General features: G+C 38.5%; 1 protein-coding gene, 1 long non-coding RNA gene and 1 pseudogene across 5 annotated transcripts; all 3 read right to left on the bottom strand.

Moving 5' to 3' along the window:
- Nucleotides 1-6,984: 6,984 nt before the first annotated feature.
- Nucleotides 6,985-33,524, bottom strand: LOC125272869 (beta-1,4 N-acetylgalactosaminyltransferase 1-like). 4 transcript variants are annotated; one of them, XM_048198039.1, is made up of 13 exons: nt 33,204-33,524; nt 18,425-18,535; nt 17,906-17,916; nt 17,280-17,395; nt 16,109-16,255; nt 10,969-11,069; nt 10,759-10,817; nt 9,798-9,978; nt 9,383-9,469; nt 9,052-9,233; nt 8,804-8,947; nt 8,488-8,716; nt 6,985-8,359 (listed from the first exon to the last, which is right to left on the bottom strand). In XM_048198039.1, exons 2-13 carry the CDS (start codon nt 18,468-18,470, stop codon nt 8,178-8,180), a joined length of 1,485 nt encoding a protein of 494 aa, XP_048053996.1. In that variant the 5' UTR covers nt 18,471-18,535; nt 33,204-33,524; the 3' UTR covers nt 6,985-8,177. The 4 variants fall into 4 exon arrangements, with proteins under 4 accessions (XP_048053996.1, XP_048054000.1, XP_048054008.1 ...); XM_048198043.1 differs by having other exon boundaries at nt 17,906-17,990; nt 33,204-33,522; XM_048198051.1 differs by lacking the exon at nt 33,204-33,524 and having other exon boundaries at nt 17,906-17,956.
- Nucleotides 33,525-42,593: 9,069 nt separating this feature from the next.
- Nucleotides 42,594-46,969, bottom strand: LOC125272848. Its single transcript, XR_007185933.1, has 2 exons — nt 43,699-46,969; nt 42,594-43,359 (listed from the first exon to the last, which is right to left on the bottom strand). It is a non-coding gene; the product is annotated as an uncharacterized LOC125272848 (long non-coding RNA).
- Nucleotides 46,970-62,571: 15,602 nt separating this feature from the next.
- LOC125268734 lies at nt 62,572-67,744 on the bottom strand (annotated as a pseudogene).
- Nucleotides 67,745-72,089: the final 4,345 nt, after the last annotated feature.

Here is a 72,089-nt window from a genome sequence, read left to right as displayed (position 1 = left end):
AGACTGGAGAGGCACAGAATCCAAGCTGCTTGAAGTCTAGTGTGAAGTTTCTGAAGTCAGTAATGATTTGGGGGCCGTGACATCTGCTGGTGTTGATCCATTGTGTTTTATCAAGTGCAAAGTCAATGCAGCCATCTTCCAGGAGATTTTGGAGCACTTTATGCTTCCATCTGCTGACAAGCTTTATGGAGATGCTGATTTCCTTTTCCAGCAGGACTTTAGCACCTGCCCACAGTGCAAAAACCACTTCCACATGGTTTGCTGACCATGATATTACTGTGTTTTATTGGCCAGCCAACATGCCTGACCCCTGAATCTATTGGATATTTTCAAGAGAAAGATGAGAAACAGTCGATCCAACAATATACAGATGATCTGAAGGCTCAATAGTGCCTCAGCAGTGCCACAGGCTGATCACTTCCATGCCACACTTCACTGATGCTGTAATTTGTGCTAGGAGCAAGTCATTTGCTGTAATATGTGCTGCCGACCAAGTATTGAGTGCACAAATGAACATACTTTAAAGAACTTGAACTTTTCTGTTTTGCAAATCCATTTTTTGATTGATCTTAGGAAATATTCTAATATTTTGAGATACTGGATTTTGGACTTTCATTAGCTGTACGCTCTAATCATCAAAATTAAAAAAAAAAAAAAAAAAAAAAACTTTTGAAATGTTTTACTTTACATGTAGGGAATCTAGAATATATGAAAGTTTCATTTTTAAAAATAATTTACAATAAAAAAATGAACTTTTTCACGATATTCTAATTATATGACCAGCACCTGTATATTGTGATCGACAGTGTCAAATACAGCACTGAGGTTGAGTAGAACCAGCACTGATAATTTACCTGTATCTGTGTTTAGGCGAATATCATTTATTATCTTTATGAGCGCTGTCTCTGTGCTGTGATGTGGTCGGAAACCAGATTAAAAGTTGTCAAAATATCCATTCAAGCTTAAGAACTTGTTCAGCTGATTGAAAATAACTTTTTCAATGATATTGCCTATGAAAGGAAGATTTGAGATTGGTCTGTAGTTGCTTTTTCAGGAGGGGCTTAACAACTGCAGTTTTCAGGGATTTGGGAAAAGTCCCAGAGAGAAGTGAGGCGTTTACCACTTCTAGGAGATCTGCTTCTAAACAGTTAAACACGCTTTTGAAAAAAGATGTGGGAAGTGTGTCAAGGGAGCAGGTTGATGTTTTAAGGTGCTGTACTGTTTCTTCCAAAAATTTTACCATCAATTGCTTCGAAAACAGACATAATAGCTACTTTCTGAGGTTGTGATCTGATCTGTTTTACCCCAGTGCAGCTCAAGGATGTGCTGATCGCCATTCTGATATTATTAATTTTCTCAGAGAAGAAGGAAGCAAACTCACAGCATTTGCTGTATGAGAGCATTTCACTGGGAAGCTGACTTGGGGGGTTTGTTAGTCTCTCTACAGTAGCAAAAAGAGTGCGGGTGTTGTTTAAGTTTCTGTTTATAATATTTGAGAAGAAGGTCTGTCTAGCTTTGCCTAGTTCCATATTGAAAGCATGAAGGATATCTTTATAGATGTTATAGTGGATTTCAAGTTCCCTTTCGTGGGAACTATCGACGCTGCGTGAAACGCATTGGGAACCTTCTGCGTGATATCGTCATTGAAGCACTCCTGTATCCAACCAATCGTGTAACGAGACGTCAGAGACGGGTGACGTCACGGACCAGGAAACTATAAAGCATGCCCGGATGCAGAGAACACTAGCTTCTGCTATCTTCAGCAAGCGCTCCATGTTATCCCGTGTGTCTTATTTAGTGTTTGTCTGTCTACCCAATATTGTGGTTTCACTCTTTGTCTGAGGACAAGAGTTTTCAGCAACACTCGTGTGTATATTTGTGATCGCTGTTTGTGCGTCCTATTTAGTGTTTGTTTGTCTCCCCTCTTTGTCCGAGGACAAGAGTTTCACAACACTACATACATATACACACACTAGACACAATATATATATATATAAAATGGCGGATGAAGGCAAGCGATTCAGGAAGTGTGCTTTTCCCTGCACTCGCTATATTCCTGACGGGGATACACACGATATATGTGTCGTTTGCCTAGGGGTTGAGCACGCGCAGGCAGCTCTCGAGGGGGCTGTCTGCGTGCACTGTGAGAAGCTCACCCTGAGAGTGTTGAGATCTCGCCGGGCACTCTTTGATAATAAGGAGGGTGCCTCGGTTGGTGTTCCCCGTGGATCGGGTCCCGCTGCTGCCGAGGCAGAGCGAAGACTCCATTCGTGGGGTTCACAGATGGATCTGGCGGCGGGGGTTGAGACGGGCCCCGCCCTATCTCTCCCTTCAGCCGCCAGACCCAGTGTCTCTCCTGCCGTGGTGGAAGCACGCTCAGCGGTTTCTTCCCCGCGGGGAGAGATCGGCACTATCTGTCTTCATCTGAGGAGGTTGATGTGATGAGCGTCGAAGCAGGGGAGCCATCCTCTCTTGGAGGTAGTGACCAGAGCTGTAGCCAAATTGAATATCAGCTGGCCAGAAGCAGAGCGGGGAGACGTTAGACCAAAAAGCAAGCTTGATGAACGCTTTCTCCCCGCGCGGTCACTACCCCCACGTCGGTGCTTACCATTTTTTCCAGATCTACACACTGAGGTGTCTAGATCTTGGAACAGACGGTTCCATAGAGTGTTCAGCCCCCAACCTCGGTCTATAGTAATATCGTGGGGCTGAAACAGCATGGTTATGCGGCGATGCCCCGGGTAGAAGAGACGCTCGCGGGCTATCTCTCGCCTGCATCGGCATCGTCCCTAAAAGCACCGACGCTGCCCACCAAGCCCCTTAAAACTACATCTAACTTGGTGGGCAAGGCTTATGCGGCGGCAGGTCAGGCAGCAGCGTGTCTCCATACTATGGCGCTGCTGCAGGCTTATCAGGCTGACCTGCTGGGGGAAATTGATACCAGCGGGGAGGCCACATTCGAGTGCATCCAGGAACTGCGCATGGCGACAGACCTGGCTCTCCGTGCCACTAAGGAGACGGCTAAAGAAGTGGGCCGTTCTATGGCAGCCCTGGTGGCCACGGAGAGGCACTTGTGGCTGAACCTCTCTGACATAAGGGACAGAGACAAAGCTGCCCTTATGGATGCGCCGCTGTCTCCTGTGGGCCTCTTCGGCGACGCAGTCACAACTGTCGTCGAGAGGTTCCAGGAGACCAGGAAACAATCTGCGGCGTTTCAGAGGTTCCTCCCCCGCCGGTCTAAAATCCCCGCCGAGACTGTTGAGCGGGAGCAGTCTCGGCCCGCAACGAGCTCCTCAGCGCACCACAGAGCGCAGCAAAAAATTAGTGTGGCCGCCCGTGCTCCCCCACGTAGATTCTGGGGACAGGGGCGGGCTGCACAGAAGCCTTCTCAGCCCAAGACAGACCTGCGGGCTGTTATTGTGGCGCGGAAGGCTTCTAAAAAGCGGTCCTGATATCTGTGGATCAGGACCCAGGAGGGCGGCCCCCATCTGGAGGAAGCGTGGTGTTGAAACACCTGGCCCCCGCTTCCATCCAGCGCCCTCCAGGGACCACGCTATCTTCACCATCCAGTGTGCGTCGGGTCCCCACCAATCCTCTGAGGAGGGTTGGCCTGCACTTGATTCGGCTGACTTCTGCCGGCACGCCGTTTCAGAGCGCCGAGCCAAGTGCTCAAAAAACACCAGAGGCCAGTCTCGAGAGACTGGTTCCCTTAGTAGATTTTCTGGAAGAATGGAAAACTCTACCGAATATATCAAATTGGGTGCTGCTCACGATAGAAAAGGGGTACAGAATCCAGTTCGGGTCTCGCCCGCCCAGGTTCAATGGGGTCCTTCCCACAGTGGTGACCCCCGAGCAGTCTCTGGTTATGGAACAGGAAGTTATGACACTTTTGCAAAAAGGAGCTATAGAAAGGGTTCCTCCTCCCAGCAAGCTGTCAGGCTTTTACAGCCGCTACTTCATAGTTCCAAAGAAGGATGGGGGACTTCGTCCTATCATAGATTTACGGGTGTTAAATCGGTCTGTACAAAAACTGAAATTCAAGATGCTTACACTCAAACAGATCATTCCCCAAATCAGGTCCGAGGACTGGTTTGTGACGATAGACTTGAAAGATGCATACTTTCATGTGTCCATCCATCCTTCTCATTGGAAGTTCCTCAGGTTTGCTTTCGGGGGCGAAGCTTACCAGTACAAGGTTCTTCCGTTTGGCCTATCATTATCACCCCGCACATTCACGAAGTGCGTGGATGCAGCCCTGGCTCCTTTGAGACTCCAGGGCATTCGCATACTGAATTACATCGACGATTGGTTGATTCTAGCTCACTCAGAGCAACAAGCAGTTCAACATCGAGATGTTGTTCTGTCTCACATGAAAAGGCTTGGGCTGAGGCTCAATGCCAAGAAGAGTGTGCTGATACCGGCTCAGACCACCAATTATCTAGGTGTTATGTGGGAATCCACAACAATGCGGGCATGTCTGACTCCTGCCCGTGTGAGCTCTGTTCTGTCAGCCGTAAAAGGGGTGAAGTTAGGCCAGTATCTCACTGTGAAACAGTTTCAGAAACTGTTGGGTCTAATGGCAGCTGCGTCCAACATAATTCCTTTTGGCCTCCTGCATATGAGACCCCTACAGTGGTGGCTCAGGACCAGGGGGTTTTCCCCGAGGGGGAACCCTTTTCGAATGATCATAGTCACACGGCGATGCCTTCGTGCTCTAGCCGTGTGGAAAGACCCCTGGTTCCTGTCCCAGGGTCCCGCGTTGGGAGCCTCTGGTCGTCGCGCAATGCTTACGACAGACGCTTCCCTCACGGGCTGGGGAGCGATCATGAGCGGTCGCTCAGCTCAGGGTCTTTGGGAGGACCATCAACTCTCTTGGCATATAAATCGGCTGGAGATGATGGCGGTGTTTCTAGCACTAAAACACTTTCTCCCAGACCTGAGAGACCATCATGTGCTGGTCCGCACAGACAGTATGTCAGTGGTCTCTTATATAAACCATCAGGGGGGTCTACGGTCTCGCCAACTAAATTACTTGGCCCGTCGGATCCTCCTGTGGTCTCAGGGGAAACTGCTTTCGTTGAAGGCAGCCTATATCCCCGGGAGTCAGAATGTGGGGGCAGACGCCCTGTCGAGGCAGGGGCCGAGGCCCGGGGAGTGGAGACTCCATCCAGAAGTGGTGGATCTCATTTGGAAAAACTTTGGTCAGGCACAAGTAGACCTGTTTGCTTCGGGAGAGTCAACCCAGTGTCCGCTCTGGTACTCCCTCACGCATCCAGCACCCCTGGGTCTGGATGCCATGGTACAGACGTGGCCGAGGCTACGTCTGTACGCATTTCCCCCGTTCGCTCTGCTCCCACAAGTCCTGGAGAAAGTACGCCAGGAAGGGGTCAGCCTGATACTGGTGGCCCCATACTGGCCGACCCGAATATGGTTCTCGGACTTGGTGTCCATGATAGACGGCGCTCCGATGGAGCTCCCCTTGAGACGGGATCTTCTATCTCAGGCGGGCGGCGCGATAATACATCCCCGCCCAGAACTATGGAAACTATGGGCCTGGCCTCTGAGGGGGACAGGTTCATAGAGGCTGGTCTCTCATCTGAGGTTGTTGAGACCATACTTAGCTCCAGGGCTCCCTCCACGAGGAAGCTTTACTCTTATAAGTGGAATTTATTCTCTACCTGGTGTAGACAACATGAAACGGACCCTGTCCGTGCTCCTATTAGCTTTGTGCTATCTTTTCTCCAAGAAAAATTCTCGGAGGGCTTATCCTATTCAACCTTGAAGGTTTATGTTGCGGCTATATCAGCCTATCATGTTGGGGGGGATTCCTCGGTCGGTCGAGACCCCCTCGTGTCACGCTTCCTCCGTGGTACACTGAGGCTGAGGCCTCCAGTGCGCACAAGGACCCCGGTCTGGGACTTATCAGTGGTTCTACGTGGGTTAGCTGAGGCTCCCTTTGAACCACTGGAGGAGGTGTCTTTAAAGTTCCTGACTCTAAAGACGATATTTTTACTTGCTATTACGTCTCTGAAAAGAATTGGAGATCTTCAGGCCCTTTCAGTGGCCCCCTCATATCTGGAGTTCGCTCCTGGAATGGTGAGAGCATTTCTTCATGCTAGACTCGGCTATGTGCCTAAGGTCCCCACCAATGTCCCGGGTCCTATTGTGCTTCAAGCTTTTCATCCTCCTCCATTTATGTCTTCGGATCAGGAAAAACTGAATCTGCTCTGCCCAGTAAGGGTGCATACGTCCACAGAGCTGCCCTGTGGCGTAAAACAGAGCAACTGTTTGTCTGTTACGGTTCTCCTAATAAAGGTGGACCGGCGTCCAAGCAGAGGATGAGCAAGTGGGTGGTTGAGGCCATCTCACTTGCATATAAAGCGGTCGGACAGTCCTCTCCTTTTAACGTCCGCGCTCATTCCACAAGGGGTATGGCGGCATCGAAAGCTTTGATGTCTGGCGTCTCTATGAGTGACGTTTGTGATGCAGCTGGATGGTCAAGCCAGCATACATTTATCAGATATTATAACCTTGATGTGGGCCCCACTCCAGGGTCCTCCGTACTTTCGAGCTAACATGAACAAGCATTTGAAGTACGGCACAGTTGGGATTGTGTTCCCAATGCATTTCACGCAGCGTCGATAGTTCCCACGAAAGGGAACGTCTCGGGTTACGGATGTAACCCTGGTTCCCTGAGTAAGGGAACGAGACGCTGCGTCTCTTGCCGTACCCCTGCATGCTTGCGAGTGCTTGCTTCAGATTTTCCACAGAAGCTAGTGTTCTCTGCATCCGGGCATGCTTTATAGTTTCCTGGTCCGTGACGTCACCCGTCTCTGACGTCTCGTTACACGATTGGTTGGATACAGGAGTGCTTCAATGACGATATCACGCAGAAGGTTCCCAATGCGGTTCACGCAGCGTCTCGTTCCCTTACTCAGGGAACCAGGGTTACATCCGTAACCCGAGATGTTTTGTCTTTCGCCACATGCGCTCAGCTTTTCTGCATTGTCTTTTCATATTTTGCACTGCTGTTGAGTTTCTCCACGGTGCTTTTTGTCTGCTACTTTTCTTCCTGACATTCACAGGAGCAATGTTATCAATAACATTCTGTACTTTTGAGTTAAAAGAATCAAGGAGAAAATCAACAGAGTCTGCAGATATGCTTGGTGTTAAAGATATAGCCTTCATAAACAGTGCACTAGTATTCTCATTTAAGCATCGCTTTTTGACCGAGATAAATCTAACTTCAACAGTCGGAGAGATCAATATATCAAAGAAAATACAGAAATGATCAGGTAGCGCTATATCCTTAACGACAATGGATGAAATGGCAAGAAACACGAATACTGTGACATCTGATCTCTCTTTACAGAGGCACAGACCAGTAATATGTGACTGCTGACATGGAGGTCTCCTTGATCCAGTTCCTTGTCCCGTAGCACAATCCACCTAGGTGAGTGTAAACTGACAAGTCACACCATTTCAAAGCATTTCAAATAAAATCAGAATGTTGTGACATACATAATGATGGAGAAATGCAAATGTTGACCTACAGTCTGAAGGATCTTATATTTGGTCTTTTACCTGTGTGATGTATACACCAATTAAAAGCCTCAACTGAGTGATCTGTTATCCTGGAGACAAGCCTCTTGTCTAAATCATCAGCAAATTTCAATATAGTCCTATTTACATGGTTACTTTGGCACATATTCATATACAAAATTTAAAATAAAGGTGAAAGAACACAGCCCTGGGGTGAACCAGTGGATGAACATAATACATCTGATAAAATGCCATTTACTTTCACCCTCTGTGTTCTATTTCTTGACAAATAGAATTCAGAGGGTGAAAGTAAATGGCATTTTATCATGACAAATCATGTCTCAAACTCTACGCTCACACAGGGCAAGTTACATTAAACGTTATGCTTATGTATTTATTTTGAAGCTCTTCATATAAAGCATTCTTGTGTTTAGGGCAACTTAGGCTGTGCACTTCTCCCGCAGCAAGTCACTCTGTCCTCTGTTATTCTTCAGGTGCATTTTGTCCATTGAAATGCTTTTTTCACTACGTAAAGTGACTGGCAGATGTTATCTGTTCACAGTGCACAGATGCGATTAATCGATAATCAGATTTGTTGTCCATTATTTCCCAAAATTATCAGAACTAAATACTAATCAGTACTTGATACATTTGAGATAATTCTTAAAAAAATGGTGGGCCAGTTTTCTCTCCTCTTCAAGTTTATCCTGAGTCCGGTATGAGTCATATTGTTTCTGTTCCCGGTGTGTCTGGTGACCGATAGAAAGACCCTTGCATGAAACAACCAGCAGTTTTCCAAGGGCATCAATGAAGAACTCTGGAACAAAAAAATACATGGAAATAAAACGGATGGATGGAGATGAGAAGAAAAGAAAAGGAAGAATTAAATGTGCTAGGAATCAATCAGTGAAGATGTTTTACTAAGGTAACATTTGGAATGCTTACCGGTGTGTCCAACTCTTTTAAGGAATGGGTCAAAGCCAATTCTTCGCACCGCTTCAGTCCTCCCCAAGAAAAAATTAGTGACACCATCCACAAAAAAGCATCCGTTATAGCCTGAAAGTGGCTGATGAAACCCTCCTTTAATACGCCTTAGACAGCCACCTTCTTTTTCGGTTCCCTCATCATAATCAAAAATGAACTGGAACTGGTTACCTGAGACCTCACCACCAACCTAACCAGAGAAAAAGAGCTTGTTTAACAAAGCCGTATTGCTCCAAGACTTTTCACCCCCCCCTAAAGAATATCCTTTCATACTTACAACATCTAGATCTGGAATGGCTTCCATAATCTCCACAAAACTCTCGATCCGTGTGTCCTTCAAGAACTCAAAGTCATCATCGACCCACAGAAAGTATTTAGTTGTGAGTTGGGATAGAGCCAGATTTCTGCCTGCAAACCAGCCCTGAGGAACCAAATAATCATCAGCAGTGATTAGTTTCCAGGTAATCTACTCTTGTGTGACATACAGCATTAGATCAATTGAAGTGGTAGGGCAAAAGTGTGTACCTGTGCAGGAGGCATGATGTAGTGCTCTATGTTGTTTCCAGACACATTCTCAGGCTTCAGGCTGTCATCTGCAACAATGATCTTGATATTTGGGTAAAAATCCCGGATACTCTGGATGAGGACTTTCAGCTCCTTATACCTCAGAAATGTCTTGGTAATTACGGTCACTTGTGAGTTGATATCTGAATGGCAAGAGAGAGAAATAGGTGCATTTCATTAGCAGGTTTTACAAACTTTTTAGATGTTTTAGTATATTTGTTATAACAAGGATATCTGATGCCATGGTAGCATGTTGTTTTGTAGTGTTTTAATTAGTGTTTTGTGTTCTTACCCTTTCCGGGGTCATAAAGAACAGGAACTGTTGGTCTCCTAATCATGATGGGAAACATGGCCTCATGGTCCTCAAAAGAGAAATGAACTAAGGAAAGAAGACATTTATTGTAATTTGGCCAAGTTCACACAGCAACAGAATATAAGTATTGATTACTTAAGAAGACACTTTCTCAGTCTTAAATTTGTCATTTCTGGTGGATTAGTTAATCTGCTTTCCATATTAGTTAATGGTAGTAGCTGAAGTATTAATGTAGTACTACTCATTTGTCCTGCATCCTTTCCTCATCTATTAATGATGGACCATTACTCTAAAGTGTTACCATTAATCTTCTTATCATCACTGTGTGCCTGAGCAACACACTTTACATACTGTAAGAGTCTCTTCTGTGCATTTATATACAGATAGCCCTTACCCATGTCAATTGTATTAATGTGATAGATGGTACTGGTGTATGTCACTCTAGACAGCAGATCATTGAGTTGTGTGAGGTTGCTGGATGATATGCTCAGTTCACTCTGACCCTGTCCATCCACCTGCTGTTCATCGAGAACATTCTCCACTGAAAGCACTCCACTCTTCACACTCAAAGACACCTGCAGATAACAGTGTGTTTAAAGGATTAATTCACTTCAGAATTAAAATTTCCTAATAATTTTCTCACCCCCATGTCACCCAAGATGTTCATGTCTTTCTTTCTTCAGTCGAAAAAGAAATTAAGGTTTTTGAGGAAAACATTCCAGAATTTTTCTAATAATAGTGGACTTCAATGTCTACCAACGGGTTGAAGGTCCAAACTGCAGTTTCAGTGCAGCTTCAAAGGGCTCTACATGATTCCAGGCGAGGAATAAGGGTCATATCTAGTGAAACAGTGTCATTTAAAAAAAAAAACACACACACACAAATGTATATAATTTTTAACCACAAATGCTCATCTTGCACTGCCCTGCAATGCGCCATGCATTACATATCATGTTGGAAAGGTCATGCGTGATTTAGGCAGAAGTACTGCGGCAGGGCAGTAATGTATGTCATTTTTCTCCTCCAACTTCAAAATCATCCGACATCGTTGTTTTACCTTTTTTTTTGGAAAGGCCGCTTGACTTAGTCTTTGCACGTTCGCTTTGTAAACACTTGCTCAGTAAATCTGCCTATACAGTACGTCACGCGTGACCTTTCCAACGTTTTGGACCCAATTTCAACCCGTTGGTAGCAGGTTAAGAATGTTTTCCTCAAAAAATAGCATTTAATGGTGAAAACAGGATTCTAAAGTGCATGCATACTGAATGAATACCTCATACTAGGTGTTTGAAAATTGTACTTATTCAAAAAAAAAAAAATCACAAAGGGCATTGTTTGATCAAGGTTAAACTAACCTTGTACACCTCCCTCTTGTTTGTTGTTACCCTTCTTTTTTGTGTTTGAAGAGCGAGACCTGAAATTATGATAGAAAAACAATTCATTTAATAAATCTAAGAAAAAAATACTTAAAGGTATATTAAGTTACTGCTAAGCAACATGTTTGGTGAGGTTCTGCCCAGTTAAAAACTTTCCTAGACAGGATTCAGTTAACAGGAAAAATATACCTGGTATCAAACTTTTCTGCAGAGGAGCTACCCTGAAACCAGTAGGATACTGGAGTGGGCAGTTGGCTTTGGCAATAAGAATTTTTGTGTTTGTCTTCATCCTAATAAAAACACAAGAATACCACTATAATGATTTTATATACCAAAATACTATGGAAGTCAATGACTACCGTTGACTGGTTACTGACATTCTACAAAACATCTTTTGTGTTCAAAAGAAGAAAGAATCTCATACAGGTTTGAAACAACTTGAGGGTGAGTAAATGATGACAGAATTTTAAAGGGATGCACCGATATACAAATTTTGGTTAATACCAATAACCAATAATTCCTTATATTTGAAAGCCGCTAACATTTATAATTTCAAATTTTCATATAATTTTTGAGAGCCTAATTACAAAAACAATAGTCTAACCATTACAAGCCATGTCCCAAGCACTTCAACAAAAATCAAACATGTACAGTACAGTATCCTAGTTTGAACCAGTTTATGTTTTAAAAATTAATTTTCACACTCCTATGGCCGACTTTCTTTATCAATACAGAAAAAATCTATTGCCTTACAAATAAATAAAATAATGATTAAATAATGCAAACAAGTCACTGGACAATATTTACATAGCCTATAAAGAATCACAATGCATGTGCCAAGGATAAATATAATGGAATAGCCTCTGCACAGACAATAATGAAATTATTAATGAGATTTTAGTTAAACCATATTGTTAATGAAAATGATACGAGAAAAATAAAACTGCTGCTTATTAATAATGTATCAATGTTTTTGAAAAAGAAACATCTAAAATTAATATTAATGTTATAAATAACAGCATTGCTGTTTGAGCTGCATGAGCTGAAGCTGAAGAGTTAAAGAACACTGGGAAACTGAAGCCGGTTAGTGGATTAATTTATTAACTCAAAAAAATGCATTCCATATAAGATTAATCATACAACATAAACGTAATATTTAAACTTATATCTGCACAAAATGTCAAAAAAAAAAACTTGTGAAGTGAACTTGAACTAAGATACGTGCTAGTCAGAATGTTTATCCCCTTTTGTGCAGTGTTAATTTCGTTGACAAAAACTATGACAAAAAATGTTCGTTGACGACCTTTTTTTCCATGACAGGCCCTGTCCCAAATGGCACCCTAAACCCTCACGGTCTTCCTCTGAGTCTGCACTTTCATGACGTAATGCCACTTTGACTGCCGGGTAGAAGTCCTCTGCGTAACTCACACCCTACGTTCCATTCGGAAGAGCTCATCCCTAATCCCTTTAAAGTGTTTACCCTCCATAGTGAGAGCTTCGAAGGGATGAAGGGTGTAGGGGTCAAAAATACTATTTTGGAATGCACTTCTGCGTCATCTTAACGAGACAATAAGGGAGGCACCTTCGTCTTTTCCCCCTGGTTTACTCTTTGTATTAATATGCATTAATTTACTGTAGTAACATTATAAGCTACTGCATGTCTTTTATGTTAAATATACTGTATAAGCCTGCAAGACTGTCGGTGTGTTCCAAATGGGATATATCACCCTCCGAAGGGCACTTTGGAGTGAAAACAATCATGGCCGCCATATTGAAGGGTCATTCCAAACCGAAGTGCTCAAAACTGGCCACTTCAAAGGGCCCTTCGGAATGAAGGATTTTGAAGGGTACAACTGATGGACACTTTGGACCCTTATGATTCTTTGCACAGGGAAGTTGTTTGACGTCACAGAATGGGTACAGGAGATTAGGAGTTCGATTTTACCTATAAATGTATATATAGTATTTTTCTATAATACTGGAATATTTATACGAGTTAGATTTGGTACATTATTATGGTCAAAATGACATGGTATTTCAACAAAAATACTTTACAGCTTCCTTTATCAGTCCATTCAAATGTTTCAAATACATAGACACAATATATTTAACGTAGAAGACCGGCAGTAGTTTATAATGTTACTACAGTAATTTAATGCGTATTAATACAATGAGTAAACCAGGGGGAAAAAGACAAAGGCGCCTCCTTAATCGTTAACATTTACATTGTTAACTTAATATTTTATTATTAAAGTGTTTTCTTTATAATGTTATGTATATGACAGTCCCAATCATAGTTATTAATGTTGTGAATTGCTGTTTAAGCTGTGTGCGCTGAAGCTGAAGAGCTGAATGAACACCAAGAAACTAAGAGCTTTGCTAATTTAACTCAACGAAACGCATCCAATTTGAGATTAATCACAAAATTTATATACAAAATAAACATAATATTCAGTCCTTCCAGGATTTTGCGGGACTTTTTTCTGATTTTTGCAGCCTAAAATTACTGAATTTGCGGTGGCTTTTCTCTAAATTTGCTGCAATATTTACAGCATGTTTTCATGGTTTCACAGAGATCTATACATTATACATACATTACGCCTCCACGGTCGTTTTGCTTTTTATAAAAATAAAAAAAAACATTTAATTCAGTTGGATAACGGTCGCTGCCGCTCCCTATTCACAGAGTATGCGCGATCACGAGAGTGAAAGTAAATGCGAGCGTGTATTCAAACACGATGTCAATACCCAGCATTTGAAAGCGGCTCCCTGATGAATGCAAATATCTCCCAATATGAAAGCTATCTTAGGCTGGGCTGTGTTATAAGCATCTCTCAGCTTTGTATCATGCTTAAAGAAAAATTTGGTCTCTATTTGCACTTTGAATATTGAGAGAGTACTTTGATTATGGTTGCACTTATTGTTTGCACTTAAGACTAAAAGAAAACTGTAATTTAATTTTATGGTAACACTTTACAGTAAGGTTTCATTAGTTAATGTTAGTTAACTTTACATGAACTAAGGAAGAATAATACTTCTACACCATTTTAGTTCATGTTAATTTCAACATTTACTAATACATTGTTAAAAGAGTTTAAAATATTCTAACTGTCCCCCCAGAGTGAGTTTTTTTAAGGCGACCGTTATTTTAGAACGTTTGCCTTTAATGTTTCCATAGCGACGCGTCATGCGTGTCACGAGCGCTGAGCGCAGCCACAATAACACTGTATGACAGGTGGATCGCTATTATTTTGTTTTTCCTTGTTTATTTAAAATATTCACAAACTTGCTTACCATGTTATCAACTATCTGATATTCCGATCCTCAAATATGTGTAAGTGAGTGTGTTTTGTCGTTTAAAAGCCTTTATAAATGATCTTTATCTTGATCTATAATGCGAGATGGGCGCCGCCATCTTAGTTTGCCCCCCAGTTCGCAGAGTCCTGTCAGTCGGATTTAAAGCAGGTGAATTCATCATTTTCTCCCAAAATATATGCAAGTAAGTGGCTGGTGAACTGGAAGAATAATAGAGTAAACTTTGTAGTTACTTGGGCCCATTATGTGTATCTGATATGAATAAATGTCGGCAAATTGTAAACGAATGGATTGTTATTGCTCCTTCCACTGATGTCTGACATCAATGTGTATTTTACAAACTCTAAATATATTGTTTTAATGGTGCTTATGCGTATTTAAATGTCTGAAACCTTAAAAGAAACGTTATGTGGCTGAAAACACTGCATAGCTGCAATATATGACAAGAGCTGCGCGCGTCCGTCTCACAGTAAAAGCGCGAAAGCACAGTTTGAATCTGGCAGTTATGTGACGTCGCTGAACGTTCGAAATCCCATATGTGGGACCGTACGCCCAGAGGCACTGAAATAAAAATCCCATATGTGGGACCGTACCGCTCAAAGGGTTAAAAGTTGTATTTGTTAACATTACTTAATGCACTTCATGAACTAACAATAAGTGACTATTTTTATGTTTAACTAACACTAACAAAGATTAATAAATACTGTAGCAAAGATATTGCTCATTGTTGATGTTGGTTAATACATTAATGTTAATAAATGAGACCTTATTGTAAAATTTTACCATTTTTATTTATACTGTTTTTATTTCTATGGTCAATTTGTGGAAAGGAGTTCAGTTAGGAGGTCAAAAGTTGTAGAAGCTCATAAATGATGTACAGTAAGGTCTGAAGAGACTTGTATGAAATCATACAGGAGAGAAGCCAGTTTGCGGCAAAACGTTTTTCAGTGCTTGAATATTGTTGTCTTTTACTGCAGATGATAATTCATACTCAGAAAGTAGAACTGAAATGACATTAATTACAAGATGATTAGTTAAAACATTTCAAATACACCTGCAGATTATTTTTCTAATCATGTACTAATCATGTATCATCTTTTTACGCTTTCTCCAATGGTAAGAGATACAGACCCTCTTATCTCCCTATAATATACAATCTCTGAACTCCAGTTGCAACGCGTTGTCTATTATTGGTCCGAGCGATCCAGGCAACCCGTAACCCGTGTTTTTACTCCACCGTTTCCCTCAAATAAGCAAGGAGAAAGCACCTTTATTAATGAGCATAAGTCCTGTACAGTCCGCTGGTTTGTTTACACTCAGGCAGTTTGGCGTGACTTGCCTGGAACGCTACAAAATCGTGAGTCGTGGTTTGAAGTCGTGACTTACGGGCTCAATCTGTGGAAATTAAGAAAAAATGCAAGATCCTCCGATTACTGCAGAATTTACTTGATTTTGCAATAAATTCAGCGATTGCAGAATTGCGAAATCCTGGAGGGACTGAAGATTACAACTTATATCTGCACAAAATGACGCGAATGCACAAGTGAACTTGAGCCAAGTTGCTAGTCATAATATGTAACTCTTGTTGTGGATGCGCTCTTTCCTGCAACAACAAGCTGAAACACAGCAACTAAACCCAAAGAATTCACAACGTTTTATTTCAGTAGTATTCTCATTATAATGTTATGCAATATGACAGTCCCAATCGTAGTTATTATTGTTATGCATTGCTGTTTGAGCTGAATGCGCTGAAGCTAAAAACCATCATGGCGAACAGTAGCTCATCTGAAGCATCTCAGCTGAATGAAATAATCATTTATCTGCTTTAATATATCAGACAATAAATTGGGTCAATAATGATAACATTAAAAAACGATCATAGTTCAACCGATAACAGTATGGTTGCCAATATATTGTGCATCCCTAGAATTTAAATTTTTGGGTGAACTTTCCCTTAACATGGTGGTGCTGTTTTACAGGACTATGGGTGAGATATAGAGAACTGCAGTTCAACCTGTGTTGGTGTTGATTGAACTCCTTTGCTCTTCGTTCAAGGATGTCATCTAGTTCATCTTTTGGAACAAATTGCTTGGTGAGTTCACAAGAAACATTTGGTGTGGGCGAAGGTCCAAAGCTATGGTGTTCGGCATACGGTGTTGTACTATAAAAATGACAAAAAGACCCCAAGTTAGGTAGACCATCTAAACTGGAGCTACTTAATATTAACTACGAAAATTTAATTGAAAATTTGCTTTGAGAATGTGTCTTGCTCATGGCTGGCACTGTTGAACAGAATAAAGTCAACAGATGTAGTCACTTTGCTATAGATTTGTTGACTTTGACCACATTTATGTCCCAGGGTTTTGTTTTTTGTGCATCATTTCCAATCAAACTGCCATTTCATAAAATGCAAATAGTGTGAATATAATATTTAATTGTATTTAGTATACATAAAATGCTGTGAATTTAATGAGATTAAATGATGCTTAATAATGCAATGAAATTAATGAGGTTTGGCCATTTTATTTCAAAAACAAATAATAATTTGAGATCTTAAAGAAAAATAATGACAAAATAGACAATAGTAGTAGTGCATGTGCAGTACAGGCTAATCAAATAAAAGTGAGATTGTGAAAACTAGTTAGGCCTATGTTTTAAGGGAGTTTGTTCTCAAGTGCCAGCAGTTGAACAAACACCCTGTTACTAAAAAACAGTATACCTATCTATAAACCACTGTTACCACTGAAGTCAGTGTAAATCATACTGAGAATTTTCTAAATAAAAAGAAATCAGTCATCTCATTAAGTCTGACTTCATGTGCCAAGGTTTCTGGGTCCAAGCATTCTATCAGATGCCAAAAGCAAACAACGAACAGTGTTAATAAACACTCACACTGTGCTGTAATACTACTGAAAAATCGTGACCCTGAAATCTGAGATGTCTAAACAGTGATTCATCTTTTATAAATCATCAAAATATTGGTGTCTGTGACGCCATCAGCCCGGAGACTATAATGTATACTGTGAGTTTTTAAAACCTTAGCTTGGATGTATATGAATAAATAGTGCTCATAAACGGCTGTATTCTCAACTGAAATGAGTTGAGGCTTGGACCCGAGAACAGTGTTCATTATGTCACGACTTAAAGTGGAAGTGGATGCAGACTGAGAGAAGAAAAGGACATACACTTTCTGGGACGCTAGAATGTTTTTCATGACTTTCAACACTCCACTTTGTAATAAGCAAATGGTCAGTGTAGTACCAAGCAGGATGTAGCATTTGTACTTCATGATAGCGATGATCTGAAAGAACAGTTACACTGGAAATCTCACACTTCTGTTTAGGAAATTCACAACACTTTAATGAACACTAAAAACACAAACAGAATGTGAGGCTTGGAATGACATGCAAGTAAATGATTTACATTTTTTGGTGACCTAACCTAAGTTAGTGTTATAGCTGACTGGCTATCAGAAACTACTGCATTATGTAAACATGGTGGACACACACTTTTCTAAGCTATATATATAATGCTCATAAACACATACTTCTTGTTTTTGAAGGTGGATCTAACCTGATCTTTTCTAAAAACTAAGAGGAGTTCAGGCAAAATCGTAGCATGAAAGCCATATTAGAGGAATCATTCTACGTAACATCTTTGACATCAGTAAACACAGTCACAACAAAACCCATCTTTGCTTCTATGTCATCATCTACCATATAGGTTCAGTCTTTCTTTTACAAACTCATCCACATGAATTAGCAAAATGAGAACCATACGTGGAAATCCAACAAATGTAAAATGTACTTACCAAGAAACGCCCTTTTGTTTTTAGAAAAGCAATACAGAGTAGTCTCATGTTCTTGATTCAGTGGGATGAAAATGAAATGTGTGACCTTAAATCAAGAATATTTTCAAAAAAGCTTTTGCATGGAATTATTTTGATGCATTTCAATGCTATGAAATGAAGTACAAAATTCTTAACTTTACAGCACAACAATGAATAAAGAATGAATAAATAAAATTTCATTTTATAGAATAACCTCTACTTAAAAATCTGATGCAGTTGCCAATGTAACATTTAAAGGAACCATATACACAATCATTAAATGGTGAATGTGGAATATTTTTCTTCAAGACACATTTTCAATGCATGTAACCTAATCAGACAGCATGACCTTATATTTTTAGAAAACAAGAGACATGGCCATACACAGAGACATTAAAACGTGCTAGTAAAAAGATGATACAACTGTTATATAATGGAAAAGGTAACATTAATTATTCATGTGCATGCTAGAAACACAATCAATGGAAATGGTCAACTCACCTTTCACATACTGTAGAAGTTTTTTCCTCAATATAATTACATACATTTAACACAGAATGCACATAGATTGTGGCATTAAAATCCTCTTGATTCCACAAGTAAAGAATGAGGCTGTAAAATAAAATGTTTGATTATTTCATTAGACTCAAATAACAAGACAAAGTACAACTGCAAGCTTCTGCTCACCCCTCTTATCAAAGTGAAAAAGTGAAATAACAAACATGAGCAATGCCACCATCCTCTTGGGACAACATTTCTGCATGCTCCCACATGTATCTACAAGTTTGACATGCTTAGCTCATCACAATCCTTAATTTGCTATGGTTTAAATACAATACATTTCAGCCATTTTCAGTTTGTTTTCCCTTCAAGGTCTTAAGATAGCTGAAAAATGGAGATACCAGAAAAATGGAGCACAGCTGGAAGAAAACAAAACTAGAAGTTTTTCGCATTTCATGGAGAGAGAGAATGATTAGTACAGAAAGGCCTTAAAAATGCTAGATCTGCTTATTTTTCAAATCTCTTCGAAGAAAACAAACACAACCCTAGGTATTTATTTGATACAGTGGCTAAATGAATGAGAAATAGTTTCAACTTCTGATGTTTCCAAACTACAGAAGCCCTAAACGGCCATGGATTATTATTTTTTGTCTATCTTGTTTTGTCGTGATCAGAACTTATTTTCTTGTGATCTCGAGATAACAAAAGTTGTTTTGTCGTGATCACAACTTAATGTTCTTGTGATCTTGAGATAACAAAAGTTGTTTTGTTGTGATCACAACTTAATTTTCTTGTGATCTTGAGATAACAAAGGTTTTGTCGTGATCACGACTTAATTTTTTTGTGATCTCGAGATAACAAAAGTTGATTTCTCGTGATCACAACTTATTTTTCTTTTCTGTAGCCTATATTCGGCATAAGAATAGAACATGTTCTAGAGGCAGCTAGGGCTGCAACAAACGATTATTTTGATAATCGATTAATCTGTCGATTATTAGAACGATTAATCGACTAATCATCGATTATTGCACTGATTAATCAGTAGGCTTTGTTCGATTATTCTACTTTAGCAATTAGTTAAAATATTGAGTTATACTGTACTTTAACTAGTAAATAAAACAAGGAAATCACTTCAGCTTTTAAAAGTGTATTTTTAATCATTTTTAAGCCAACTGAATAGACCAATATACTATAAATATAAATATATAAATATAATGTAATCATGTGGGGGTTTTTGTGAAAAATGAAACAACATACATACATACACATATTACATATCATATATATGTGTATGTGTATGTGTATGTGTGTGTATATATATATATATATATATATATATATATATATATATATACACACACACACACACACACACACACAAACTATCGAGTTTATGGTCATTGAATGGCTTTCCTGAGGTAAATGTTACATTTTGTGTGATATATTTGTTTGCAAGTTTTATTGACTTCTTTCTGCGGTTAAAACTCCGATTAAGTGATTACAATAGAGATGGATTCATTTCAGTAAGTTCAGTAAGTACTTTTTGATGTTCATTCATGTTTATTTCGCGCTGTAATAGAGAGGAATAGGTTCACATGCCGCTTGAACCGAGGTGTTACAGCGATCTGCCACACAACGTTAAACAGAGTCACCACCACAAGTATTGTTTGAATCCCGTAGTAATATTGACTGAATTTAAAAGCTTAGACTTAGTTTTATATCAAAAGTAACCTGATCTGTCGGTGCGTTGCCGTTGTCTGTGTCCTCTTTGCTCTGCGATGCATCTTTCACTGTGTGAGAAAATGAACGTGTGGCGTGAGAACAGTGAGTTTGAATGAGAGTTGGTGGCCCTGCATGACAGTATTCTGTAGTTATGCTAAACGTTATGTTTGTTATGTTTATGCTATGTTAATCTCCCACATTTCACGGGTTCGACGTCGTTTGCACTATGCTCTCCAAAGCACTGACTTCTTTTATTGGATTGGATCCCGGAGGGCTGCATTACAGTATTGCGCTACAGCGCCCCACTGGTTACACCGCGTTATTGCAGGCCCTTCAAATAGGTCGTATGAGATCAAGAGACTATTCGACAACAAAAATATTTGTCGACAATTTTTTATTGTCGACGTTGTCGATAATGTCGACTAATCGTTTCAGCCCTAGAGGCAGCAAAAGCACAACGTAGCATCATGGATGATCGCATTCGCTTTTACTTTGATCAGGGACTCACTCAAACTGAAATAGCTTTATGTCTGTCAGTGATTGAAAACTTCAACATTAGTGTACGACACTTGAGAAGGAGGCTTTCAGGTCTGCAACTTTACTGACGAAGACAATATAGCGACCCTGAATGTGTAGTCAGTTTGCCATTGCCAGCAAGCTTGAGGGACCGGGACATCTGCATGGCTACAGAATGATGTTTGAAAAATGCTGTTTAAATGGTTTACAGCTGACCAGAGAAATGGTCAGAGAGGTACAGTTAAGTCTGTATCCATCAGGTGTGGAGGAAAGAAGAGGGAGAAGGTTGAGGAGGTGACATTACCGAGTGCCAGGCCCTAACTATCTATGGCATATGGATTCTTATCACAAAATGAAGCCGTATGGCATAGCAATCAACGGCTGCATTGATGGGTTCTCGAGGCACATCATCTGGATGCAAGCCTACTTCACCAATAACAATCCCAGAGTAATTGCTGGGTATTTTTCCACACTGTTGCTGAAAGAGGCGATTGTCCGCAAATAATCAGATCCGATTTTGGTACCGAAAATGTACGTCAACAGGCTACAAGAGTTTCTTCGTGAAGACTCGACAGGAACTCTGCATGGACCGTGTGTCTTTCAAGGAACAAGCCCAGCAAACCAAAGAATAGAAAGTTGGTGGGGTATCTACAGACAACAAAATACAGATTACTGGATGGATATGTTCAAAGATTGCCAGTCAACTGGTGATTTCACAGGCGATGCAACTGACAAGTGCCTCATACGGTTCTGTTTTCTCTCAAATCAGGTAACTGAATGTTGTTTAGTCTGCTATTAATTTATCTTAATAATTTCCATTTATCCATTTTTTAAATTTGATTGATCTGTCGCTGTTCGTTTGCTGTGGTGCTGAATTGTGACACCACATTTGCAGCATCTACTCATGAATTAGCAAGACTGCGGTGGGATTCAGTACTAAATAATATCGCTCATTGGTCACATTTAGACTCAAATGTCATATATAAAACTACTGTACTTATTTTTGTATTTATATTTACATTTCTCCCATAAAATACAACTTGCAATAAGGGGGAAAAACAGCACAAATTGCCAAGTACTACCCTATCATAATAGACACTTATTTATTCTCAGATATTGCTTTGCTATTGTAGCAGTGTGAAGTATACCCTCGGTTGTTTATTGGGTAATGTCAGGTAAAAACAGTGAACCTATCAGGACCGGAGTGTTATGGTATAAAATGGGAGGGCATTGGTTACCTGGGATGCATTGTCATCCGTACCGCCCCTTTACGGGAGTCCGCCATTTATGAATGGAAGGATGTTTGGTGTGCCGTCCCCGCTTCATGCTGCTGCGCGTAGGCTGCCCCTAGTTCCAGGTTCGTACACGTCTTGTTTTAGGGAGGCTAATTCTTCAGCGAATATTTATTTACAAAGTTTTTATGTGTAGTTTGTCGACGGACAACTAACTGCACGCTATGATCAGCAACCACGCATAGTACCGCGCTGTGAACATCTCCTGGTATGTACGACAGTAGGTTGCTTCTTTTCGTTATGATTTTATTAGTAACTCTGCTATTTCTGTTAGGCAGGATGATTTAAATGCCCATCGCTGTATTCATCGCTGTATTATGTGATGGAATGCACGTCTAGTGATGTAACCCACTGCTGCCTTTCCTGGGTTTCAATCCGGTCAACTTTGTGTGTGTGTGTGTGTGTGTGTGTGTGTGTGTGTGTGTGTGTGACTGACAGACTGACCACGGGCCGGATTATCGCTCGCCGTGGAGTGAGTGCACATGCGTCAAGCGAGGCCATTCTTTGGCCGTTTTGTGCCTAGAGTGTGTGGGTGATTGTGGTTTGGTTTATGTTCTTTTTGTTCATCCTTTGTTTTTGTTTTGAATTGTAAACGCACTGAATGTAATGTTTTCTTTGTCAGTTTAAATTTAAGTTATTCTTTGTTACAAAGTGTGGTGTTTCCTTTTTGTATTTTACAGAAGAAGGAAAGAAGTTTGGCTGCTCGTTTAATGGTGTCCACATTGAGTGCTGTGCTTCATAGTTTGGAGTGATTTGCTTTGTAATATGCTTTGTTTTTAGGATGAACTGGATACTGTTGGATGTGGAATAACCACAATCCGGCGTAGCAACGGTTGTGACTTACAACATGGGAAACGCTTCCTCGTGTACAACTTACCAGAACTTTATCAATCAAAAGACTACCTGAATTCTGTAGATGCTGAAAGATTGGATGTGATTATCCATAAAAATATCTGCCTGTAGAAATCAGACATACCCTGTGATCGTGACTTCTATGACCTCTGCATTCTTGTTGCGGAGGAGAATAATCTACAGCCAAGTGCAGCAGCCACAGAGGCATTGAGACTCTACAAAAACATTTGACCGCTGGTCAGAGAACTTTTAGGTTTATAGATGTCACAATCTAGGGGTGGAGGGACAGAGTGGAATGGATGGCCCGCAAGTCCGTGGCAGAAGAGGTGGGACGACTGACCAAGGGGGAGCCGGCCGGATGGATGAGGGAGACCGGAGGAGCCGTCAGTCGGAGGGTCTCCGGTGGAACCGTAGGTGGGAGGAGCCTGGACGGAGCTGGCAGGTCGACAGGCCGAAGAGGTTGACCCCTGGTCAGACGCTTGATGGAGCTCCTCTTCCGGGGCGAGGGTGAACTCAGGATTCGGTTGACGCGTCGCAATCGGTGGAAACTCTCCGTCTGCAGGGGGCTCGCATGAGAACTCCGCGGTTGTTGGGGACGATCCAGGCTCTGGGTCTGGCGATGTTCTGCACACTCATTTCTTTAAATGTTACCTCAATTGTCTCTGAGAGAAATTAATCAGGCCCTGTGCAGTATCTGAGAAAAAGACCAAGCTCCTTCGGGTCTCTCTACCTAATGAATGGCAAGAGATAATTTGATACAATTGTTTCAGACGGGACATTGATTGTGGGAAGATAACAGATTTTGCCACGTCTTGCCTTTGGTTGGAGATTTTCAGTTTTCTATGGTTTCCCCAATAGATCGAAGAATGGGTTTCCAGCACTTAATTATGTAGGCTGGTTGTTGCACCATCTCTTTATGTGCAATTTCTTCCAGTATTTTCTGGAGATTGTTTTCATTAGGAAGCACTGTGCAGCTGTGACTGCTGAGGACACTGATGACTTCATCCATGTCAGCACTTTGGAAGTCTTGGAGCGCTTCACTTTAAACATCCTTCTCTGATGGACTAATGTAATTGAAAAACGCCTCCATTAGACTGGTTTCTGGTGAAGGAAGGGACAGTGCTTCTTTTGGAAAAAGGAGGTGCCAGCTGTATTGGCAAATAAACAAAGCACAGCCACCCAAAGGCAAAAATGAATCATGCTTGAATCATATCATTTACACAGTGAACTCTGAAAATTATAACTGCTTCACTTTCAGTGACATGCCTTGGATTTTCAAAGAACGAGTCCTTGTTTGTTGGCTCCTGGGTGTCAGTTGCCTGAGGTGGATCTTCTGGCACAGTTTCTTTAGCATCTGTAACTTCACAGAATGTGCTACCTGGAATGAAGACTGAATCTGACTCGGATGGAACGGTTTCCAGGATGTTTCTGTCCCCACACAATCAACATGTACAGGTGAGTATACAAGGGTGTCAGAGACCATGTCAAATGATGTGTTTAAATCATTACTCAGGAACACCACTTCATCATCAGAAGACTGGAGTACATCATCATTCAAACTTACAGGCGTAGAAGGTGGGGAGGGCAAAGTTTCACTTCTGTTCTGATTGTGACATCCTGAAGTACATGGAGTTATGTCTGGAGTGGAAGTAAGCCGGGGTCTCTTTAAAGTCAGATTCCTGTCAGTTTCATCACTCTGGTCAGAATTATGATCTTTCAGTCTTGTGCACACATACAGTCTAAGGACTCTGTAATGTGTTGCCTCATATAAGTAGCCAATTGTCTGAACTTCTCTGAGTGGTTCTTCAGAGCCAGTGACACAGAGCATAAAGTTGAAATTATCAGCATTCCCTTTAGCTGATTCACCACCAGGGAAAAAAAGTTTTCTCCCAATATCCAGAACATTTGACACAGTGTCTTCTTTTTTTTAACAAAGATTTCTTGTGTTCCACCTCCTTTTGGTCTTCTAACTTGTTTGTAGCTGTCATCTTGATAGTTCATTCAGCCAAGTTCAATTTTCCTTGTCTTGCTTTCAGCATTTTTATTGCCAAGTCCATTTTTTTTTTGTTTGTTTTTTTTTTTTTTCCTGATTTTTGAATTGCTGGCACTTTCACTTTTTTCTCTCAATCGGTTAATCAATTTCTGTTTTCTGTCTTCATTCCCATGTTCCTCTGCATTTACCGGCATCCAGTTCTTTGCAAAGACCCTGTCGCCATATTGAGGTATATACTAGAGGTTCGCCGATACTAAATTTCTCTGCCTATACTGATTATTCAGAATGATATCGGCCGATACCAATAGTTTGGTTTTTCTTAAGGAAAAAAAATCTCTCCCAAATGATGTTGCAAACTATACAGGGAACACTCTCATTTGGTACACTACAATATTGGAGGTTACAATTAACAACAGTTTTATATTCAGCTGCTGTTTATTTTCAGATATAATAATTACACTCCAATAAAAACTGAAATATTTGTATAAAACTTAGTATCTCATAAAGTAGTTTTCATAAGCACTTGTTGTCTTCATGGCAAATTTACACATACATAATAATCAGTAAATAAGCTCCTCTCTAGTGTATGTTGTGTATGGTATGTATGGTATGTATATAATGGAGACAGCAGTCTACTAGATTTAGACTTTGAAAGGTTCGCACACTGAACTCTGCACGAGATGGAGCGGGACACAGAAAATTAAGGAAGGCTTACCATGGCTTAAGACAACTTTTATTTTCTCTCACACACAGCAAAGAGAAACAACTATATAATAAAGTGACCAAACTGCCTGTCAAGTGATAGACGAAACTGACAATGATTTGATCTTTTTTAAGCAAATGAAAGGCAATGTGGATAAACATTCACAGCCACAATGTACAGAACACTCTCAAAGATATAGAAGAAAATGAATAAAAACATTTTGGATCAATAAACCTTATATATATATATATATATATATATATATATATATATATATATATATATATATATATATATATACTGCAGAAAGGCCACACTTCAGATAGATATGCATTTCATATGTCAGCAAATCAAATTAAATCGGCTAAATTGCCTGTGCGAGCAAACTTTAACTAATCTACAGCGCAACATTGATGCACCGAAAAAACAAAAATTAAAATGAATTCAATTAAAAAATAATTTAATCAAACATTAATTTACAGAATTGAATTAGAACAGAATATACCGTTCTAATAAATAAAAATAGCCTAATAAAAAAAAAAAATGAAATAGTCAGAACTGCAAAATGTCTGAAGTATATATATATATTCAAAACACAAGCTACAAATAGGCTAGTTAAAGGGTTAGTTCACCCAAAAATTAAAATTCTGTCATTTATTATACCCTCATGCCGTTCCACAACCGTAAGACCTTCGTTAATCTTCTGAACACAAATTAAGATATTTTAGTTGAAATCCGATGGCTCACTGCAAAAAATGCTGTTCTTACTTAGAGTTTTTGTCTTGTTTCTAGTCAAAATATCTTAACGTTCTTAAATCAAGAAGCATTTTCTTGACAAGTAAAAATTATTTTCTTGTTTTCAGGAAAAATAAGTCAAAATTAAGTAAGTAAGTTTTTCCTTAAAACAAGCAAAATAATCTGCCAATGGGGTAAGCAAAATTATCTTATTTCATTATCTTATTTCAAACCAAGAATAAGATATATAATCTTGTTTTCAATTTGGATTAAGATTATTTTGCTTACCCCATTGGCAGATTATTTTGCTTGTTTTAAGGAAAAACTCACTTAATTTTGACTTATTTTTCCCAAAAACAAGAAAATAAATTTTATAAAAATAAAATGCTTCTTGATCTAAGAATTTTTAGATATTTGGACTGGAAACAAGACAAAAATTCTAAGTAAGAACAGCATTTTTTGCAGTGCTTCGTGAGGCCTCCATAGGGAGCAATGACACTTACTCTTTCAAGATCCATAAAGGTACTAAAAACATATTTAAATCAGTTCATGTGAGTACAGTGGTTCAATATTAATATTATAAAGCGAAAAGAATATTTTTGGTGCGCCAAAAAAAAAGATGATTATTTAGTGATGGCTGATTTCAAAACACTGCTTCAGGAATCATCGGATCATAAATTAATCAGTGTATCAAATCTGCTGTTCGGAGCGCCAAAGTCACGTGATTTCAGCCGTTGGCCGTTTGTCACGCGATCTGAATCATGATTCAATACACTGATTCATTTTTGCTCCGATGCTTGATGCTTCATGAAGCAGTGTTTTGAATTTGGCCATCACTAAATAAGTCGTTATTTTGTTTTTTTTGGCGCATTAGTCAGCTCGTTAATGTTGGCCGGCAGAAGCGCGCCGCAATGTTTGTCATTGTTGAGTTGTATAGGACATGAGCTGTTGGCACAACTTGCATCATACGTTTTTTGGATCATCTTTTACCATTTCAAAGTGCATCCAATTGTACACTTTAATAATGTTTGGGATCTAAAGATTTAATCCGTGCTGCCAAGATGCTCCTCTGTCGGTCACGGATCATGGAAGTGAAACTTAAATCTGTCACGGGTGGTTGGATTTATTCACGCACATTAACAATGTTTATTAAAAGCTTCTTTCTTTTCACATTTTTATTTACAGCATTAACATAATAGGTTGTCTATGTAAAATCAGATGAGCGCCCCCATATCTCGTCTCATAACACCTCTGTGAAGATTCGACTGTGAGATTGGTAGTCGAATCAGGCTCCTCCTATTGAAGATTCGAATCGTCGACTACTCAGGGTCAACCCTATATATATAGATAGATAGATAGATAGATAGATAGATAGATAGATAGATAGATAGATAGATAGATAGATAGGGAACTGTAAACATTGGAAAACATTCCTGAGGTAAATTTGACATGATGTGACATTGTTCACAAGCTGTTTTATTGACGTCTTTCCGCGGTTGAAGCACAAATAAAGTGACTACATGAGACGTGATACATTCTGGTAAGTTGTACTAGGCTATATCTTTAATAATACCTTTGATTTTCATGCATGTTTTTCGAGATATAACTTGTATTGAAGAGGAAATAAAGACTGCCGCCTGAACTGAGACATTACAGCTATCTGACACGTCACATTTAAAAGCGTCAAAACGCCATTTATTGTTTGAATTTCATGATAAAATGGACAGAATTTGAAAACTGAAACTTTTATTCTTATCAGAAGTAACAAAGCCAAAGCCTTTTGCGATTTTTGGACGGGAGGCGCTACAAATAATATTTGATGTAGCAAAAAAATAAAAATTAGGCGGCTGCAGTGAGGGGAGGAGTGAAAAAAGTGCAAGGCTGCGTTCAGCCCATAGATAGACTGTAAAAAAATATGGAAGTAGTGTACGTGACGTCACCCATAGAGTTCCGAACAGCATTTTTGAAGCGAAAATGAGGCCGCTGCCATCTTAGCTGCGCGTCACCGCATGTCACTCCTGGATAACTGAAAATGGGCAAAGAGGCGGGAGGTGGTTTGAGCTGATGTGACTGATTGCTGAAACCACACCCGCCTAGCTCGACGTGACTATGTTAGCAAGCAAAGGAGCTATCTATCTATCTTAGATACTATCTAAATTATTAATGAAGATAAGTTTTATCATCAGAAAGTTCTAAAGGTTTACTGTCAATCTACAGTGGGGTTTTTTTTGTTTTGTTTTTTTTTTTGTTTTTTTAAGATATAGATGCTCCAATACCAGTAATCTGTGTTGGGTGTGCAAATAACAACATGGAAAATCAAAATGGGACTTCATACCTTTATAATAGAGATCGCGAGATGAATCCAATCTGTGGCACTAAAATATGAATGTCCATTGCAAAACAAAAAAACAGTACTTTTTGTCCATGAAATATTGATATATTATCCATTGTTTGCATCACATTTCTTCTGAATGATCTGCTCTCTGTCATCGTTCTTCAAGAAATAATGCAATCTGAGCAGCGTTTATGCTGTAAAACTATACGATCGTATCTAACAAACAAATGAGCCGTGTCCAAAGTATATTTTTTTCAAAATAGTGCAGCAGTTTTAGTTATAATATCCAAGCAGTGCTGTCGGATTTTGATATCCTCCCGCCATTCTATTGTAGTAAATCTCACAACCAAAACTTTCAGCCAATGCCACGATCCAACAACGTGTGTTCTGTTTCTTCCACATGCATGCACATCTACACAGACACATCAATCTCAAATATTATGCAGCAAGCCATATTTTATAATTGTATAAAATAATCGAGCACAAATATGGCTGAGATGCCAGCGGTTGGAATTAGCTGAGGTAAAGTGATGGCTCACATACAGCAGCAGCATCTACCTGTCACTCAAGTGACCACGACCTTAATTATGCAGAACCTTTAAGGCTTAATATAATTTAAACGAATGAGTTAGTTGTCATGAAGGGCAAAATTAGCAGTATAGACCAAAACCACAATTTGAAACAACTTGTAAACATGTTTTTTTCTGCTATAAACTTGGCCAATTTAACATGGGACTCAATGAGATTCTGCTCTGTTTTGGAGCCTGTCCCTAGCGGCCAGTCGATGAATCGCAGTTTAAGTCACTTCTGTATTGGCTTCACGAGAGACTGGGGGAGGTTGCCGCTTGGTTCAGCCCCTACAAAATGTTTCAAAACGTTTTTAAACAGAAACGGTGGTGCATTGAACACCCTGTTCTGATGACGCAAGAGATGCAACTATGGCAGCTGAGAAGGCCATTCTTTGTGTTCTTTTTGAAGAATTTTCAGAGATTCTGATGAAATCGGTATGTGTTTAATACTGCAAAATACGCTCGATGTTACAGTCACTGCCCTTGCCGTCCAGAATAAAAGAGAACATCCCAATCGAGTGAAGGCATTTGTGGAAACTTCTAATTATTGTGATCCAACATTTGCCTCGCATTTCAGGATGAAAAGACAAACATTTTAGGTGAAGGATAATCCACTTCTTACGCCCGAGACTAAATGATCTATATGACATTATTTTTATTGTATTAGGCTTATCATTATTTCTGATCACTGTTGTGCTATGATATTGTAATATTTACCATTATATAATCAGAGGAGAATAGAAAAGTTTATGAAAGTGTAACTCCAAAATACAATAGCAAAATATATAAATATGTAGGCTATAATACTTTTTATGTTACATTCATACCCATTGTGCAAGATGTCTCTTTAATACCGCGTGGTTTATGCATGTTGATGCTGATTGGGCTGAGATTTTTGACACACCCACAAAACAAGAGAAAACATATCAAACCCGTTGCACACCCTTTCAAGGAAACGTCGTTCAACCCGGAAAACGTTGCGCACCGGTTTGAGCTTGAACGTGCCCCAGGTAAGTCGGACAGTTCTCTCTTCTCGTAGTGGATCAGACACCTACGAGATCAAAGGCTGATATCGCGGGATTCACTAGTGCGCTGTGTTGCTGCTAAACTGGATGTAATTTAAGTTCTGTTGCTTTTATATGAAAATAAACATAATGAACAATACACCCAAAGTACTTGTTATTTATTTCCATTCAAAAGATGTGTGTATCAATCATTTTTACTTTAATTATAGACGTAATTTATAAAAATATATATATAAAACAACAATCAAATAGAGAGGTCTTAGTGTCAGAGAGTTTGGAAATATTCGCACATTATTTTTTTACACATAAAAACATGATATTAGAGTATTAAAATCAAACATTTTAAAAGAGATCAATAGGCTACATCACGGTTGTTTAAACCAATAAGCTTTAAGCTGTATCGTCAACAAGTCGTTTCTCATCATGCTTTTGGTCAGCGCAGTCGGTGGAGAGCAACTGTGCTCGACTGCAGAACCCGATGAGGCCGCCTCACCGTCACGAGAGGTTTTTGACACACGTTGGCATGACATCAGAGCAAGGCGGCCCACCCACGGACACATTTCTAACCGGCATGCATGTGATCACCGGTGATCGGTTCTGCGCAGAATTTGCTCATCTCAAATAAGCCTATTATTCACTTCTCGCGAGACAGCCAGCGCGATTCAAAACTATTTTTCTGAAGGTTAAGAGATTTAAGAAAATTAAGTATTTCAATTCATTTAACTGATGAAAATACTTGTCCAAGAAGGAGGACAAATATAAGAAAGTGTCATGCTCTATCAGTGCAAGTGAAACTTGTGAAGTTAGTTTATATAGTTAATATATAGCGATACAGACTCAAACATGTAAGGTCACATCATTTTTAAAGTTTATTTACAGCTTATTTATTAAGCATTTAGTTTCAATGAATATTAATATATACAGATCATATGTATTATAAATATTATTTATAATACATATGATCTGTATATATTAATATTCATTGAAACTAAATGCTTAATAACAACTGTTAAACTAAACTTCTGTGTGTGTAAAGGATTAATAAAAATATAGATCATATAATAATTATACAAATCATATATAAATCATAAAATAATTCTAAGTAGCCTAATTATCATTAAAACCAGACAATTACATCATTAAATATTTGTTTTTACTATATAATAACCTTTAATTTGGAGGAAGAGAAACTGGGGGAGTGACTTTATTGCATTGGGTGTGTCAGTGTCACATAGCTTACATCTGATTGGTCCAATTTCAGTTTGAGATCTCTAAACCAGAACATAACCTGCCCCAGAGCAGGTTAGCCATGGAGTCAAGAAAAGTCAAGATACTTTCATGGTACCTAAAACCCAGGACTAGCGCAAACTAATCTGAAACTTGCCTGGCTAGCCAGCTAATCCAGCTTCATGGTACAGGCCCCTGGCAACCCTGGCTTGAAATACGGGTGCTTTAGCGTCACTATTTTTAAACTGTTAATGCGTTAAAATTCAACACAAAAGCTGGTTTGCCAACCGCCAAGAAGAAGAAGAAATTCAACACGAGTGATTTTCTTCACACACAGTATGTATTAGTTGCAGTCTGAGCACGTTTTTCCGCACTCTTTTGATTGACAGGATGTAATCGGCCGATGGCCGATAGTGATAATAATAGCTTTTCATACATCGGTGCATCTCTATTATATACTTAGACAGTTCCTCTTAATTTAGAAGTCTGGCAATGTGCAAATATTCCCAAGCTCTCTGACACTGCGACCTCTCTGTGGGTTATGTGATTGTTATTTATAAAATATATATATATATATATAAAAACATGTCTATAATTAAAGTAAAAATGATTGATACACACATCTTTCAAATGGAAATGAATAACAAGTCCTTTGGGTGTCTTGTTCATTGTTTATTTTCATATAAAAGCAACAGAACTTAAATTACATTCAGTTTATCAGCAACACAGCGCACTAGTGTGAATCCCAAGATATCGGCCTTTGATCTCGTAGGTGTCTGATCCACTATGAGAACTGTCTGTCTTGCCTGCACTTTTTTCACTCCTCCCCTCACTGCAGCCGCCTACTCTCGGCTGAACTCCAGGCGAGGCTAGCGCATCTCAAACAAGCCTAATGCTTGTCTCTTCTGTGTTTGTTGCAAAGGTATCAAATAATAATAAATAATAATAAATAATGACATGCTATTGTATTGTTTATATATATATATATATATATATATATATATATATATATATATATATATTGTATTGTTTATATATATCTTCGGAAGTTGGATTAGGGCTGTGTGGCGCAGTTTGAGGCGTCTTGGCAAAAGGGGAGATTGAAACTTTGTTTATCAGTTCAAAGTGCCTTAACAGGTAGACAGCGGTCCTGTCGTGTGAGGAAAATTCATTTAGATCCACTCTGACGGACAACAACAACAACAAAAAACTCCCAAAATTCTCTGTTTTTACTGTCATTTCTATTCCTTATGTTCTTTTTTATTATTCTTCTTTATGTAAAGCACTTTGCATTACCATTGTGTATGAAATGTGCTATACAAATAAAATTGCCTTGCCTATATATATAGGCCTAGTTAAAGTAAGTAGTAACTAGCTACTTGAGTAGTTTTTTTCATTGGATACTTTTTTTATTTTTAACTTTAACCATTAAGATTATTAATTTCACTTCTACTTTGAGTAGATATTTTGAGTAAATACTTGTACTTTTACTTGAGTACAGCTTTTGGATACCTTCCTATGCACACACTTTTCTAAGCTATATAATGCTCCTAAACACATACTTCTTGTTGTTTATGAAGGTGGATCTAACCTGATCTGTACTAAAAACAAATAGTTCAGGCAATATCTCAGCATGAAAGCCATTAGACGAATCATTCTACGTAACATCTTTGACATCAGTAAACACAGTCACAACAAAACCCATCTTTTCTGCTTCTATGTCATCATCTACCATATAGGTCCAGTCTTTCTTTTACAAACTCATCCACATGAATTAGCAAAATGACAACCATACGTGAAATGTACTTACCAAGAAATGCCTTTTTTATTAGAAAAGCTATGAGATGGAGTCTTCTCATGCATGCATTGTTGTTGAGGCAATGAACAAAAATACATATAATCTACTCCATAGCATTCCTAAGGTCTCTTTTGAAAGGTGTTGTGGAAAAATTGTTTATTCCTTTAGTGGTGAGAATGTAATGACACAAATATTTAAAATGTCTGTGTTGATTTTATTCTTGCAAGAAGGTTGTTCAATGCAGATACAGAGTTCTACAGAGAAGAACACCCTCACACAGTGCTGTCTTATATACCCCTCTTATTGTTCCTTGTTACCACAAACCAATCATTACACATATTACCATATATGGATCAGAAGAGTAAAAAGGAAAAAGTAAAACTTAGCAGATGACTATTGAACTCCAAGCTATCTAGGCAAACACATTTGCACCTTTGGTAAATTACTGCTTACTTCAAAAAACAACAAAGGAAGTGGTCCTTTGTTGGTTTTCGAAGTAAGCAGTAATTTACCACTGAACAAGCTGGCACAAAACATTCATCATTACTGTTCAGTCTGATCATTTGATAACCCAGATACTAAAGGCCAAAATTTCAAAATACAAGGCCAAACACACATCAGTAACAATATTATCAGGATGACACGTACATGACACCTATATATTCAGCCTTTGTTATCAACCCAGTAATCCATGCCCAGCTCCATTTATCTTTTCCATTTTCCTAATCATATTTTGTTAGCTTTTAAGCTTTATTTAATGAATAAGATCTAACCAGATAAAAATGTTATAATTTTAATTTATTGTTTTAAATTATTCCTTTTTTCTTTTTGTTGTTGTTGTTGACCCAGTTTTTGCCATAAAAATAGCCTAGGCTGCTGACATGGCATTAAATCTTTAAACTAAGTCAGAGCCAATTTAGGTAATTTTGGCAGAGCGCAATAGTTCATAATGTATGGAAGCCCATTTCCGCCACATTAGAAAACAAATTAAAAGTCGAAATTATGACATGACTAAATCGATATTATGACTTTCTGCTCATTGTTGATCTGATGCTGACGCGACCCGACACGACAGGATGAATTGTGAACACATTAAGTAATATTTTAAACGTGATTTTTCTAATGATGACATTCTTGTCTTATTAGTGTAACGGCATTGAAGCTCTGAGCAAATGCGCTCTGGAACGGATTTTAAGCAACAAGCTTTGGCACAGAAAGAACAAAACGGATGTGGCTGCATGAGGTGGTACCTTTCCCTGAACAACTTCAAATCTCTGACCAATATCATGGATGCACCAAAAATATTGGTTGAATGCGAGTTCTGCCTCGGAACAGTTGCAAGGAGGTTGTGCGGCAGTTTTCATTAATCAGTGATACAGCATAATTCCTGTAAAATGATCTTCCAATAAATGCCGCACGCGATAAATTCAACCAGAATGCCTCTTTTATTTAATCAGAATCCAATTGAATCAAAAGGAGCTTTATTGGCATGTTTGCACACACAAGGAATTTGTTTTGGTGACAGAAGAAACTTCTAGTACACAAAGACAACAACAGAACAGATAGTAAAATAAAAATAAAGAATAAAGATAAATTACCGTGATAAACAAAAATACGAATTTGTACGTACAGTTGTACTATATACAGAATAGAATAGAATAGAATAGAATAGAATAGAATAGAATAGAATAGAATGACATGCAAGTAACAGAGGTGGTTATTGTCAAATAAATAGGCTAAGTGGTATTGCACATATTTATCATTGCCCAGTGGGGGCTTTTAACTGTTCATGCCTTACTTTATATTTAAAAGCACAGAGAAAGATGACAGATAATGTTTGCTGAGATTTAATGATATGCAATGGCTAGTCTGTTACTTTATTAGAATTTGTAACAGATTAAAGTTATACATCAATTAATTAAATTTTTCAAATATTATCAAAACCGAGCACGTGGAGGGCAAGAAAATGATTTCTCAAATGAAATCTTGCATTAGCCTATGGAAGCCCATTTCCGCCACATAAGAAAAAAAATTTAAAGTCGAAATTATGACTTTAAAAGTCATAATTATGAGATTAAAAAATCGAAATTATGACATATTATGTCGAAATTATGAGATTTAAAAATTTATGACATTACTAAATCGAAATTATGACTTTCTGCTCATTGTTGATCTGACGCTGACGCGACCCGACACAACAGGATGAATTGTGAACATTAAAGTCCCCCTTTAGTCAATTATTTTATCCCTTAAAATTCATCTTTGATCGCCAAAATGACATATTTAAAAAAAAATCAAGTGAAAAAAAAATCTTCATGCCTTAAAACAGCTTGAATGTAACTCTACAACCTTGCCTCATTTAATATACACGGATCAATGAATATGCCTCCACTCGCTCAAATTGTTGTTTGTATTGTGGCTACATGAAATAAATGCACAACCTTGAATGAGCTCGGATTTCCAGCGTATTTACTTGAAGTTATCAGGTAGGCTAATATATATGGTTTGATCCATTCCAGACGCAGCCAAAATCAGAATTTATAATGGACTGAATAGCTCTCTCAGAACTTCACATGCGATTCCACACTGAATATGCACACGAATCACGGTCACACGCTCAGAGCAATATTATTTTAGCTATGTTTTATAGTAATAAATATTTCGAAGGACAAAAACATGAACTTTATTGGCTTTAGCCTACTTCAGGTCAGCTGTCACTTTACTTTGGCGCGAGCCGCTATGCGCTCGCACACTTGGCACAGCCCTTGCGAAGGTTCTGTTGTTAATTAATATGAATTCATATAGATGGCCTTTTGCTTGACTATGTTATCAAACAGCTAATAATGTGTTGCTAATGTTACACACACCGTTCCTGAGGACGTATTCAGAAAACATTTTATCTTACCACTAAGAGTTCTCTGAAATAGCAGTAAAAGTTCTTAGCTAAGAGTTTTCTCTTAAAACCTATTCACAAAGCTGCTGAGACCAACTTTTACCAAGGAATAGACTGAAGTCTTAAGAGTAAGGGCGGGGTTGACCTCGTGGATATGGAGTATCCACACAGTGATTGGCTGATGGGGGAGGAGTCAGCGATTTAATTATTGAAATATTGTAGAATGAGGTGAAATGTTTCCATATTAAAATAAAGGTTTTAAAATACAAATTTTGCCCTATTCAAATAAATATATATTTTTTTTAATAAAAATGTTACCATAGTCAAAATAAAATGTTGCCATCTTGTTGCCATAAAGGTTTTAAAATGTAGGCTAAGTGTCACTAATTAAACTAGTATATACAGTTAATGTCTGCCTCTTGGATGTCTTCATCTCAAGAGAATGCAGAATTCAAGCGACAAATTATGTTTTATAAACAAAGTTTGGGAGAAACACATTCAAACAGTCTTTCTAATCAGCTCCAGAGGAGGAATATATACACAGACGAGAGACGACTCGCCTATAGTTACTTCGACAGTTTTCTGCATCCCTCCGCCAACCCGCTCCTCACTCTCGGCTGGGGATACGGGGAGAACTTTGGGTTTGGGCTAAATTCCAAGCTCGGAGCCCTTGATCCCCTTGGACAGCACACCAATACGCTTATTATATATATATTTTTTACTCTATTCATTTGTAAGTGTGAACTCATAAAAAAAACACTGCCACAGGTAATCAGACAATATTTACTTATTTGTTAAAGATTTTTTTTTTTTTTTTTTGGCGTCTCCTCGTAGATTCAAATCTATAAATCAAAATGTATTGCATTTATGAAGAAAAGGTTCAGCACCTAAGGCTCTATTGCTATTGCCTCAGTGGTGTACAGTGTCTTTAGGTGGATTATGAATGTTTGTGATTTGGTCTTAAGGCAGGAACACACCAAGCCGACGGTCGGCCGTCGGGCAGTTTTTCTTCGTTGGCTGACTACGTTTTCTCAGCGTGTTCCGCACCGTCGGCTGAAGTTGGTCCTCGTCGGCCTTTTTTCGGCCGATTCGAAATGTTGAATCGGCGTTGGAGCTCGTCGGTCCGTCGGGCCATCTGATCATTCTGATTGGGAAAGGCATTTCATCTCACGCAGGCGCAGAACTGACGTGCTGCTTGGCCGTCGGCTGTTTAACGTCGGTTTGGTGTGGCAGGGCAACTTTGGACACAGACGCTGCTGATGTGAGCCAACCCCGCAGTCTGCTTTCGTCTCCACTAGTTCGTTGGCGTCGGCTTGGTGTGTTCTGGCCTTTAGTGATTTAGAAGTCCTCTTGACTACTCCTAACGTTTCACAGACTTAGGAGCTAGTTTTAGCGCTAAAATGCTTTGTGAAATACTCTTAGAGCAAAAATTTAGGACTCCTAAAATTAGAACTGACACACCCATTATTTTTAAGAGTTTCTCCTAAATCAGCAAGTTAGGAGCTACTTTTAGCCTTAAGATGTTTTGTGAATACAGCCCCAGTATCCTTACATACGCTTTGAACAACTCAGAATGCCAGTGGAGAAAGGCTTATAGTTCATCATAACATTGTAATAGACTCACTATATTGCTAAATCTACACAATTTTTCATATCAACAGAAAAATTACCGCGATAACCTGGGGCACGTTCAAGCTCAAACTGCTGCGCAACGTTTTGCTACGTTTTCCAGGTTGAATGACATGTTTCCTGGAAAGGGTGTGCAACGGGTTTGATATGTTTTCTCTTGTTGTGTGTCTGAAATGTCAGCCCAATCAGCGGCAAGATGCATATAAACCACGCGGTATTAAAGAGACAGCTCGCACAATGGGTATTACAGTTTTTCTCCATTGGTTTGGCTCATTTCTTGAAACAGAAATTACATTCTCAAAACTCTAAGATCATTTGGCAAAACCGTCTTACAGTTTAGCACAACACTATAGCTCACTTGCAAAAGCTCATATCTCTCTCAAAACTGTTCACTCATGCTTCAAAACTAAATTCCTTTCCCATATAAAGAGTCAGTGTCACGGAAATGGCAAAGATCCTTCTCAATTGCTTTGGCTCATTTCTTGAAACAGACCGGACATTCTCAACACTCTTGGTGCTTTTGCCAAAATAATGTGGATGGTTCAGCACAACACCATGGTTCACCTGCAAAAGCTCATACCTCTCCTAAAACAGTTCACTCATGTGTCAAAACTAAATTTCCTTCTCATTTAAACAGTCAGTGCCCCCAAAATGCTTCGTCCCTTTGGCATTGTGTAAGCACTGCAAGTCAAAATGTTTAGATGTTTTGTCACTATGGCAGAGGACCATTGAAATATCCCTCATGTCCACCTTTCAGTCTTAGTCCAGTCCTTCATTGACCATGGTTACTGTACTGTTTTTTGTCTAGCTAACAGAATACAATTGTGTATAAAACTGAAAAAAGAAATAGGATTTTAGGGTAAGAGTAGCCTCCAAGGTTTGACATCACATATTGCACTCATACTGCCAAGGAAATTGTAACCATTATCATTCACACACATAAAGTAACTTCCATACATCAGAGTAAAAAGAAAATGTATACAGCATAATATACTGTAATATAAACACACAAACAAAAAACAATGAAAATTATATGCAGCCTACAGTGCTTTAAATAAAGCTGGAGTTTCACAACTAACAGTTCTTCACTGGTCGCTCGTTTCCTTCCAATGCCATTATTCTCTCCAATAGCGTAAAAAAAGAAAACATCAAATCAGTCATACAGAAGAGTCATACACTACATTACAGACAATTACATAGGAATGTTCTATGTTCTCCGGCCACTACTCCTGTGGCTCTAAACCTGGGGTACATATACCCCTATGCAGAGGTACTACAGGGGGTATTTGACAGAAAGGGGAGGGGGAAAATCATCAATGACTAGACTTACTGAAATGTTACAATAAAACCCACAGTATTAGATAGATTTACATGGGAGGCACTAATTGCAGCTCTTTGACCCTTTTTCTTATTGTATGTTATATTCTTCAAAATAAGGATTATAATGATAATTGCATCATACAGTAAGCTGCAGTTTTTAGGCAAAATGTTGAAGTCAGATAAATCAAATACTTTCATACCTGGATTACCTGGATACACAAATCAGGTAAAGTGGGTACTGAAGCCAAAAAAGTTTGGGAACCACTGCTTAATTAAAAAGGTTATAATGATGGACAACCAGTAACTGACTTACATGTTACATGTTAGTCAAGTTCTAGTTTCACCTGACTGTCAATTGCTGTAATAAATGTATCAAATGTTCCAAGGATTCATATGGTATTCATGGTATTATGTTCTTGACTAATTTTGACAATTGAACAGACTATTGTGGATGTGATGACTTATACAGTGAAATGACGCTGACACGTTTTGAAACGAACAACCATTAGACTGAGAATCAACAATCAGTTTAGATCAACAAGATCTATTCACTTGGAAATTGTGCTAAATGTAGGCTACCTGTATTTAATCATTTGCAAAGATGTTCTGAGACATTGAGACATGTACTTAGACATTTGCAATTTGATGAAATAAATGAGAAAATCAGTTCTGTTGTGAAGTGCCAAGTGGTTTGGAGGTTTGTCCATGTTGTTTTGAGAATGTAATTTCTGTTTCAAGAAATGAGCCAAACCAATGGAGAAAACTGTAATGTAACATACAAATACTATACTTATATATTTTGCTATTGTATTGTGAAGTGACACTTTAATAAAAATTTATATAATCAGAGGAGTATAGAATGGTAAATATTACAATATCATAGCACACCAACAGTGATCAGCAATAATGTTGCTAATACTCAATAAGCAATAAGCGTAATACTCACAATAAAAATAATATAGATCAACACAGTCTCGGAGGTAAGAAGTATAATAGAAGTTTCCACAAATCCCTTCACTCGATTGGGATGTTCTCTTTTATTCTGGAGGGCAAGGGCAGTGACTGTAACATCGAGCGTATTTTCCAGTTTTAAACACGTAGCCTATTTATACCGACTTCATCAGGCTCCGAACATTTTTCAAAAAGAACACAAATAATGGCATTCTCAGCTGCCATAGTTGCAACTCTTGCATCATCAGAACAGGGTGTTCAATGCACCACCGTTTCGGTTTAAAAAATGTTTTGCAATATTTTGTCGGGGCTGAACACAGCCCTGGCTTTTCTCGAAACTTTCCTGCTTCATAGCAGACATAGTTAATGATATGCTAAAGCCTGCCGGCACGTTGTTGTGATTGGTTACAAGGTAGTCTGTGTCGTAACAAACACCCACAATTTCAAACCACGGGTTTTTGGTTTACTGCAGTTTCAAACATAAAATACTCAGCAATGGTGCTGACTTATGAATTTGCACATGGTTTGTCTTAAAGCATATTAAAAACACCACATAGACATATAAACAACATTAAAAACTTGATTTTCTCCACAGGGGGTCTTTATGGAATATTTTAAACATGTTTTTACTAATGATGAAATTCTTGCCTTATTAGCAGAACGGCATTGAAGCTCTGAGCAAATGCGCTCTTGAACGGATTTTAAGCAAGAACAAGCTTTGGTGCAGACAGAACAAAACGGATGTGGCTGCATTAAGTGGCAGCCTAGATTCAGCCACATCCATTTTGTTCTGTCTGCAGCAAAGCTTGTTCTTGCTTAAAATCTGTCCAAGAGTGCGTTTGCTCAGAGCTTCAGTTCCGCTAATAAGAATGTCATCATTAGAAAAACCACGTTTAAAACATTACTTAATGTGTTCACAATTCATCCTGTCATGTCGGGTCGCGTCAGCATCAGATCAACAATGAGCAGCAAGTCATAATTTCTACTTTTTATATCATAATTTAGACTTTTAATTTTTTTTCTTATGTGGCGGAAACGGGCTTCCATACTTCCATAATAATGGATCCACGGATCCATATCACCTAATCTGTAACCACATTGTGAATTAAGAAAGTTTTTCAGAATATTGCTGTATAATTACTCTATTTTGCTGGGATGTCAGATTCTGTTCAGATTCATGTTTCCGGTTTAACATGTTTTGATCACATCTTTCTTGGTCTTAGTTTAAGCTTTGTGCTCCCTACATAACTTGTTTTTAATTCATGTTCTGAGATTTATTAAAACAATAAAACTTTATCAGTATGTCACAAATGTGGTTATGCTATTTAGCCATATAACTAATAATATAGTTCTATAAATCTAATATCTGCATTCAAATTTTTTTTCAAACCTTAAAATATCTTCAGTAATAGTCCCTATAGTCTACCGCATTACTTAAAAGATTTTCCTCTTTCCAGTTTACACATATCTTAAATATTTGCAAATTAATCAGTAACTGATCAAATCATGAGCTCTGTATCATACTCAACCCTATAGTTTGATTGAATCAATTAAAATCATCAAAATCATCACACAAATGGATTCTTCTGTTAAACCTAAACCATTAGTTGGTCTACATCTTCTTCCAGGTGTGTTGGTCATCTCGTTTGGCCCATGGACATTCCATCTTCACCAGGGCGACTCTTTGCGAGCCGTTGCAATGCGAGCCGTTGCAATTTCCCTCGTTGACAAGGGATTGTGTTACCAGAATGCAACTTTGATCCCCCACTTTATGCTCTGTGGGGTTGCTGAGGCTGCTTGGTGTAGTTTGAGATGAGAGGCTTGGACCCAGGTGTCACACTCTGCAACCATTTTGCTGATCATTGCGAGAATTTCGCTGAGATCACAACCACACACCCACTGGTCCTTATTGGTGAAGTGAACCATTTCCTGGTTGTTGTCACCTGTGAATGCAAACCTTAAGTATTTTTGTTAGTGACGACATGTATCAATTCATCTGTTTATCTGGCCGCTCGTCCTTTTTTGGTGTGACCTGTGGAAATTTTCTGTGGGTTGAAGGCTGTCCTGGCTCTTTTTGGTCTTTCATACTTTCATTGCCATCAATACAGTGAGCAGGGCTTGAAAACGTGACTTCCTTTTTTTCTGTCATGCACAATTTGGGTTTTTATCATCTAATTTGCAATATCACTATTTATCCACCTTGTGGACAATAGGCGCTATAAATTTCAAATTTATTCTCAACATTTAGCCAATTTAACTCTATCTATGGTTTGATCCATTCCAGAGGCGCCCAAAATCAGACTTATACTGAATATAAAATACTCAGCAATGGTGCTGACTTATGAATTTGCTTTGTCTTAAAGCATATTAAAAACACTACATAGACATATAAACAACATTAAAAACTTGATTTTCACCACAGGGGGTCTTTAACAGAAACATGATATTATTTTATACATTTGGAACAAAAGCAGTTTGATGAAATTCATCATGACATCATGCTGCAAAAGGAAAAGTTCAGTATGGTGTGGACAGGGCAAGCTTGCTTGCTCTCTGCCTTCCCAAGACATGGCACTGTTTTATTCCTGCCACAGAAATAACACAGGCCAGAATATTAAGCCAAATTCATCTATGGCCATTATTTTATTGGGCACATTCTGACCTGTGGGTCCACTTAATACATTTAGATACAGCTGTTTTGACTGGAATGATTTGTTTTTCTTTGGTGTCTCACCAAACACAATCTCTCCATCCTTCACACACACTTTCACACACTAGCACACCTCTCTGGCCAGAGAATCATACATTTTTGTCTGCCTCAGCAGATTGTAAAATGAATGGGGAATGTATATATTATTAAAAGTGGAATACCCCCAAGTCTGAATGGGTAACAAAACTTTGCCGATGACAGGAGCTACTAAACGTAGACATGTTGTGGCATTCCCCTTGCGATAGTGTCTAAACGTTAGCACATTAATTATCACTTGTCTGATGTCAGTCACCATGAGATTCATTTTAACACCACGAATGTAAACCTCACTTTTCAAAATAAAATAGATTAAATAGTTTAGAATAATCATGTAGACTTAGGCCTGCAGTTGAGAAAGCCAATTTCATTTTCTCAAATGCAATTTGTCATCCATTGCACAATTACAATGTTTTCATGCTCATGAGCTATGTGGGGAAGCACTTCCCAACATCTATTTTAAAACATGGATCTGATGGCGGACAAATATGGACAATGATTCCGATAAGAGAATCAGGCACAGGAGAAGTATATCCTCTTCAAACTTCTCTTTAATAGCACTTGTCAGGCAGTCAGTAATATCCATTTACAATATAATTGTGTGGAGTTATGGAAAGTTGTGTTGTGGTCTGTAAAACAATAAATGAATATAATATGAATACAATATTTCTGTACAAATGTCTCAAAGTATCAATAACTGATTAAAACAGTCATTACAAATGAATAATCAACTTTCAGATAATATATGAACCTTATATAAGATGATAAACATCAATACACGGCATGACGCAGCATATAATAACAAGGCACGTGTTAACTCAACGTGATCAATACTGATGCGGCTGACAAGATTAGCGTCTATCCGCGATCGCGCCGCGATCGTCATTTACATATTTCAAACATTCGCCAAACGTCTGACATTTACAATAACAACTTGTTGAATAAACAATATTCACATGATTACTCACAATTTTGCATGAACTCACAACACTGAACAATATCGGGAAGAGCGCGGCTGGAGCTGGCTCTCTTATCAGTCTGATGGAAGTAGCAACTCTCACATCAGTCCGTCAGAAACCGTTGTGTATTTTCCGTTCCGGCGCGGGCTTTCTGACAAGCTACTTTGAAGATTTGAGATTTCCACTCAGTCTTGGATCCATAGACAAATAACATTCCTATTTCATACCCCTGGTGATGACAACATTTGTGATTTAAAATTTTGGAGTCTTTAGTTATTATTCTTCAATGAAATGGAATGACCAATATTGTTGCTTTTTAGCCATAATTTTCTCTTTGGGCACCTTGTGCCTCATTTTCCTTTTTTTTTTTTTTTTTTTTTACCAGAAAACTTCTGCATAGTCAATAATCTATTTGTCTTTACCCCTAGTTGTAATGTAATAACCCTCACTATACCAAATCCAGCCCCAGTTTTAATTGATTGGTGAGTCAAACTCCCACTTCTGTTTATGAACTTCCTTTTCCTTCATTAAGACTGGTACCTATTGAAAGCAGATTCAGAATGTTAGTTTAACAGAGAATACAAAGAACTGCTGTGAGACCAGTGAATAATCAAAAGAAATCAAATTAATATGATAATTAACAGAATTCGAAGCGGTAATGGAAGTCCTTCTGTGTTCTGTGTGGATCATCAGTCAGTTGAACTTGTTGGGTTGTTGCATTGGATCATCAGCCAGTGATGGCACTCAAAGGCCTGGTGTTGAGCTGTATGCTGTTTCTCTGTCTCACAGTCTGACTTTTGATCATTCCTGCCACAAAATCGCATAATGCATGGCAGAATTGCTCTTAGGAAAAGTCTCAAAAATCTTTCCTGCACTGTATCAGTCCTCTCCATGCTGACCCCTCCAGAAGTGTCAAACCTCCTCTTTTAGAAAGGAAGCTGAAAGCCCATCAGCCACTTCCTCTTCTTCTCTCTACAGTCATGTCTTGTCAAACAGACTATTTGTTCCCATTTGTCAAGGTGGCAGTTCCAGAAGCTGCCTGGTCTGAAATGTGAACACTCAAGAGAACCGCATAATATAATTAATAAAAATCATTCATTCATTCATTCATTCATTCATTTATTTATTTATTATTTTTTATATAGATATATATATTTTTATAACTGTAATCAATGTCCCTTAATTCCAGAAGTCTCAGCATGGTTAACACAACAGCAGTTCTTCCTTCTGTTAATAAGCTTAGTTCCTTTTTGAAAGAAAAAGCAAGCAGATCCTTCTTTGCAAAATGCAGTAAACAGAATGTAAACTACTCTAATTAATATAGAGTATGGTGTATATAAGTGTATGGTGTATATATATAAAATAGTAAAGAGTTCTTTGCCTTTTCTCTTTTACTAGAAACTAACATTACTTTAAGATGTCTGTTATGTGCCTGCATGTTTAAATCAAAATTTCTATTTAACTTGGTCACCCAATCTCGTTCTCATTCAACACAATGCACAAATGTTATCTTAGTTAACAAACCAAAATCATAACATTTCTGCAATGTATCAAATCTCAAACTGCCTTCCAGGGATATTGAGTACAATTTTCAGACGTCTAATTAACAAAATATAATATAAGCCATATCTTTGATGGCATTCAATTAACATTGTACTTTGTATTAATTTAACTCTTGAAACTTCAGCATTTCATTAAAGCATAGTTTTTTTAACCTATCAGAGCCAAGACATAAATCAAATCTCATAAAAATCTACTCTGTTAAATTATGAATACAGTTGCGCATATCTTAGTTGGTATCTGACTCATGATTCACCATGGATTTGATATACAATGGTTTTAAGATTTCAATCTAACACAGCAGAGACAGAGCGGGAATTAATTTGTTTCAAAACTTCACTTGATCAAAGTGAACTTGGGCTACAATAATCTGCTGTCCATTCTTGTCCAGATTGATTTACAGAATTCTAAAAATTGTAATCTATCAAATTATGTTTTAGTGCCTTACAAGGACTTCACAATACCAATTCTCTTAAATCATTAGACATTCAAACATCCTGAGGATTTAAATAGAATTATTAATTTCTCATTTCACATTATTTCATGTGCCATCATTTTCAGTCCATCAACAGTTGAAAGAATAGTCATAATTTTCTTTCCAATTTGGGATTTCTGCCAAAGCTCTATCGCAATATTTTCTTTTCATTTCTTTATAAATTGGACTAGTAAATTTTTGTTTGCTGTTTCCAGACCCCATCTTCTGTGTCACTGAAACTCGGGACATCCCTTTTTCCTCACCCTGCAGTCGTCACCACAGTTTGTCTTTGAACAGACTCGGCAAAGAAACCCTTTTCTGCACAGACTCGGTAGAAAAACCTCTCCTTTGAGTCAGTACTTTGACTCAAATCAACTTATTTCTAGTGCTTTAGAAATATTCACCCTCACAGACTCAGAAGTAGAGAGGTGCGCAACACAAAAAAAAGGGGTCTGAAAATATCAAACCTAATTTTTATGGTTTCAAAACAGACTCACCGGGCAAACATGCCTTCTTCCTTGCTGAGGATTCTTTGAGATTCCGGCGGTGAATGTCTGGGCCCTCAGATGCTTGTCCCTCTTCCCTGAAGACTTTGGGGTAGGGAGTCAGTCTTTGGAGACCAGGGTGATCAACCTCAAGCGTTTTCAGGTCCAGACAAATCACACGCGGAATCCGCACTTCTGACACCAAATTGTTGTGGAAAAATTGTTTATTCCTTTAGTGGTGAGAATGTAATGAAACAAACATTTGAAATGTCTGTGCTGATTTTATTCTTGCAAGAAGGTTGTTCAATGCAGATACAGAGTTCTACAGAGAAGAACACCCTCACACAGTGCTGTCTTATATACCCCTCTTATTGTTCCTTGTTACCACAAACCAATCGTTACACATATTACCATATATGGATCAGAAGAATAAAAAAGAAAGTGGTCTAAAACTTAGCAGATGACTATTGAACTCCAAGCTTTCTAGTCAAACACATTTGCACCTTTGCCTCACTTCCTTTGTTAGTTTCAGAAGTGCTTCTTAAAATACAACAGCATAAGCAGTAATTTTCCACTGAACAGGCTGTTTTAAATGTCACATAAGACAGAGAGAAAACAAATATCAATGCATAATTTTATAAATCAAAAAAATAAATGATAAACAATAAAAAATCCTCTACAAAGGTATGTGTACCATGGGTGGTACAGTGGAAAACTAACAGGATAAAACCCTTCAAGATAGCTGCTTCTTCTTAGGAGAATGTCCGAGACATCCCTCTCCTTACTGGAATAGAGATGATCACTTTAGACTGCACCACCCAGACACTTCTGTTAATGTGTATCAAGTTTCCTGTACATTAATGGTCGCATTAAACACTAATGCATTTACAAAATGTGGAAAATCTGAAAACATATTTCTCTCTCTTCAACTGACCACATCATATTCTGGTTCTGAAAGCTTTTCAGTTCTTTTACGAAGCTTTTTAAGTCTCATATTCTTGATTCAGTGGGATGAAAATGAAATGTGTGACCTTAAATCAAGAATATTAAGTACAAAATTCTTAACTTTACAGCACAACAATGAATAAATAGAGTGAAAATTCTCAAATTTCAGTTTAAAGAATAACCTCTACTTAAAAATCTGATGCAGTTGACAATGTAACAATTAACCATGAACCATATTAAACAGTGAATGTGGAATATTTTCCTTCAAGACACATTTTCAATGCATGTAACCTAATCAGACAGCATGACCTTATATTTTTAGAAAACAAGAGACATGGCCACACACGGAGACATTAAAACGTGCTAGTAAAAAGATGATACAACTGTTATATAATGGAAAAGGTAACATTAATTATTCATGTGCATGCTATAAACACAATCACTGGAAATGGTCAACTCACCTTTCACATACTGTAGAAGTTTTTTCTTCAATATAATTACATACATTTAACACAGAATGCACATAGATTGTGGCATTAAAATCCTCTCGATTCCACAAGTAAAGAATGAGGCTGTAAAATATAATGTTTAATTATTTAATTAGGCGCAAATAACAAGACAAAGTACAACTGCAAGCTTCTGCTCACCCCTCTTATCAAAGTGAAAAAGTGAAATAAACATGAACAATGCCATGATCCTCTTGGGACAACATTTCTGCATGCTCCCACATGTATCTACAAGTTTGATATGCTCAGCTCATCACATTCCCTAATTTGCTAGGGTTTAAATACAATACAGTTCAGCCATTTGCCTAAGAAAACGACGAAAACGCAGCCCAAGTGTCAACTAAACTATCCCCTGAAAAGGCCTCCTTCCCATTCCTTTCCCTTTGTATAGATAAAACGTTATCAAAATGATTTCAGTTCGCACAGATCTGTGGACACAACTAATTTTTCTGTATTATGCGGACCAGTAAAGTAATTTGGCAAATATCACTTTTTTAAAAATACACACTCAAACACGTAAACCTATAGACTAAACACGTAAATGAAGGGCAAGAATGCATTAAAGGTATTCGGTTTTCAGTAGGAAAGGTGTCATTTAAGCAGCCCCTAAAGTAACAATTAAGAATTTTTACAACTGAAGTGATTCAATCAAAAACCAACTTTAGCTCGATAATAATTTTCGAGCTAAAGTTGGGTACATTTCTATCACTAGGGGTGCAAAATTGTTCTTTTAGAGGTACAAGAAGGTACACAAAAATGTACCAGTGTTCAGAGGTACATTGCTGTACCCAGCTAGGGTACAGCTGGGGCAACAAAGCATTTGTACTCTTTTAGGTACATTTCTGTACCTTGATTTTTCTGTGTGTTAATACCAGTTACTAGAATGTTAATATTGTGATACTCATTTGTTCCTGTGTAGTTCTTCATTAATGAAAGAATAGCATTTTAAAGCGTTGCCAATATTAGGCTTGTAATACAGGGTTTACAGAATAAAGGTATAAATGTATACATTTTTCTATTATCATTCTTCTTTCTACATTTTATAAAAGTGCTTTCTTTACCTACCTGTATAGGGGGTAGCACAGGCATTTGATGTTGAGTGAGAATGGTTTCAATATTTATGATCATCATAATTTCCACTTTCTATTACCCTAAATGCACAGAATAGAAGAGATAATTGGCCCCATGGCCTTTGCAAGTCATAATAATCCATCCCTGCATATTTATAGCTTATGCAACAGAACGTAACATTGAATCTTACTGTTAGAGTATGTGTATCCTGAACGTGTAGCACAGAGTCAGGAGTGCCAATAGTGCTGAATCAATGGAAAAGAGTCAACAGATGGCCAGAAAAGATATTAAAAAAAAACAAAAACAAGAACTGTTAAGAGAGAAGAATGAAAGGAAAAAAATAACATACAGTAAGTTGAACCAACAAGAAAGAACTTCTTGTTCTTCTTTATGTATGCATGCAACAATAACATTGAGCTCTCCTGGCCATATTGAATAAACATAGGGACCGAAAACTTCACTGCGCAAGATTATTCATTGAATTATCAATTGAATTAAGGGCAAAAAATATTTTTAGTTTTCCAACACAATTTATAGCAGTCCACATACCTGCAGAATATAATATCATTTACATTTACATTTATTTATTCTTGATGCATTGACAAAACTTCATCTTAAAGTTCAAAAAATTTGGAGTGGATTATAATTATAAATTGATTACAAAATATTATCACAGTATAATACTGACCAAACATGTTTAGCACAGTGTGTTTAGCACACTGGCATCTTATACACACATTAACAGAATATCATCTATTATTTATTCTAGAATATCATCTGTTTATTCATCTATTATTTAACAATACAGACAACTTGTAGCCAACAATCATCTCAATCATTTTTCTGTGGAAAAAGTCTATAGAATGAATAGAAAATCTCTACAAAGCTCTCAATCTGGGTCCCATTCAAAAATACAAAGTCATCATCAACACACAGGAAGTATTTGGTGGTGATTTGTGATACAGCCAGATTCCTGCCTGCAAACCAGCCCTGAAAAATCACATCAGCAGCAGCGGATAGTAATCAATAGTCACATATCAGCTAACAGCAGGGCAGAAAGTACCAATAAACCACTGTAAATGTAGAAGATTAGTTGAAACAAGAGCTTTTTATAAATGTAAATCCAGAATATTTTGATTTATACCATGGTCTGTGAGGTGCGCATTCAAATCGTGTAATGCACAAGTATAGTTTACTGATGATGTGTTTACTGGCGCGAGGCTGGGACAACCTGTCACTCACATGATATCAAAGCAATGGCAAACTACAATTAAAGCTGCAAGCAGCGATGAAAGGGCCCTCGCACCCGTGCCACTGCCACCCGTTGGCTTTAGGAAAAAAGAGGACGGTGGGCAATATGCATGTAAGTACAAAAATATAGGAGGATAATGTCAGTAATTTGTATTTGCCACACTTCCTGCTACCAGCTGGTGGCGATATGACTATAACTAAATTTTGGTGTGTAGATGTCTTCAGGCCAGGACTAATTATCAATCGTGTGAAGTTTGAGGCAGATTGGACATTGTATGCTTGAGTTACAACAACTTCCTGTTTCATGGCGTTAATCGCATACATTTGCACTGATTTAATGTGTTTCAGACCATATATGATGTTGTTCTCACAGTGTAAAACATGTAATTTCCTTTTGCCCGCAGAGAGAAGGGCTTTCCGAGTCGATTTGTTGCAGGGTCTTTTCAGGTCTGGTTTGTGTTAGGTAAAATACACTCACGTTTGAGCTTGCTGGCAAAATGAAAGGAAGTCTCTTTATCATGGCTGTAGTTAAAGTTGAAGCAGCAAAAGTCGTTGGTTGAACTTTGTGGCAAAACTTAGAACATGAGACTCTCAACGGGAAAGAAAATTATGTAAAAGAAAAGTGAGTGAAAGTTGGATGGCTTGAATGAGCTGCTTGTCTGTCCTTTGTCAGCTTGGTCTTGTCTTTGTTTCTTCTTCTTGTTACTCCATGGTTACTCTTTATTCTGCTTACTGGTTCTTTGTCTTGAGATATGACTAATTAAACTTAGGTGTTTGTCCCACCTCTGAGAGAAGTTCTGGCCAATCAGATATAGTCTTGTTTAAAAAGGTGGCTTTCTCCACCCCCAATCATAAAATAAGTGTTATTTTCGGTCTCTGGAATTGCCGGCTTTGGCAGAGAGTACCGTTTTAGACATAATTTCTATTAAATGGAATATGATACATTTTACACAGATTTCATTCAATCCATGATTTAAACATACCGTAGAGATTTAAATTCATTCCAAATAAAGCATACTTTCAATCAATCATTCAAAAGTTATCACATTTACATGTATTGTGGGTGTTCTAAAGCATAACTGGTTACAGGTAGTATGTGTAAAGAAAGTACACTTCTGTGTAAAAAAGTACACTTCTATAACATAAAGTGCTCTACTTTCGTGCACTAATTTTGTATTTAATATACTACTAAATTATTCTTTAGTACTTCTTAAGATCATCTTAAGAACATCTAAGTGTACTCAACTGTGCTATTTTGAGACAGCATGAAATATGAACTTAAATGTGCTTTTAATATAATCTCTATTTAAAAAAATATATTTAGTTACCACTTATAGTACACTATGGGTTCAAATGTACTACAAGTGGCAAGTTCTGTGTCTTTATAGAAAACACAATGATTTATGGACACAGGCCAGGAAGCCACAATGGAACTGTGGTAAAGGGATATCTGAGCATGTGACTGCCTGTCTGAGTTTTTGTCAACACTTGACTGCCAGGGGTGGCACGAAATTTGACGGAGGCAGCCGCCTCGTAAATTTTCCATGCAGGAAAAACCCTGCACAAGTTTTAGGAGTTGTCATGAGCACTGGTTGCAGCACAAACGAATATAATCAGGATCTTGATGCAGCAGCTTTCTTTATTTAAACAAACTCAAAACTCAAAACACTAGGAAGAGAACAACCAAACTTTACAATGACGAGAACAGACAGAACTGAAGGAGACACAGGGTTTAAATACACAAAGTAACAGAAACAAATGAGAATTAACAAGAAACAGCTGGTACAAATGAACTAATGATGATGAACTAAAGTGGCAGCCATCTTTATCTCTGGACTGAGGATGTGGATGGTTTTGGGTCCTGCAGATGGACGGAGGCAGGTTGACTTCAGCGCTGACCTGACTGATGTAATTGCTGGGTCTGCCACTTTGGCCCACAGTTCAGCGCTGTTAGAAACCCATTTACGTGCTCTGGGAAACACAGGAGGGTAGAAATGGACCGATCCATTGGAGCAGTATGTGGAGGGTACCGGCTTGGGGTGAGCTGGTGAGGCCACGTGTTTTTTCTATGGGGCTGGATGAGGAAGATACTTTTCTTAACTTATTCAACTTCAAAATTAGAACCATTTAAATAGAGAATAGTCAAGTCACCTTTATTTATATAGCGCTTTTTACAATGCAGCTTTACAATGATTACTGGTATAATTTTGGCTGCACAGCAGCTCTTAAAGAAAATGGTGTCAATGCAGGCAGATGCAAAGCACTGTTGAATATCAAGTGTCAAGTGTCCCCAACTAAGCAAGCCAAAGGCAACAGCGGCAAGGAACCCAAACTCCAACAGGTGACATCAGGTGGCAAATAGGTGTTAAAATGGAGAAAAAAAAAACTTGGGAGAAACCAGGCTTAGTTGGGGGGCCAGTTCTCCTCTGGTGAACAGTGCTTTGTTACGATGCAGGTAGCCATCATAAGTCTGATAGGATCGCAACATTCAAAGTATTTATTCCAGTTCCATCAAGTTGAGGATCGTATTCATCACGCCAGTATGGACGGTTGTTGAGAATCTGTGCCACTGGTTGTGTCGATGAGGCCTTCACAATGGATGATCTAGCTGACTCAATCTCTGCTGACACTTCAGGGCTGTGTTGTGGTCGTGTCAAGGCGCAGGTCCTCGATCTCACCTGGATACGGCCCAGATTCCGATTGACTATGGTAAACCTTGGGATAAACAGAGAGACTAATATTAGCATAGATGCCATTCTTCTGATAATGGCCAGCTTAAAACTTTTTGGTACGTATCCTAGTGATAAAGATGAATTAACGATATTAAAAAGAGGATCTATGGCCTCTGGAAGCATCTCTTTAAATAGCTTAGTCGGGTCAAACTTGTTGATTTTGACGATTTAACAAGTTTAGACAATTCTTCCTCTCCTAAAGCAGTGTATGAATTAAATTTTTCCTCAGGGACACTACAATGCACTCTGACACTACTGTAGTAGACATTTACATGGTTATAATTTTCCCTCTAATATTGTCAATCTTGCAAGTAAAGAAGTTCATAAAGTCATAATGATACTGCTGTACTCTTTGGAAACATCAGTTGAAGTTTTATTTCTTGGTAATTTATCCACTGTATCAAATAAATACCTAGGGTTGTGTTTATTTTCTTCTAAAAGATTTGAGAAATAAGCAGATCTAGCAGTTGTTAAGGCCTTTCTGTATTCAATCATCTCTCTCTCTCTCTCTCTCTCTCTCTCTCTCTCTCTCTCCACTAAATGCAAAAAACTTCTAGTTTTGTTTTCTGGAAAAATGGATTAATAGACTCGACTAGAGAAAAATAACAAGCAGGTTCGCTATAGCGAATAGTATCCTCATCCAGACCCAAACGAAAACACACAACGAGTGAGGCGTCAGGCCAGCTCACCTGATGGGAGAGCAAAGGACGACCACTCTGCCTTAATCCCCAAAGACGGTCCTCAGCCAGGATGGTGTTTTCAGCTGCAAGATCCATATCCTTTTGGGTCTGTCCTTCTGTCACGGGCGCTGGTTGCAGCACAAATGAAAATAATCAGGATCTTGATGCAGCAGCTTTCTTTATTTAAACAAACTCAAAACTCCACCAAAAACTAGGAACAGAACAACCAAACTTTACAATGACAAGGACAAACAGAGAACTGAAGGAAACACAGGGTTTAAGTAACAGAAGCAAATGAGAATAATTAGAAAACGTGACTAAAGACAAACCAACTAATACATGAACAGACCAGGGAAACAGATCAAAAACAAACTCAAAACATGTATAACCTTGGCAGGAGTGTGTTTATGGGAATTTGTGTGAGGTCAGGCAGTGATGTTGGCGAGAAGGCTTGGCTCGCAGTCTCCACTCTAATTCATCCCAAAGGTGTTCTATCGGGTTGAGGGCAGGCCAGTCAAGACCAAACTCACTCATCCATGTGTTTATGGACCTTGCTTTGGGCACTGCTGTGCAGTCATGTTGGAACAGGAAGGGGCCATCCCCAAACTGTTCCCACCAATTTGGGAGCATGAAATTGTCCAAAATGTCTTGGTATGATGAGGCATTAAGAGTTCCTTTCACTGGAACTAAGGGGCCAAGCCCAACCCCTGAAAAACAACCCCACACCATAATCCCCCTCCACCAAACTTTACACTTGGCACAATGCAGTCAGGCAAGTACTGTTCTCCTGGCAACCGCCAAACCCAGACTTGTCCATCGGATTTCCAGACGGAGAACTTGTGTGATACACAATTTTTCACAAAGCTCTGCACAGTAATAAATATGTGGTTGTTACCTTGAAATTAAATCATATTTCTGATTTGATTAAAATCACTTAATTTAGATGTTTTACCTGATAAAGCATTTACAGCATGTAGTGTTGTCTGAAAGAAAGAAAAAGAAAGAAAGAAATAAAGAAAGAAAGAACAGATTCTAGCCATGAAACCAGACATCACACACATGGCAGTTATTACAAAGACCATCCAACAAAAGTCAGGAAGATAGAACTTCTTGAGAACTTGTAACTAAGCAGCATTGTCAACTGCAAAGGATGAACTTAAAGGGATAGTTCACCCAAAAATTAAAGTTCTATTCCACACCCATTTCATATTCTTCAGAGGATTTCTGCAGTAAGTTAGGGTCCAGTGTCTTTGACTTTTCATTGTATAGTATGAAGGAAAAAAAAACATTTGTCATTTGTGTTCAACATATCAGTCATACAGGTATGAGGGTGAGTAAATGACAACTTGAGGTACCGTCGTATCACAGACTGCCTCGACTGAAAGCCTCAGATTTCTCTCAGAAAGATTTACTCCCTCTGAATCATTGTTTAGACTAGAGAGCATGAATTACAGAAAGCCACCGATGGCTATAGATATCCTGGCAGTGCCCAGCGAATACAGACTAATTATCTATTGCAGTGAGTTTGACATGCGTCCTACGCTCCTAAATTCTCCACCACCAGCCACTCTCTCTTTCTGAGCATGCTCAGTCAATCTGGCCCAAAACAGGAAGCCTGGAAGCACGGTGATCCAGAGATGGATTATTAAAAAACAAAACAAAACAAAACCAATTTAAACTGCATATAAACTTTGAAAAGTATAGTATATTTAAAAGAGCGAGAGAGTCAGAGAGAAGGAAAAAGGGGAGGACTGGAGTTTTCTCTCTGACAATGTCTTCATTCATCCCAGGCTAATATTATACATGTTTCAAAAGGAAATGTCCACTTAGTCCTCCAGAGCACAGGCTCACAACCACACCTTTGATTCCAGCCCTTGTCAAAATAGTCGCCGGAAGATTTACAAGGATAACACCATCAGTGTTGAAAGTAAGTGTCGGGCCCCTTGAGGCCCAGGTAAATAAATTCACAAGTCAAAGACAAACTGGTATCCATCAGGATTCAGAGGACTCGACAGATAAGCTGATTTCTCACCACATTCTCAAGGATTGTTAACTGAGATTGTTTCTAACACATGATAAGAATTGTAGCGAATTAACTCAAAGGGGAAATATTAATAATTATTCATAACTCAATATGATTTATTAATTATGATTAATCTGTTAATCAGATTTACTGGATATAGCTACATTAATCTTAATATTACAATCAATTAACCTGTTGTCCAGGGAACACTTGATTGTTGATTGTTTAATAATTCTAAGAAATGTTCATTTCCAGGTTATGGAAAAATAACATTCGTATTGCATCGTGCTACTTAGAGCATAGGTTCGGGATCTAAATCACTTCAGAGGCAATTAATTAGCAGATGGAGTCAGAACCAAACATATATTGTGCACAATCTTTATTAACTAACTCACAAACACATAACTAAACTAACAAACACATAACATACAACAAAGGTCTCACACACATTCACACATTCATACACACACACTCCGTTGAACCGGAGGAGGTACTGTCACTAGAGCTATAGGAAAAGTCAAAGACAATCTGGAAAGGACTCATCAGTTTCTTTTAGCAATAGCAAAGGTAAGTCTTACAAATCAATACTAAATCGCTGTTTAGCATTAAAATGTACGATACTTGCAAGATGCCCTTAGGCTGAGGAGCGTCGGATCTGCAGGTTTAGGATAAATCTTGAGGTTTTCGTCTGAAGTTGTTGCCAGTCTGTTGGGTGATGAGCACATGGCTGGGTGTTGTAGGCCGGGGCCTACCGGCCTTGCGGGCCTGGCCTAGGCCGGCCGCAAGGAGATCTGTTCGGTCGTCCAGAAGCAAGGGAAAAGAGAGGGAGTGGCATTGTTCTCTAGCTTTTAGCCTCTGGTCAAAGTCCAACCTCTTAAAATTGGTGTAGCCAATGAAGGTGTTGTGTTTCCAGGTGACAACACACCTCCTGTCAGGGCTTTTACGACCAAGAAAGATTAACAAGCTGAGTCCCTGAATAAGAACTATTAAAGATTCTTGTGATACTGATGTGTTGCACAGGTATGGACATAACATAAATTACCAAATAGGAATCGAAAGTTGGAGTCCGTAGATACCAAACATGCTACCCATGTGATTCCAGTTAACTATACATTGCAGCTCTGGAATATTAATACCAAACTATTTCAAAAGAGAAAATGAATACATAGAATAAAGACCATGAAAGAAAAGTCATGAGATGGGAAACTTGGATACATGTTTCTACATTTCCCAAGTGGTTATATAGAGAATACATAGGATTAAAGGAGTTTATTTGTCCTTCTCAGAAAGAATGAGTCACTGGTCTCTGCAAAATTCTTCCTGATCGTAAAAGGTCCAAGTATCTGTAACAGGACACCTAGTTCTTCCTGTAGTTTAGCTAGTTTGGGATGCTAGTTGCAGTTTTAGGGGGATGGGTTCACAGAGCTTTGATAGAGTGAGTTTAAAACTATTGGTGAACTAACAAATAATTGTGTCTGATTTGTCTCAGTCATTACAGAATGGAAAGATATTTTTACTTACAGGTTGGAACAGACTTTTCAATGTTAGATGTACTGATGTAAATGAGATGTTGAATCTGTAGATGGCGCTCTAGAGCTACAACCTAGTCACTAATGTTGGAATCTGTTCAGCAAATAAGCTGGTTTTCCTGATTTGGAATGATAAATTCACACAAAAGAGTAAGGAATTTTTAAGAATGAAAGTTTTTAATTCCTGCAATTCGTAAAAAAATAGTTGCTTGTTAATTGATGTTTTTTGTGAAGTTGATTTTTTTTTTAAATTGATGTTTTTTTGTTTTTTTTTTAGAAAAGTATTCATAATTTAGGCTAAGCCAAAAGTAAAATATAATGTTGTTAAAGCAACTAAGTAGGCTAATAGAGGCAATGCTTCATTCGAAACAATAAATAAATACTGCTTTTTCCATAAACACCAAGCCCTGGTTTACAAGGAAAAGACTGTCACTGAAATAACACCTTCACAGAAACAAAATAAAATAAAAATAAAATAAGAATACTTTTGTATGGCATCAAAGAACAGATCTCATAGTTCCAAAATGTTTAACTTTCTGATGAATTAGACGGACGTTAATTAAAACAGTAGGAGATGCTTTTATATGTGTGTGTCTACCATAGAGGGGTGTCTTCATACACTCTCCATTTATGCTGCAATGCTGCCCCACAGAGGTGAGATGTAATCAGACATAGCAGTTAGATCACTTGCATAAACTGCTTAAACTAGTCTTGCAAGTTAGTGTTGGTGTTTCATATCAGGGTAAAATTACTGCCTGAATATAGCTTGGGGAAAAAACAATGTCGAATAGTAATAATTCACTGCCAGAAAATAGGGTACTGGGTCAATTTGTGAACAGATTACAAATGCTTTGCACTCTAAAAATATCCGTAAAAATAGGGCACAATGTAGACTAGCCTACTGTATTAATTTAACTGAATTTTCCGTATTTATTTTTTTACAGGTGTTTTATTTTGAATTTTGCACTTCATTGAGTTGTGTAGGGTTAACGGAATTGTACGTAAAATTACTGGATAATGTAATGATTAGTGCTTTTCCTGTTATTTTACAGAAAAGTAAAATAGCCTATGTACCATTTCAGGGCAAATAAAGTAGGTTATAAACGTGTTTCAAAATGTCAGAAGGTCCATATTTGTAGGTCCACTTAATCAAACAAAGGTACAACAATCACTTGTGTGACTAAAGGCTAAAGGTTCAAGATAAGACTGCCAAACCATGAAAATGCATGCAATTCTTACAAGAGCTTTTTAAAGATAGCCTAAATAAAATAAATTAGTAAAAAAGATTAGTAGAAAAAAGTTGTTTAAAAAAATTAAACGTTTTAAAAGCAGAAAGTTGTTACATGTAATATATATATATATATATATATATATATATATATATATATATATATATATATATATATATATATATATATACATGTACATATTAGTATTACATGTAGCCTAGTACTTTGCCTCAAAATAGGCCTACATGCGTCTAGCCTTTCTAATTATTCAAATGTAGCCCACGTGACCGTGTGAGCAGCACGGGCGGGGCGACGGTTAGAAGACGGCCTGATGGCTCAGTTTTGGCCCGGTTTCACAGACAGGGCCTAAGCCAGGATTATGCCTGAGTTCAATTAGGGCATTTAAGTAGCTTTTATAAACTTTCACTTAAAAAACCATTACTGGCCTGCACCTTGAGACAAAACTATAACACTGATGATATATTTTAAAATATGTCAGTATAAGCTGCTTTCAGTTAAAACAGCTCAAACATGCATTTTAGTCCGGGACTAGTTTAAAGTCCCCCTGAAATCAAAACTTAAGTTTTTTTAGCTTTTAGTATGAATATGTTAGACTTAAGGTTATAAATAAGCTGAACTTAAACTTTGACAAAAAGTAATTTTTATTGTCATGATTGTGATTTTATAATATTTAGATATAAATCTGAAAAAAACTTGTGAAAAGATGTCTTTCATTTAGTCAAATAGCACATAGCAAATAGTGGAGCTCTGGAGCCATCTACTGGTAAAAGAGCTGTTTTTGTATAAAAACCTTCTCAACAAAATATTTATTTATTTATTTAAATTTAAAACATATAAATCCTCCAAAAACTGCACAATTATTAAGTAAAAACATTAATAAACAGAGTAAAATTACACTTGTTTTTTAAAAAACAATTATTTTGTTATAAAATTACATTTTGTTGCCTGGGGTCTGTGGAGACCCCAAAGACCCTGAGTGTGACTTTTTTTTCTACACTAACATAAAACAAGATATCGTTCCATTTTTTTTTTTATTTGTAGATCTAGAAAGTGTTAACAACTGTACAAAGTTTCATTATTGTAGCAAACGTCGTTTAGGGTTTAAAAAGACCCCAAAGACCCTATAAGGGTTAAGTGACTCAAAGAGCAAGCATGGAATCTATCTTTGCTAATGGCATCTCAGTTTCAAAACAGAAATCCTTTATTTATGTGGTAGAAGGAAAAAGTTAATTCATTACATGGAATGAACAGAGAATTTTTTGCTTTCTGAATGCAACTTTATATTTTGATGATGGAATGAGAGATGCAACAAGAATGGGATTACAGATTATTTCCAAATTTATTTACAAAGAGTTTGCTTCAAGAGGGCTGCCATCCTTAATATCAAGTACAAGAAGAGATACACAAAAACCAACTCTTTTTGACACTGTAAGGTCAAGTATTTGTTCAAATCTTGCAGTCTCTATGGCATCTAGTAGAGATGCTAAAGCTTAGTACAATGTGCTTACTCATTTACGTTCAGATAACCGACTGCTAAACAGCACTCATTAGCACAAATTAACACATCCTCATATACTTTTGCCACAAGAAATCACATGGGCTACATTATTATGCATCCACCCTTCTCCTTGAATGGGTTTTTGTCCTCAGGAACTTCTTTTATGAGAGGATCTTCTGCGGATTGGGCCTCAACCCATTCACAAATCTCCTTTATGGTTTTATGTCAAAGTATGTCAGACGTGTGCCTCTTACTGGTACCTGAAAGCATTATCAAAAACTTTCATAAACAAAAATGTAAGGTGGCTATGTAAAGAGTGAATGACATATTTCTATGTGTTGCCAAATAAATCAGAAGGCAGAAGAACTTACTCAAGTTACTGTATCATGACACATGGGACACATTCCAGTTAAACAGAAATGTTTATTAAAGGGTAAGTTCAACCAAAAATGAAAATTCTGTCCTTTATTATTCACCCTCGTGTCATTCCACACCCAGACCTTTGTTCATTTTCAGAACACAAATTAAGATTTTTTGATGAGGTTTCTGTCTCTCCATAGTGATCCAACACAACTACCACTCCAAGGTCCAGAAAGGTGTTCGTCATGCAGCATGTCTAATCGCGTAAGTACAGTGTATATTTGAATGTTTACATTTGATTCTGAATGAGTTTGATAGTGCTCCGTGGCTAATGGCTAACATTACACATTGTTGGAGAGATTTATAAAGAATGAAGTTGTGTTTATGAATTATACAGACTGCAAGTGTTTAAAAATGAAAATAACGACGGCTCTTGTCTCTGTGAATACAGTAAGAAACAATGGTAACTTTAACCACATTTAACAGTACATTAGCAACATGCTAACGAAACATTTAGAAAGACAATTTACAAATATCACTAAAAATATCATGTTATCATGAATCATGTCAGTTATTATTGCTCCATCTGCCATTTTTCACTGTTGTTATTGCTTGCTTACCTAGTCTGTTGATTCGGCTGTGCACATCCAGACGTTAATACTGGCTGCCCTTGTCTAATGCCTTTAATAATGTTGGATGCTAGAGGTCAGAGGAGAATGGGCCGACTGATTCAAGCTGATAGAAGAGCAACTTTGACTGAAATAACCACTCGTTACAACCGAGGTATGCAGCAAAGCATTTGTGAAGCCACAACACGCACAACCTTGAGGAGGATGGGCTACAACAGCAGAAGACCCCACCGGGTACCACTCATCTCCACTACAAATAGGAAAAAGAGGCTACAATTTGCACGAGCTCACCAAAATTGGACAGTTGAAGACTGGAAAAATGTTGCCTGGTCTGATGAGTCTCGATTTCTGTTGAGACATTCAGATGGTAGGGTCAGAATTTGGCGTTTACAGAATGAGAACATGGATCCATCATGCCTTGTTACCACTGTGCAGGCTGGTGGTGGTGGTGTAATGGTGTGGGGGATGTTTTCTTGGCACACTTTAGGCCCCTTAGTGCCAATTGGGCATCGTTTAAATGCCATGGCCTACCTGAGCATTGTTTCTGACCATGTCCATCCCTTTATGACCACCATGTACCCATCCTCTGATGGCTACTTCCAGCAGGATAATGCACCATGTCACAAAGCTCGAATCATTTCAAATTGGTTTCTTGAACATGACAATGAGTTCACTGTACTAAAATGGCCCCCACAGTCACCAGATCTCAACCCAATAGAGCATCTTTGGGATGTGGTGGACCAACATTTCTAAAGAATGCTTTCAGCACCTTGTTGAATCAATGCCACCTAGAATTAAGGCAGTTCTGAAGGCGAAAGGGGGTCAAACACAGTATGGTGTTCCTAATAATCCTTTAGGTGAGTGTATATGGCTATTGGGAATGTCAACCAATTTGACTACGCCACCCCCACTTTTCTGGGGTAGGGGACCCAATTATATTTTTAAACACAGGCAGTTCAAATAAATGAACCAGAAACCAGAGTACAAAAAGGGTTACACTTTATTAGAAAGGCGATCATAATCCTTCTCACATATAGTATTGTTGAATTAATCTGGTCAGCAGCAATATTGGTAGAGATGTAAATTTAAAAAAACAAAACATTAAACCACAAAAAGAAAATATACAAAACAAATAAGGATTAAGTCAAATCAACTAAATGAAAATATAATAATGAAATAAAGTCAACCAAATTGAAAATTAGCAAACAAAAAAACAATGAATATGATACCCAAAATAGAATAACTCAAATCAAACTTGAATCATAACTGGATAACCACCATGCAGGAGGAAACAAAAAAAACCCAAAATGAATCAAAAATCACACAAACCAAAATAAAACCTCCCATACATGGTTGTCCGTAGTACACCAATAAACACAAAGCAATAAAACAAATGGCAGAAATGTACAACATTGTCCAAATGTAACTCAATAAACACAAAGAAATATCACTGAAAATTATAATAACATGAAAGCAGGAAAACAGGAACAGGACACTAAACACATTCAACAGCATATAACATTCAAACACTTTACAGAAGTCTGCAGGAATTCTAACAGGAAATCTTCTCACATTTGGGGAAGAAGCAATAGCTGGTTCAACAAGCTTGGTTGCATTCTGGTCTAGAGCATTTGGTTCGGTGTCATTAGATGTTAAAGACAGTTCTTGTCCCTTATCATCCAGAGTTTGTGATGTACTGTTCTCTGCTGGTAGTGTTTCTGTGTTTTTTGTAATTTCTGGATGACAGTCCAACATTTGATCTGCATGTCTTTTCCAGCTTTGTGAACTGTCCACCTGAACCGTGTAGGTCAGTGGTCCTGACTGAGAAGAAACTGTACCTGTTTTCCACTTCTCCTCTCCCTGTCGATAATCTCTGACCAGCACCGAATCACCCACGTGGAAGTCTCTGTGTTTTGCATGGAGGAAACGGTAAGAACATTGAACTTTGTGCCTGCTCCACAATCCTTTTCACACTTGGTTTCAGCAGATCCAGCCGTGTCCTCAATCTGCAATGTAAGAATAACATAGCAGGTGTTTCTTTTGTTGTGCTATGTGGGGTATTCCTGTACTGTAGCAAGAAAGAGTCTAACCTCTGCTGTAATGGTACTGGTTCTTTAGATGCTTTCAGTGAGTATTTAAAAGTCTGCACGAAATGCTCGGCCAGACCGTTAGTGGCTGGGTGGAATGGTGCAGAGCGTACATGTTTAACACCATTTGTTTTTAGAAAACATCCAAACTCCTCCGAAGTAAATTGTGGGCCATTGTCGCTCACTAGGGTTTCAGGTATACCGTAACGACTGAATAGACCATGCAGAACTTGAATAGTCTTGGAGGAAGTTGTCAAATCCATCACATGAACTTCTGGCCATTTTGAGTGTGCGTCAACAATTACCAGAAACATTCGTCCTTCAAATGGTCCATCGAAATCGACATGAATCCGCTGCCAAGGAGCTTCTGGCCATGCCCAAGGATGTAAAGGTGAGAGACATGGAGATTTTTTATTTTGTTGACATGACATGCAGGTCTTTGATTTTTCTTCAATTTGAGAGTCAATATTTGGCCACCAGATGTAGCTGCGTGCTAAAGCCTTCATTTTTACTACACCTGGATGTCCTGTGTGTAAATCTTCCAAAACTCGTTGTCTCAGATTCGATGGAACAATAAAGGCATCGCTGTCCCCACATTAGACAGTCCTGCATCAGTGAGAGTTCCTCTTTCCTTGTGAGATATGGTTCTAGTACATTTTCTGAGTCTTTGGTAGATGGAAATGATCCAGTGGCTACCATCTCCTTCACACGACAGAGGGTCGGATCTGCTTTGGTTTCTTTCCTGATATCGCTGCTACACACTGGAAGTGCATCCATCTTTTTTATGAGGTAAGTGTCCACTGCATCTTTCCTGTCTCTGTGCTGTACAGGCACTGGCAAACGCGATAGCCCATCAGCGTTTCCATGATCGTTATTGAATTGTGTAGTTGTGTGCAGCCAGCAGAAGAGCCCACCTCTGAAGTCTGGCAGCAGCCATGGATGGAGTTGCTTTGTTAGGATGGAGTATGGTGGTAAGAGGATGATGGTCTGTTATTAATGTGAAGTGATGTCCATATAGATAAGTATGAAACTTCCTTACTCCAAAAATTATCCCTAGTGCCTCCCGTTCTAGTTGCACATAATTTTGCTCAGATTTACTCAGGGTTCGGGAAGCGAAGGCTATAGGTCTTTCATGCCCATCCGGCATCATGTGCGAAAGCACAGCTCCCACCCCGTAGGGCATGCAACATCAACTGGCGGCCCGCGGGCCAAATTCGGCCTGCCAGAGATTTCCATCCGGCCCCCAGAATAATACTGAATTCAGGAATAGCCTTGTAAGAGGAAAAAGTTTAGGGCTGGTCCGAATACCATTTTTTGAGCTTAGAAGCTTCGGTAGTAATGAACATCGACTCTTCGGAGAGGGGCTGAACATATTTTTCTCTCTAATAAAGGCAGGAATCTGTGTCTGTATGTCCGTTTGCATTTTTATTATTTCGAGATCCAATCGACTTCACAAGGGAGTGCAGTGTCGCATTTGGTGCAATATAGATGGACACGCGAGACGCGACACATTCAGAATTAATAAACTTTTAGTAAACTACAGTCAGAACAGCGCGAGCGGGAAGCGGCGCACCTCACGCGAGCAGGGCTTATGCTCCGAGAACGGACACTGCACTAGTGATAAAAAACGTACACACACACAGGTCTGTTAAATTAAGCAATACTTTTAAGGTAGCCTAATATTTTTCTGACTAATAAATTGGCACAGTAAGGGTAGATTTAAATAAAGAAAAACGAAATTTAAATAAAGAAAAAACGAAATTTAAATAAAGAAAAACGAAATTTAAATAAAGAAAAAACGAAATTTAAATAAAGATAAACGAAATTTAAATAAAGAAAAACGAAATTAAGTTAAATTAAAAACGAGATTAATTTAGATTGATAATAACGGGTAAAAATGCTAATACATTTTGTTTCTATTATTCTATTTTCCACAATGTCAAAGCAACAAATCACAAGCTCAGACATGCACTTCGGTCCATACAAACTCCGCTGTTCTGCGCTCTAGCCAGAGAACACTCCCGTTGCTGGAACACGCATCGGTTCTATTTCTAGCATGCACACGTTTTCCGCGTGGCTCAAGCGCGCCTGAGACGCGTATCTCAGTGTGCAAACTCCAACCTGTTAAATATGGGAGCCGAAATAAAAGCGGACACACCACGCAGCTGAGACGCTCACGCAGCCAGTGTGTCACCGGCCTTATTCAAGGGGGAATGAGAACCGTTTCGCGGGGGATCCCAGGTGTGCAAAAAAAAAAAAAAAAACGAATATTTGAATGTCAAATTTTCAAATCGAATACCAACCCACCGAACGAATATTCGAATATTCGGGTCCGTTCCATATTTATATATTTTTAAATCTAACGAAAAAAAGCCTTCTGAAAAGTAGCTTGTGCCATAGCCTGCCTTCAGTCAAGAATGACGATAAACGCGTTGCTCTCATTGAACATCTCTTATTGTTTCACGTGCTCATTTTTTCACAATGTCAAAATTTTCCTTGCCTGGGATTTGCGCACAATTGCGTGACAGTGATGGACAGCTTGACAGCCTCACAAATATGAAGCCTAAAATATCGCTATCGCCCCCTGGTGGCTTGCTGCAGTACATGTAATATGTAAAAAATAACATAAATTTGGAATTAGAATTAGTATATCAAATAATAACATATTAGGATACAATTCGAATTTTATTTTATATTACGAGTATCTGGCCCTTACAGTGTCTGCAGAGAAAAATTCTGGCCCTTGGACAAATATAGTTGATGACCCCTGCCGTAGGGTGAAGCATCACAAGCCAAGTGAACTAGGATTATAGTGTGTGAGTACATTGGGTGTTAACAGCTGCATTTTAGCATCTTGAAAAGCGTTCTCACACTCTAGAGACCACTTCCATTTTGCATCTTTGTTTAGCATTGCATTCAAGGGGTGAAGAACTGTGGCCAGATTTGGAACAAATCTTGCATAATAATTAACCAGACCCAGGAATGATCTGAGTTGGTTAACATTAACAGGAGCTGGTGCTTCGGCGATGGCACGCAGTTTGTCTGGGGACTTGTGAAGTCCTGATGCATCTATCACATGACCTAAATACTCTAGTGAAGTTTTGAAAAACTCACTCTTCTCTTTTTTTACCCGAAGTCCGAATTTCTCCAGCCGACTCAACACAGCCTCCAGGTTAGACAAATGATGGGCATTGTCTTTTCCTCTGACCAGGATATCGTCTAAAAAACAATGTACGAATGGCAGCCCTTGTAACACTTGTTCCATGACTTGTTGAAATATTGATGGAGCTGAAGTAATGCCAAAGGGTAACCTGTTGTATACAAACATCCCTTTGTGAGTCGTGATGGTAAGATATTTACGTGAATCTTCATGCACAGGAATCTGCAGGTAAGCATGTAAAAGGTCTAGTTTGCTAAATCTTTGTCCCCCAGCCAGTGAAGCAAACAGATCTTCTATCTGGGGTAATGGATAATGTTCTGCACACAGAGCTGGGTTCACAGTTATTTTGAAGTCACCACAGATCCTAACATTGCCACCCTTTTTTATTACAGGCACAATCGGGGTTGCCCATTCACTGAATCGCACAGGTGAAATGATTCCTTGTTTCAGCAGGCGATCAATTTCTTCCTCCACCTTGGGTCTGATGGCATACGGTACCACTCGTGCTTGGAAAAATCTCGGTTGGGTTCCCGGTTTCAGGTTTAAGGTAGATGTATACCCATTGAATGTTCCTAGAATGTTCCTTCCCTGAATACTTTGGCATACCTTTTTAAAAGACTGTCCAATGTCCCTTCATTAGCATGATGCACAGCTCTTACAGTTTTGATCTCACGCCAGTCTAGACGGATTCTGCGAAGCCATTCTCGTCCCAGCAGTGGAGCTGCGTTTCCTGTAACAACATACAAGGGTAAGCGTACGCTTTGTCTGTTTAACTTGACGTGCACCTTGATGACACCTTCTGGCGAGATTACTTCGCCTGTATACGTCTTGAGAACAACGTTCGTCTGGCGTAGTCGAACATGGCTCAGTTTATCTCTGTACAGTTTGCTAGAGATAATAGAGACCGCCGCCCCAGTGTCCACTTCCATGTCAATTGGCAATCCCTCAATTTTTGGTTGCACTTTTATTACAGATGACACTGAATCAGTTTCACTTTTCATTATGTTCACCCGTGAAGAATTGTGCAGTGTTGCTGTGACTTTGTTTAGTGTCAGTTCAGCATCTGTGTCTGAATTTGTCTCTTTTACATTATTTTTCCCTTTTACTGTAGTTCTAGGTATCTTCTCCTCTGTCTTTTTACCTTTACACATTCGTGCAATGTGGCCTTTCTTTCCACAGTTGTGGCACAGTTGGTCTTTGTAAAAACACTCATTTTGGATATGGTTGGACTTCCCACATCTATAACATTTCTCCTTAGGCGATTCTGACATGGCATTTACTTTCAATGAGTTGCTCAGATGCTGTGATTCTCTAGATACAGCCTCCATTGACATCGCTATGTCCACAGCCTTTTGATACGTGAGCGCCGATTCAGTCAATAGTTTCCTCTGAATTGATTCACTACTCAGGCCACGCACGAATCTGTCTCGCAGTGCGTCATTTAAATTGTCGCCAAACTCACAGTGCTCCGCCAGTTTCTTTAATACTGCCACATATTGTGCGACACTTTCCCCCTCTGCTTGATGTCGTTTGTGAAATTTAAACCTCTCTGCAATCACAATGGGCCTGGGGGTAAAATGTGCTTGGAGTGCGTTCACAATCTCATCATATTTCATAGTCCCGGGCTTAATTGGTGCAATGAGACTGCGTAAAAGTCCATAAGTCGATGCCCCCATTACACTGAGAAAAAAGGACACTATTTTCTCTTCCCTAATGCCATTAGCCTCCACAAAATGTTCAAAACGTTCTACATACGTAGTCCATTGCTCTCTTGCCTCGTCAAACGGCTCGACATGTCCGATGATCGTAGCCATCTTTTCCTCTCGACCGACGGCTCAATGTTGGCTGTGGGAACTTTGTACTCGTCGCCAATTTGTGTTATATCTGCATCAATATGCTATAATAACTCTTTATATTCTATTCCATTTCAGAGCATTCACGGAGAGAACAAGAGACATGACTGCACTGCTTTTGCACTGGTTTACTCGGCACACAGCAACAACAACAACTAACGGTAAGGGAGTGCCATCTAGTGGCCATCAGGTATTGTAACATCAACTCAATCAACTTTTTTCACTCCTCCCCTCACTGCAGCCGCCTACTCTCGGCTGAACTTCAGGCTAGGCTAGGCGCATCTCAAACAAGCCTAGCATCATGACGCATGTGTTTTGTGTTCACGCGAGAGATGGCATTGTTGCATGAACAAGCTTTGGATAATGTTATTTTGTAAATAAAGTGGTAAATTATGTTTTTTTTTGTTTGTTTGTTTTTTGCACTAACAAAGCACTCATGTCGCTTCATAAAATTTAGTTTAAGCCACTGGAGTCACAAGGAGTGGACCTCTGGAGAGATGGAAAGCTCTCAGACTTCACCAAAAAGATCTTAAATTTGTGTTCTGAAGATGAACAAAGGTCTTACGGATGTGGAGTGAAATTTTCATAAACTGGTTTTATTGTTCAGAAGTCAAGGTAGCAGAACAGGTTTGCATGATTTGTGTAATAGCTACTAAAATATTAATTTTGATGATCAACTGAGCTGCCATAGTAAAGTGACTACTCTCTTGTTGCTTTAAAAAGACTGACTTTAAAAATATTTAAAGGTGCCATAGAATGTAAAATTGAATTTACCTTGGCATAGTTGAATAACAAGAGTTCAGTACATGGAAATGACATACAGTGAGTCTCAAACTCCATTGCTTCCTCCTTCTTATGTAAATCTCATTTGTTTAAAAGACCTACGAAGAACAGGCGAATCTCAACATAACACCGACTGTTACGCAACAGTCGGGATCATTAATATGTACGCCCCCAATATTTGCATATTCCAGCCATTCAAGGCATTAGACAAGCCAGTATTAATGTCTGGATCTGTTCACAGCTGAATCATCAGACTAAGTAAGCAAGCAAGGACAACAGCGAAAAATGGCAGATGGAGCAATAATAATTGACATGATCCATGATATCATGTTATTTTTAGTGATATTTGTAAATTGTCTTTCTCAGTGTTTCGTTAGCATGTTGCTAACGTACTGTTAAATGTGGTTAAAGTTACCATCGTTTCTTACTATATTCACGGAGACAAGAGAGCCGTCGCTATTTTCATTTTTAAACTCTTGCAGTCTGTATAATTCATAAACACAACTTCATTCTTTATAAATCTCTCCAACAGTGTGTAATGTTAGCTTTAGCCATGGAGCATACTATCAAACTCATTCAGAATCAAATGTAAACATCCAAATAAATACCATACTTACGCGATTAGACATGTTGCTCGCAAGCGCGAGCTCCGTGGGCGTGGAGTGTGAGGAATTAAAGGGGCCGCAGCATGAATCGGTGCATAGTTAATGATGCCCCAAAATAGGCAGTTAAAAAAATTAATTTTTTTAATAAAAAAATCTATGGGGTATTTTGAGCTGAAACTTCACAGACACATTCAGGGGACACCTTAGACTATTACAGACTATTAGTTTTTTACAATATTACATCTTGTAAAAAAACGTTCGATGGCACCTTTAAGGGACCATGTACAGGGTTTGTGGTCTGGAGATGAACTGAGCATTTTGGTCTGGTGCCGTCGCTTCTTCAGGATCACCTCCATATGGTAAGAGGTGAGGGGGGTGGAGACTGACCCCCAACAAGCACACTTCCTTCATCCAGATTTCTGATCAGCTTAAGCCATCTTGGTAATTAAGGAGTTCAAATCACCCGGAATCAGGGCAGAGCGGTTTATTTGTTAGCGTGTGGGCTGTTCTTCTTACAGGATTTTATTTTATGTAATGTCTTGTACCATGGAAAAATGTGGATATTGTACAGAGGATCTATCTGTGCATTTGATGTATTTAAGAGCTTTAGCATGGTTAAAGAAATTTTAGAGGTTAACATGTCATTGACCTTCTCTAGACATTTGAGTTAGTTTTGGATAAGAAGCAGGTGGCCTAGACATGACCGACTGAAAGTTTAAGCCAAATTATCATCCCAAAACACTTGTAGAACAACAAATAAGTAGTTGATTGATATGGGGATTGTAGATGGATGATAAAATGCTTATGTACAGCTCTTATACATTATGCTTACATATACCTAATTCAATTTACTCTATATTTACTCAATATTCCTCCAAGAAATTAGAAACAAATTTATTACTACATTTCTGAAATTAAATATATATTATAAACATTATTTACTTAAAATAAATGTATTGATTAAATCATTTATTTATTATCCATTGACAAAACTGGCAAAATAGGCACTTAATCAGCCTGGCTGATATATCATCTCATCATATAAATGATAATTGGCATGGTGACATAAGTGATCAATAAATTGTTACCACTCATTATTCATACACAATGGTAATTCAAAGTGCTTTACATAAAGAAAAATAGAACATAAGGAATAGAAATAACAGTAAAAACAGAGAATTTTGCTATCTGGATGGAAGAGGAAGTCTTAGGGAGTTTTTATTGTTGTTGTCCGTCAGAGGAGATCTAAATGGATCTTCCTCACACGACAGGACCGCTACCTGTTAAGACACTTCAAGCTGATAAATAAAGTTTCAATCTCCCCTTTTGACAAGACACCTCAAACTATACCACACAGCCCTAATCCCCCTTCCAGAGATATCTTGTCTATGCAACGCAGTTCAAATTTCCCCTTTGGAAAGTGTCCTGACTGTAATCCAGAGATATCTTAACCATGCACCACAGCTCAAATTTCCCCATGGTTTGTCCCCTTATCCAAATTTACCAAATTTTAACCTAATCACAAATGCTTTCTTCCTAATTCTCCCAGCTCTTTCAACCAGACAGCAATATTTAAAATGCATTAAAAGTCAGAAATAACAAGATGATACATAAAAGATATAAAATACATTAAAAATGAAATAAAAACAGGAAAAGGAATTAAAAGAATAAAAAGATAATACGTATAAAATAAAATGCAAACAGTTCGGACATAGCACAGTGCTCAATCAGCAAATGCATAGATAAAAAGATATGTTTTGAGTCTGGATTTGAATGTGGCTACTGTTGGAGCACACCTGATCTCTTCTGGAAGCTGGTTCCAGCTGTGGCTGGCGTAACAGCTAAAAGCAGACTCTCCTTGCTTTGAGTGAACCCTTGGTATTTCTAAGTGACTTGATCCTGATGATCTGAGTGATCTGTTAGGTTTATATTCTATGAGCATATCTGCAATGTATTGAGGTCCTAGGCCATTGAGTGATTTATAAACAAGTAACAGTATTTTAAAATCAATTCTAAATGCAACTGGAAACCAGTGCAAGGACCTGAGGACTGATGATATGTGTTCATGTTTTCTGATTCTGCTCAGAATCCTGGCAGCAGCGTTTTGTACGAGCTGCAGCTGTCTTATGGTCTTTTTGGGAAGACCAGTGAGGAGCCCATTACAATAATCCACCCTGCTGGTGATGAAAGCATGAACAAGTTTCTCTTGAGTCTTGACTGGAGACAAAGCATCTTATTCTTTCAATATTTTTGAGATGATAATATGCTGATTTAGTTATTCTCTTCACATGGCTACTGAAACTCAGGTCTGACTCCAAAATCACACCAAGATTCCTGACTTGATTTTTAGTTGTTTGACCCCTAGAGTGAAGGAACATGTTCACTTTGAGAACTTAATCTTTGTTTCCAAACGCAATGACTTCAGTTTTGTCATTGTTTAACTGAAGGAATTTTAGGCACATCCAATTTTTTATTTCATTAATGCATTGGCACAGGGAGTCAATGGGTCTGTATTCATTAGGTGATAGGGCTAGGTAAATCTGGGTGTCATCTGCATAGCTGTGATATGCAATTTGGTTCTTTCTCATTATTTGGCTCAGTGGCAGCATATATAGGTTGAACAGGAGGGGTGCAAGTATTGAACCTTGAGGGACTCTGCATGTCAGGGATGTCCACTCAGACTTATGGTCACCGATACTCACATAACCTCTCCCTTCTAAGTATGACTTGAACCATTTAAGGACCATCCCAGAAAGCCCAACCCAGTTTTCCAGCCTGTCAAGAAGTATGTTGTGATCGACAGTGTCAAATACAGTACTGAGGTCGAGTAGAACCAGCACTGATAATTTACCTGTATCTGTGTTTAGGCGAATACCATTTATCTTTTAAGTGCTGTCTCTGTGCTGTGATGCGGTCGG

Source organism: Megalobrama amblycephala, linkage group LG1, assembly GCF_018812025.1.
Source record: "Megalobrama amblycephala isolate DHTTF-2021 linkage group LG1, ASM1881202v1, whole genome shotgun sequence".
In the NCBI taxonomy this organism is placed as follows: domain Eukaryota; kingdom Metazoa; phylum Chordata; class Actinopteri; order Cypriniformes; family Xenocyprididae; genus Megalobrama; species Megalobrama amblycephala.
This window is presented reverse-complemented; position numbering and strand designations above follow the sequence as displayed.

Bases quoted from the DNA above. Each gene is read 5' to 3' on its own strand.
- LOC125272869 (XM_048198039.1), bottom strand. From the start codon at position 18,470: ATGTATGTAATTATATTGAGGAAAAAACTTCTACAGTATGTGAAAG. The intron at 9,234-9,382 runs GTAAGAACACAA...CTTGCCATTCAG, and splicing joins TCTTTATGACCCCGGAAAGG to ATATCAACTCACAAGTGACC. The intron at 8,360-8,487 runs GTAAGCATTCCA...TTTTTGTTCCAG, and splicing joins TAAAAGAGTTGGACACACCG to AGTTCTTCATTGATGCCCTT.